The sequence below is a fragment of the Sebastes fasciatus genome, chromosome 7 (assembly GCF_043250625.1).
Source record: "Sebastes fasciatus isolate fSebFas1 chromosome 7, fSebFas1.pri, whole genome shotgun sequence".
NCBI classification, from domain to species: domain Eukaryota; kingdom Metazoa; phylum Chordata; class Actinopteri; order Perciformes; family Sebastidae; genus Sebastes; species Sebastes fasciatus.
Genome location: NC_133801.1, coordinates 22,769,895 through 22,828,492, shown reverse-complemented (window position 1 = coordinate 22,828,492; position 58,598 = coordinate 22,769,895). Strand labels below are relative to the sequence as shown.

At 40.1% G+C, this 58,598-nt stretch overlaps 6 protein-coding genes across 6 annotated transcripts; all 6 read right to left on the bottom strand.

The window, feature by feature from the left end:
• Positions 1-2,811: 2,811 nt before the first annotated feature.
• Positions 2,812-7,197, bottom strand: LOC141770956 (extracellular calcium-sensing receptor-like). Its single transcript, XM_074640808.1, has 9 exons — positions 7,088-7,197; positions 6,505-6,799; positions 6,290-6,376; positions 5,876-6,145; positions 5,507-5,713; positions 4,639-4,914; positions 4,029-4,253; positions 3,801-3,924; positions 2,812-3,722 (listed from the first exon to the last, which is right to left on the bottom strand). The coding sequence occupies exons 1-9, from the start codon at positions 7,195-7,197 to the stop codon at positions 2,812-2,814; spliced, it is 2,505 nt and encodes an 834-aa protein (XP_074496909.1).
• Positions 7,198-16,291: 9,094 nt separating this feature from the next.
• Positions 16,292-20,754, bottom strand: LOC141770797 (extracellular calcium-sensing receptor-like). Its single transcript, XM_074640642.1, has 9 exons — positions 20,564-20,754; positions 19,982-20,276; positions 19,767-19,853; positions 19,356-19,625; positions 18,988-19,194; positions 18,100-18,375; positions 17,509-17,733; positions 17,281-17,404; positions 16,292-17,202 (listed from the first exon to the last, which is right to left on the bottom strand). The coding sequence occupies exons 1-9, from the start codon at positions 20,671-20,673 to the stop codon at positions 16,292-16,294; spliced, it is 2,505 nt and encodes an 834-aa protein (XP_074496743.1). The 5' UTR covers positions 20,674-20,754.
• Positions 20,755-23,487: 2,733 nt separating this feature from the next.
• Positions 23,488-28,507, bottom strand: LOC141770796 (extracellular calcium-sensing receptor-like). The gene is made up of 9 exons (XM_074640641.1): positions 28,383-28,507; positions 27,801-28,095; positions 27,586-27,672; positions 27,175-27,444; positions 26,642-26,848; positions 25,605-25,880; positions 24,986-25,210; positions 24,766-24,889; positions 23,488-24,686 (listed from the first exon to the last, which is right to left on the bottom strand). Exons 1-9 carry the CDS (start codon positions 28,490-28,492, stop codon positions 23,776-23,778), a joined length of 2,505 nt encoding a protein of 834 aa, XP_074496742.1. The 5' UTR covers positions 28,493-28,507; the 3' UTR covers positions 23,488-23,775.
• Positions 28,508-31,104: 2,597 nt separating this feature from the next.
• On the bottom strand, positions 31,105-35,907 carry LOC141770795 (extracellular calcium-sensing receptor-like). Its single transcript, XM_074640640.1, has 9 exons — positions 35,732-35,907; positions 35,184-35,478; positions 34,977-35,063; positions 34,490-34,759; positions 33,958-34,164; positions 32,933-33,208; positions 32,315-32,539; positions 32,095-32,218; positions 31,105-32,015 (listed from the first exon to the last, which is right to left on the bottom strand). Exons 1-9 carry the CDS (start codon positions 35,839-35,841, stop codon positions 31,105-31,107), a joined length of 2,505 nt encoding a protein of 834 aa, XP_074496741.1. The 5' UTR covers positions 35,842-35,907.
• A 6,851-nt stretch (positions 35,908-42,758) lies between these two features.
• LOC141770794 (extracellular calcium-sensing receptor-like) lies at positions 42,759-47,556 on the bottom strand. The gene is made up of 9 exons (XM_074640639.1): positions 47,312-47,556; positions 46,736-47,030; positions 46,529-46,615; positions 46,041-46,310; positions 45,507-45,713; positions 44,574-44,849; positions 43,956-44,180; positions 43,746-43,869; positions 42,759-43,669 (listed from the first exon to the last, which is right to left on the bottom strand). Exons 1-9 carry the CDS (start codon positions 47,554-47,556, stop codon positions 42,759-42,761), a joined length of 2,640 nt encoding a protein of 879 aa, XP_074496740.1.
• A 6,144-nt stretch (positions 47,557-53,700) lies between these two features.
• Positions 53,701-58,286, bottom strand: LOC141770793 (extracellular calcium-sensing receptor-like). Its single transcript, XM_074640638.1, has 9 exons — positions 58,042-58,286; positions 57,466-57,760; positions 57,259-57,345; positions 56,770-57,039; positions 56,228-56,434; positions 55,538-55,813; positions 55,043-55,267; positions 54,688-54,811; positions 53,701-54,611 (listed from the first exon to the last, which is right to left on the bottom strand). The coding sequence occupies exons 1-9, from the start codon at positions 58,284-58,286 to the stop codon at positions 53,701-53,703; spliced, it is 2,640 nt and encodes an 879-aa protein (XP_074496739.1).
• Positions 58,287-58,598: the final 312 nt, after the last annotated feature.

Sequence of the window (58,598 nt, the reverse complement as noted above, 5' to 3'; positions counted from 1 at the left end):
ACCTCGTCCCGTGCACAGCATCAACGGTGTCCCCTGGCATATCAACATTGTTTGATTTCATTAACAACTTGCATAGTTTCATGACGGGGTCACATAGGCATGCTAGATTTATGGAAATCCAACAATAGCTGCGACCAGGGAAACCAACTTTGGAACTAGAGAGATCCTGCGATGTCCGATGGAGCTCGTGGTCAAATGCGCTAAGTGAAGTGCTGACACTTTTGGGCCCTATTTTGGAGACCATTGCTGAATTCTCCGAAAGCTCGAGCCATACAAAACTTGAAGCCGACGCACTACTGCAAGAAATGCAAAAGAAAATAAATTCTATTTCTACTAGTGATGTTCAACAAGTTGTTTGAAACGAATGACTTTGCCACTAAGGGCTTGTAATCTGCCACCATATCAGTTACATATTGCGTTGACCTAATCGAAGAGCTTAAGGAGAGCTACACTACATTCAGGAATAAAGAAAATTACTTTGATTAAGTAATGACACTTACTGACGATCTGATGAAAAAACATGACATTGTGAGCTGGAACATTACTGGGGCCCGAAAGAGCAAGTTCCCAGCTAAGTTGAGCGATACGCTGGTTGAGTCTACCGTGGGCAAAACATCACCTGTGCGCTGTGTGTGTGTGTCACACAGCGCAGCTGACAGACGCACACTGACTCAAACTGTGTATGTATCGTAATGGCATGCATGTATGCTTGTGATGCATAAGGCTTATGGTATGATTAAACTGTGGTGTATTCAAGCAAGTATAGTTGTAATGGCCTATTTTGATAACATATGTGTTTTGGGCTAGGCCCACTTGATTTTGTCTGGGCCCACCTACATTATGATTTCTGGCTATGCTAGTGGTGTATATTATATGTCCGCAGTGATCTTATACAGAAATCCAGGTGCACAGTAATGCTTCAGTTTATCATGTGATATATATTTTTATCTAGTTGAAGTGTATTACAGCTTTTAATGTTGATTGGGAACCATATATAAATAGATTAATTTTGTTACATATGCTTAGAACATATAGAATTAAGTTCATGATAATCAACTCTGCTTACATGTCCCTTAGTTTCAGGGCAGGGGCAAAGGGGAAAGGGCAGCCCGTGTGTGAAGTGGTTGTGGGCATCTTGGAGGGTAAGGGAGGTCGAGCACCCTCTGTCCTCCCTTGGGGCGGGACGTCTTCTATCAACTCAATGCATTTCAGGAGATTAATTATAACGTGTTAATTGTGAACTACTTTTAAACACATAACAAAACAAATCTTTTTTATTTAGGCCTGTTTATTGAGCTGTAGCTAGCTACTAGTGTTAGCTAACACAATAGTTAGCTTGTTGTAGCAGCCCTGAATGACCCGGATGCAGCAGTCTGTCGCGTGTCACTAGAAGCCTGTCTGTAAACTGCCCGTACAGCAGTCCGTTGCACCGGAATCCAGAGCAGCAAGTCGGACCGCTGGCTGCATGCCACTGTAGTCCCGTTGTGGATCAGTCCGGACAGCTCAGCGAGGGTCGGGACTGCCTGGGGCAAGCCGTAGGAATCGCACCCCGCCGGTGAGTGGATGGAGAGAGCTCCGCTCGGGGCTCACTGCTCGTGCCTCGCCGTCAGCTGTCCAAGCCAAGCAACGGAGACGCAGCGGCCCGAGGTGCTGCTCTAGATCTCGGTGTGGGCAACGGACTGCTCTATGGGCGGTTTACAGACAGAAAGAATGGCACAGAGACGATGCCCCAGACAGAGAGAGATGGAGATGGAAAAACGACTATAACCGAGTTTGAATTGAGGAAACGTCGCAACCGACCACATCCAAAAGTGCCCGAGGACGCCAAAGAGAGCCATTGAGGGAGAAAAACGACTTAAGCTGAGTCACACCGTTGAATCCAAAAGATCCAAAAGGCCATGTTCCAGACAGAATCTGCGGCCACTCCTTACAGCTCAATACACCCATCTACTCATCTAAGGTGATATATAAATACATTTTCAGAAGTGAAAGAGTTGTGAAGATGATTAGACTAATAAACACATTTATAGTTCATTAATAAATAAGGTAATTTTAAGAAATTGATAGTTTATATTAGATGCAAAAAGAATTAGGAAATCCATCAATAAATTCTAAACCTGAATTAGACAACGCCTAAATTTATAATATGAAACTGTTTCACAATCTTCCCTGGTGCTTCTTAAATGATCTGCTGCTGAATGGTGCATTAATACCAAAACTAAATGTAATTGATAGGCAAACGTCAAACAACAAATTCCAATGAGAGATTTCAGTCACTGAATTTACTTGGTCACATTTAATTGGTTTCTATCCATAAATATTCATCATTGTATTCACTGTATTCCTTCATTTGTCCTTTATTCAATTTATTCCTTTTTCCTTTTGTTTATCATTTATTCATTTATCCTCACTTAATAGGTTAGTCATGTAGTTAGTCAAATAAACATTTGCTTTTATAAAGAATTTGATTCTTGTTTTTTTATAAAATTGGGTGGCACCTGGGTAAATTCTGATATTAAAACTAAGTGTGTGTGATCTTTGAAGCAGAGTGTCACCACTATCCTTCATATTTTACCATAATTCATGGGTTTATGACTAATCATTTTGGGTTATTAATTATAGATACATATTTTTATAGATTTTTTTTGATTGATGATTAATCTGCTCTATGCAATAACGCTAGATGATCCAAGTTATTTGTCATCAGCCTACTTTCTCAATTACTAATAACATTGCTATTACTACCAACATATTTTTCTTCCTTTATGTTTGTATTGTATAGAGAAAAAGTATTAATTCTGTCTGAATGTTTTATGACTCAATGCCCCGACCCATGATTGCTTTCTTTGTATTCCTCTCTGGTCTCAGCAGGATTATGTAACATTTGGGTCCAAACAGTGCCACCAAGAGACCAAAACTGGAGGCCAGGATGGCAAATACCTCCACTGCATCTGCATATTTGCCTGGTGAACTAATATAAGCGGGGACAAATGCTACCCACACAGCACAGAAGATCAGCATGCTGAAAGTGATGAACTTGGCTTCATTGAAGTTGTCTGGAAGATTCCTCGCCATGAATGCTAGTAGGAAGCTGAGGATAGCCAGTAAGCCAATGTAACCCAGTAACACTGCAAAACCAACTGTGGATCCGACTACACACTCATAAACTATCTTGTCATTGTGGTATTGAGTATTTTTATGAGGAGCTGGTGAAGCAGAGACAAGCCAAGCAGTGCAGATTGCTGCCTGAATAGAAGTAAGAACCATAACTGTCCCTCTCTGCTGCACAGCACCAAACCACTTGAGACTGGCTCCTCCTCCTGGTTTGGAGGCCTTGAACACAGCCAGAACCACCATGGTTTTCACCAGGATGCATGAGACACAAAGTACAAAACTGATCCCAAATGCTGCATGTCTCAGCTGGCATGTCCACATCCTGGGACGGCCGATAAACAACATTGAGCAGAGGAAACATAATTTAAGTGATATCAATAGATGGAAACTCAGTTCTGAATTGTTAGTGCGTACTATGGGGGTGCTGCGATGATAGATGAAGATGCCCAGGACAACAGCACAGATAAAGGTTCCCACCAATGTGGTGGCTGTCAGGCAGATACCTAGAGGCTCTTGATAGGAGAGGAACTCTGTTTTCTTAGGAACACAGTGGTCACGCTGGGAGCTGGACCAGAAGTCCTCCGGACAACTAGTGCAATCCATGGAGTCTAAGAAAACAGAGGAGTTGCTGAGATACATGCTTAAATTATATCTCCAAACTGCAACGTTCAAAACTGAATACCAACCAGTCTTATTGCTGACCTTTCCCTCAGAGCAAGGGATACAGTCAAAACAGCACTCAGGTTGCCCCTTCTTTCTGGCCATGCGGGTACCTGGAGGACAGCTCTCACTGCACACTGACCGGGGTGGCTGTCAGAGGAAAAATAAATATCTGTTAATTTACGCTAATTCTACACTGCTATAATGACTCATTAATGGGACATAAAATAGGTGTCTGAAAGAGCAGAAATAACCTGTTTGGAGTCAAAGTTCCAGAAGATTTTGTTTTCATCAAGTGTGAGTTTTTCACCTTTGGCTGACTCTTTGACCTCGCCCACATTCTCAACTTTAGTTCCTCCATCAGGGAGCCACAGCCAGTTCATGATATCATATATTGGTAAGGCATCACCATTCTCATCAAATGACACTTGATCACCAAATGGTGTGGTGAAGTTGACCTTTTCCAAGTAATACACAAGCTAAGAACCGATTAAAAAAAATAATCTATATGACCATGGTGAGCATAGTACAGTACGTATAGTATAGTACGGTACATAGTATTCAATAATCAAATTGTATACTGCACCTACGAACATATGAAGACATTAACATTTCCAACAAAGCATTTCCTTTAAAGTGAATATATTACCGTATACCCAGAGACAATACATTTTTGTCTCTGACCTGATAATGTTATCCACTGCTGTCACCCAGGAATAGGGAAAATCCTTTCAGCTATCTGATATGCACTTTAAGATTAGTAATCTCATACAACTGTATTTAATCCTATATTTGAAATATTACTCCAGAAGATAGCATAGGATTTAGTCTTATGAACAGGTGGAGTGTAAACTGATATCCCACCTGCCATAGCTCCAGTCTTTTCAATCTGGCACAGCTGTGTCCGCTGAAAGGCCCTCTCCCTGGCACACAGCGCAGCATGTCATCAAGAGCATACGCCAGAGCATACACAGCCTTGTACACATTATACTCTGGCCTGAGGTTTGAAATGTCCAAGAACTCAGTCTCCACACTCTCTAGATCTTCCTGTCCAGTGCATAGTTCTCCCCCAGCCTCCACCCAACCTGCTGGAGGCGGTGCAAATCTGCACTGAAATGTGTGTTCCCAAAACTGATTTACCTGAAATGTATTAAAAACTGACTGTTATAAATGATGACAATATACTGTATTGTTCTTACAAATACCTGATCGGATTGCAAGGTTAAGGTGAGACACTACAGGTAAAAACATTGTTTTTCATGAACTGGTCAATTTTGAAATTGTGGGCTGTTTTGCTTCCATAACATGTTTTCTTTCAGACTAGTGGAAAGAAAATATCCAATATAGGTGATTATTTTACTACACTTTGTCTGTATCTGTCTGTAGATTTATCCTAAATTCCCCAAAAGTTTTCATTAGATAATGCCTTATTTGCATATTTAAACATAACATTTCAGAAAACTTGTAATACAAAAATGAATTGTCTTAGTTTAAGTAATCAGCTGGGGAAGTTTCATGGTGATAGCTTAGATTTTTATCCCAATTCACCAGGAGTGTCTTCAAAATGTATTGAATTTGCCGTTTTCTCAAATTGAGTTTTGAAAAACCTTTGACTCTAATATATCAACAAAATGAAACAATCATTTTGAATTTAGCTTTATCCAATGTTCAGATTTAAACATAACATTTCAGTTTCAACCTATACACCTGAGGTGTCTCCACTTAAACTCACCATGTTATTTCCATAGCTGTTGTTGTGTTGTATATCAGGACGTATATTTAACAGGAAGTCCCTGAGTCCTGGTATTTCTCCTCGACGGATGGCAATGCCCAGTGTGCCACTCAGGTACGGCATGAGGTGGGGGGTTTGGAGCACAGTAGCTGCAGTCCAGGCTTCACTGGCCATCCACTGCAGGCCTGTCACATTCTGCCTCACCACCTTTGCATTGCATTATATAAAATATATAAATTCATACAGTCATGACACAATTGATTGTCTTGTCTCATTCACACAAATGGAAAACCCTATTATTTCAGAGAATCAAAACATTAAGTTGTCAAATTATATAAATTTATAATTAAGCTGTAATTCAAGTCCAACCTCTTCCATGAGGTTAATCATGTGACTCTGAAGTGCAAAGACAATGACCACACGAGCTGTAGATTTCCTCATCAAATCCACAATTCTCCTTAGTTCCGCTGCATCTTTGTCCAAGGACAAAACTTCTAAATAGGCCAGACACCCTCCACCAGACTGAGCTAGATCAGATTGGAAGGATCGGGCAGCGTGGAGTCCATAATCATCATCACTGACCAGCAGACCTGCCCAAGTCCAGCCAAAGCGCCTGAGAATCTGAATCATAGCACGTACCTAAGTAAATACAGATTGGAGGGATTAATGCACAGGCAAGAATAATATTTCAGTGGGGAAATTGCCAAACAGGTTATTTTCAAGGAATGTTTCAGTGCACATGCTTTTTTATTTTGGATTCTTATTTTGCCGATTGATGGTCACCTGGAAAGCATCACTTGGGATCGTCCTAAAGAAGGATGGAAACTTTTTCCGGTCACTCAGGCACGAACATGTGGCAAAATAACTCACCTGTGAAAGACACAGACTGTACATCCTAAAAACATTCAAATTCTTAATTGGCTGATTAGTCCAATGTTTACAATTCACATTGCATTTAAAATTAAAATACTATAAAAGAATCATGGCGCAAAACTTACCATAGGTAATCTGTACAAACTTAAGACAGCGGAGATGGCAATAGAACCTCTAGAGAAAGTATCACCCACAATTCCAAGGACTGGATGGGTTCCTACACAGGTCTTGTCCACTGTAAACTGCTCCTTTTGACCACTGGCTAATGACAATGCTGCACGGAATCCAATTCCTAGGTGTTGGCAGTTGTCATTAAGACTGTATCCCAGAGTCACATTAGGTAGCAGGTTGGAGTTTCTGTTGATCTCATCAATAGCAAAGGCCATGGTCTGGGCCTGTCTGAATCCTAGAATATTAAAACTAACACAAAAATACAATTCTTGGAAAATACAACATGATACCGCTCACTGTGCTGATATGAATGCATTGCACAATTACAGATGTTGCAAACAATTAAGCCAGTTGAATAACAACAATTATTACAATACTTGATTAAAAGAAAATAGAGGAGACAAGTGATATGTCTAAAATGGCATGAATACACAATGTAATTCTGACCGGGTAATATCTTATCATATAAAATACATTTTACGAATGGGATTGGCTTCTTACAGTTTCTGCATTTTGTTGTTTCCCTGACATACTGACCTATGGCAGGTTGGCTGTTTTGGCTCTGAAGTAAAAGACAGGTCAGGAAAAACAGAAAAGAAGTGGATGTTAAACAGCCCTCCCAGAACCACATCTCCAGCCCTGTGCATCCCATTTAGAGGAAACTGTCCCTGTAACCGGCAGGAGGTGGAATGGAGAGGGGAGGGCACAGCAGAAGAAAAGCAGGAATACAACAACACAGAGTACATGAGCAAGAGGAGGTTGATGTCTAAAAATGCCCACATAGCTTTCCACCTGTTTACTCCTTTTTTGACTCAGTGTCAACCCCTTTTATTGACTTGTAGCATTGTTTAATCCTGCACTCCACCCATCAGCGCATACGCAAAAGTAAGGGCAGGGCCTAATATGTATTTCATTTGAGATTGGTATTGTATTGAGTTGGAATTAATTTGTTCACTTTTAATTACATCTCACCAAGGCAATTTTAGCAACCTTTCCAACCCAAATTGAAGTTGTGGATGACCGCTGTGATTGATGTCTACTGCAATTTGTATTTGATTTGTAGTGTGATAAGCATACCGAATTAAACACTCCAAATGCTCAAATTAGCCCAGAGTATGTCCACTAGATGGTAGCAGTATACCAAGACACTCAGTGAAATATTACATCTTCCCTTGCTCTGTGTTTGTTTGACGGAGAGTTAATGTATTTGGCTGGCACCCATAGTAATTTGGCAGGTATTAGATATGATTACTTACTTACTTAGTCCTTGTTGCGCCTAGTGGCACATAGGGCAAGGACTAAGGATCTCCACTCATCTCTGTTGTTTGCTTTCTTCTCAATGCTGTTCCAGCTGTATCCTCTCATCTTCATTTCTCCTTCGATGGTTCGCCTCCAGGTTGTTTTGGGCCTCCCTCTTTTGCGTTTTCCCTCCGGTGTCCAACGCAATGCCACTTTTGTCATGTCATCAGATAGTTTCCTTAATACATGTCCAAGACATCTCCATCTTCTTCTTATCAATATTGTTTCCATGTCCAAGCACCCTGTCGTTTGGTGTAGTTCATGGTTTGTGATCTTTCTAGGCCAGAATATCCTCATGATCTTTCTGAGGCGGGTATTGTGAAAGCTAGAAAGCTTGCCTATGTCTTTTTCAGTCATTCTCCAGCACTCAGCACCATATAGAAGTACAGATAGTACACAGCTGTTGTATAACTTTAACTTGGTGTTTCTAGTTATGTGTGTTTATTTCCAGATGTTTCCAAGTCTTAGAAATGCTGTCCTTGCTTTTCCTAATCTGGCCATAATGTCTTGGTCAGCTCCACCATCTGATGTTACCCGGCTTCCGAGGTATGTGAAAGATGACGTACATGTCAGTTGTTGTCCATTTAGCTTGATGACAGGTGGTTCTTTCATGTTGAGGGGCATGACTTCTGTTTTCTTGATGTTGATCTTAAGTGCCAGCATGCTTGCATTCAACTGTAGTCTAGATGTTTTGTCTTGCATGTGACTTGGTAGATGTGATAGGAGAGCAAGGTCGTCAGCATAGTCTAAGTCCTCTATGTTGGAAAAGAGGATCCATCCATGCCAGTGTTTGAGTTGTTTAGGGTTTTTCACATTACCCAGTCCACAACTACAATGAACAACAGGGACGACATCACACATCCCTGTCTCACTCCTGATTTAACAAGGAAGCTGGTGTCATTTGTGCATCCTACTATGCATCTGAAGTCAGTGTAGAACACTTTCACAAGTGATACTATCTTTGCTGGTATTCCATAATGTCGGAGAATTTTCCAAAGACTGTCCCTGTGGAGGCTATCAAATGCCTTCTCGAAATCAATGAAGTTGATGATGAGTTGTCTCTGCCACTCTGTACATTGCTCTATGATATTTCTTAATACAAAAATATCAATTAGATATGATTAGTTCTGCAGAAACGTGGGCAGGACAGATTTCCCCATCAATATGTCCAATTTTCAATTTTTATAGATTTGATAACTGTATTTCTACGATTACAGACAGAAACCTGTTAACAGATTAATAATGCGTGCACGCACATACATTTCCAGGCAGGATGACCTTACTCAACTCTATTCCCCCTAAAATGTATACAGAATATTGCAACAATTAAAACACTGGCTTTGTCTGACTCAAACCCCAAAAAGCATTTTACTTAGGAGGCATTTAACAAAAACATGCAGCAAATCCATGCAGGCTTAATTGCAGAACATAATTATAGCAGTGAATACAAGAACACAAAAAGTTACAATTCTTTTCTGTATAATGTTAGGCCATAGCATAGACATAGCTTCCAGAAGATTATTTAATGATTACATAATTAAAAAATGAATGAAGATCTAAATGCTAGTATTCTATTAGTTAATAGTTAACTAATACAAATATTAGTTAACTCTCAATAAAAATATTTGATCATTTTTTTTAAATATATTCAACTTGATAATATTCAGGAATGTGAATTTTAATGTATATATTGTCTGAATATGGTGAATAAAACATCTCTTAAGAGTTCTGCTGTCTCTGATTTTTTTAAAAGGAATAAATTGTAAAGATAATGATGAAGTAATGAGGGACTCATTAACTATTCAGTATTATGTCTCACTTTACTTGGAGGGACACAAAAACAGTGAGTAATGTTTAAGTAATCAGTAATTAATGAGTCGTTACTAGTTTTGTGCTGCTCAGCAGCTGGTTCAGAGTTAATAAGGAATAAGTCATGAAAGTGGTCACTATGATCAAGTCAAAAATATTCACAAACTAATTATTACTTAATGATTCATTAATATAGGTTCTCCCTGTCTGTTCTCTAGTAACTCATCATTATCTGCTATATAATACTCCATTACGAATTATTAGAGAAGTACTCATTAGACCTTGGATAGGTCGCGAGACTATCACAGGGCTGACACGTAGAGACAGACAACCATTCTTACTGACATTCACACCTACAGACCATTTAGAGTCAACAATGAACCTAACCTGCATGTCTTTGGACTGTGGGAGGAAGCCGGAGATAATGAAATGTAGATAACAAAATTCACTTTATATTAATCACTTGATGAGATCCTGCTACAGAAATATTTTTACATGTGTATATCTGCAGCGTAGCTGTGGGTGGGCCTAGGTGGGCCTGTGCCCATCCACTTGTCAGTCAGGCCCATCCAATCAGAAGGCTTCCTTTTTTTATTTTTATTTTTTACCATATGATAGGTCAATTTTGTGAGTGGAAGGTGGCAGGGCCATATTGAATTTTGCAGTCAGGTTGCTAGCAGCCCTGTGCCACTCCCTCCACCCCCTCTTTCACTCCGAGCACATTTCACAGAGGGACACAGAAGAAACTTTCCGCTAGCTAGGTTAAGACAAAATGAAACAAAGCAATTTACTAAAGTTTGTCTCAAAAAGACATTGTGAGCAGGAGGATGAGAATTCAGATGTTCAGGAGCCATCGATCTTGAGTAGTAATGAGTTGGACAGCTCTTCTAACGTTAATTCAGCCTTTTCCCCACCACCAGCAGTGCTCGATTCTCCAACGTTGGTCTTCCCTTCATGCCAATGTACAGATACATGCAGCCATATCTTAGGCTAATTATATATGCAAATGAGCTAAAATGAAAATGAATGAATGGTATTTTACTATAGTAGCATTATTGTCATTCATTGGTTCAGGCTCGAACTAAGCGTATGGCCAGCATTGAGGACCGTTGATGACAATGCGACCCAGCCCAAACTCAGCTCATTCCTGGTCACCACTAGAGCAGGCAAAGCAAAACAAATGTTGTTGGCTATGGTGTTGCGTTGGCAGACACCTTGTAGTGTAGCTTGGGAGGTGCACTATCCTAACAACAATACACTGGCCTACACTATGGGGGGGTAGCTTCCTGTGGAGGAGGGTTTAATACAGCACCAACTAGTGACTGTAGTGGGCATCAAACAAAAGGGGCCAGTAAAGTAAATACAGGTTTACAAAAGAAGTTTGCTTACACTTACAACATGCACTAACTGAGATGCAGGGCAGTAATAGTTGTGATGATGTATCTTAAAAGTGAATCAAGCTGGAACATGTGGAAGTAACAGCTATGTGCAAACTTATATTACAGGGCTTGTAGTTCACTGTGGCTCTATTTTAGGCTCAATTTAACTCAGGCTGGAATGCTTGGCAGTTACAGCCAGGTACAAGTTCTCTATGTTAAACAGGGCCGGTGGCACGCTGTGTCATTAAAGGAACACTTAGATTAACAGCAAATTATGACAACTTGACTAGATTGCATTGAATACTTGGTTTTCAAATGCAGAACCAAAATTGTTTCAAGTTCTACAGCGTAGGTTAACTTGAATTAGCAGCAAAAGCAAGTTCTTAAAATTAACACTATGAAGGCTTAAAGTGTTAATAATAAAAATCTCTCAAATAACAATTCTAACCACAATGTACTTATTCAAAAGTAGAGCTGGACATCTACTCCTGTGGAAGACTAACGTTGTAGAATGTAAACACTTTTGGTTTGTTTAGAAGTGGAATATGACATGTTTTGTTTTGACCAAAAATTATGCTGAAAATTAATATTGCACAATTATGAGTAATTTGCCAACAATAATACTATGCCTCACACGGGGCACTAGACCAGCTCCTATCTGCGTCCCCAACATGATGTTGGGGACGCAGATAGGAGCTGGTCTAGTTATTAAAAAATATTAAACATAATTATCAATAATAATAAAATTAATATTAATAAATTATCAATATATGTTAATAATAAGTGGGCACCAAATTACTGATTATTGATTAATAATTAAATGAATAACTATAACCAAAAATCACTATATCAATAGATAGCAAAGGTTGAAGGATATTGGAGTTCTTGACATAGCAGAGGTTGGCATTATTCACTCTTGTACAACATTAAACAGACCAGCACGTATATTCCACAAACATTTATTTACAAGATAATAAAGGTTTAAAACACAATGTTAATATAACTAAATAACTAAGCTAAACAAACCAAACACAGTATGTGAGCGTGTGTGTGTGTGTGTGTGTATGTGAGTGTGAGAGAGAGAGAGAGAGAGAGAGAGAGAGAGAGAGAGAGAGAGAGAGAGAGAGAAGATGGCTGGTTTTGCCTACAGACAAAATGGCGAGCACTGTAAAACTACAAAGATGGCTAGATCAAAGATGGCCTCCAACATGTTACCACATGGCCTCTTTGTTCTTCGGAGTACATGGACAAAGAGAGGGTGTGATGTGGGGGTTGAGATTATCTGAATGTGTATGTTTATGTGTACAAATAATTCACAGTTTATGTATGTGATCTTAATGTGTGTCAGATAATGCAGTTGTTTAGAAAGATGGTTAGTTTGCATGCAAGACCTTGTCTATGTGGAGCATAAACTAAACACATCAGCTACCTAAATATCTTAACTACAAATAATATCACAACAGTCAAACGCAATGAATAACATTAAACATATCAATACAGGTACATTCCAGAAATCAAGGTTAAGCAGTCTTGCTCAGCCGTGTGTAATTACCAATGCTAAGATGAGCCCAGTACATTACCAATCCATGGAAGAAAAGGTTGGTAATTCCATGTGTTGAAGTTGTGGTTCCAAGTCAAAGATGTTGTCTTTGCTGTGCTCAAATCCAGTTGTGCAGATTGGAGGAAGCTGGTCGCTCCAATACTTTCTTCCCAGCAGCTTGATAGCTTGGTGCTAACTTCCTTGCTGTTGTTGCTTGAAGTTAGTTGGTAAGAAGGTAGGCTCTCACGTCTTCTGCCTTAGAAGAAAATTCCTTGTGTTTCTATGCCTGTTTCCTAACAGGCCATAGATCAGAGCAGAGCTGCTTGTACAGCTTCTGATCTGGAGGAAGAGCAGCAGCTCACCTCCCGCAGGTCAGCAGGGGTGAGAAGGGGGTGAAGAAAGAGGAGGAACAAAGAGATTCCTCTGGTTTTGTCCTGGGTGAATTTCACAAGTAGTCAATGGCTACTGAGCTGAGCTGAGTCCATATGTCAAGGATCATGTGACTGAGTTCATGTGGTCACTTTCCACCAGTAACATTGGTGGGTCCCAACTCCTCAGTCAAACACCTTCGGTGAAAAGACATTAATACAGCCCTCCAGCACACACTCTTCCATCACAGTGGAGGATGCTGAACATGAAGTATTTGTTCAGCAGCTGAAGAGGAAAGTAGCAGAGGACAGGGCATTTCCACCACTTGTCGAGGTGCTTGATGCATGCCCCTGTGACATTTTTCCCAGAATTAACCATCTCATACGGGCCCTCATCACAATATCGATAACAAGCTGTACTGTTGAACGACTCTTTTCCACTGTCAATCGGATAAAAACTGGCATCAGAGCAACAATGTTGACACACAGACTGAACTCTTTGTCCCTGCTTTCCTTTGAAAGAGAATTGACATATTTGTTGGAATATAAAGAAATCATTGTAGTGTTCAACACCTAGCCCCACCGTCACCTGCTGTAATTATCAGAAGTAAGCCAATTTACGTTTTCGGACTGTGTAGTAGCCTAGTATTATTGTCTATTTCATGTGTGGTTTATGTGGCCGCTGAGCCAGGCTACTGGTATGTTCAAGTATTGTTTTCATACTATCCACTATCCACTACTATCCTGCTGGTTTGATGATGCTGTTGTGTTGCGTCTGTCAACTGTGACACACACACACACACACAGCGCAGCTGACAGACGCACACTGTGTGTGTATCATAATGGCATGCATGTATGTTTGTGATGCATAAGGCTTATGGTATGATTAAACTGTGATGTATTCAAGCAAGTATAGTTGTAATGGCCTATTTTGGTAACATATGCGTTTTGGGCTAGGCCCACTTGGTTTTCTCTGGGCCCACCTACATTGTGATTTCTGGCTACGCTGGTGTATATTATATGTCCGCAGAGTTCTTAAACAGAAATTTAGGTGCACACTAATGCTTCAGTTAATCATTTGATATATTTTTTTTCTAGTTGAAGTGTATTACACCTTTTAGTGTTGATTGTGAACCATATATAAATAGTTTAATTTTGTTACATATGCTTAGAACATATAGAATTAAGTTCATGATAATCAACTCTGCAATCAACACATTAGATGCCTGTTTGATATGCTCTGAAATGAATCTTATCCCTTCATTAACTGTGTAATAAAGGCCCATATGTATCAACATGTATAGGCCTTTCGGTGTAGTGTTTGTATATTCAATTAAATTGATCAAGTTTTAGCCAGCAGTTTATATCCTATTTGTTTAATATCTTTCTATAGCAGCTGAAGACCAGATGTTTAATATGGAATAATTCATTATGTGAAACGAAAGAACATGACCAGGGACACGGGATGCTTGCGTTCCCACGACAGGCTGAGATCGGCATACAGCCTACCTGAAAAGAGAACCTGAACCTTCTGATCTGCTCCAACTATGGCTAAAGAACTTTAAATCAGTGGAGACTGGTACATAGAGCCAGAGGAGGTTGCTCCTCCTTTTTTTTGAGAGGCAAAAGGGAGATCAAAATATATAAGAGTAATTGGTTGAAATAAACCATTACCAAATCTCAGTATCATTTAGAAAATATTTTTTCTCTCTTCTTTGGAAAAAAAAACATTGTTTAAATCCTGATTAAAATGCCTCAACAGTAACACCTGCAGGGCAGAGGGGAAAGGGCAGCCTGTGTGTGAATTGGTTGGGGGCATCATGGGGAGTAAGGGAGGTCGAGCACCCTCTGTCCTCCCTTGGGGCGGGACGTCTTCTATCAACTCAATGCATTTCAGGAAATTAATTATAACATGTAAATTGTGAACTACTTTTAAACACATTACAAAACAAATCATTTTTATTTAGGCCTGTTTATTGAGCATAGCTAGCTAATATTGTTGCCACTGTAGTCCCATTGTGGGTCAGTCCGGACAGCGGAGCGAGGGTTGGGCCTGCCTGGGACACGCGGCAGGAGTCGCACCCCGCCGGGAAGTGGATGGAGAGAGCTCCGCTCGGGGCTCACGCTCGGGCCTCGCCGTAAGCTGGCCGGGCTCGACCCACAGCCAAGCGACGGAGACGCAGCGGCCCGACGTGCTGCTCTAGATCTCGGTGTGGGCAATGGACTGCTGTACGGGCAGTTTACAGACAGAAATAATGGCACAGAGATGATGCCCCAGACAGAGAGAGATGCTATAACCGAGTTTGCATCTAGGTAACGTCGCAGCCGACCACATCCCCAGTGGTGCCCGAGGACGCCAAAGAGAGCCATTGAGGGAGAAAAAACGGCTTAAGCTGAGTCGCACCGTTGAATCCAAAAGATCCAAAATGCCATGTTCCAGACAGAATCTGCGGCCACTCCTTACAGCACAATCCACCCATCTACTCATCTAAGGTGATATATAAATACATTTTCAGAAGTGAAAGAGTTGTGAAGATGATTAGACTAATAAACTAATTTATAGTTAATTAATAAATAAGGTTATTTTAAAAAAAATTATAGTTAATATTAGATGCAAAAATAATTAGGAAATCCATCAATAAATTCTAAACCTGAATTAGACAACGCCTAAATTTATAATATGAAACTGCTTCACAATCTTCCTGGATGGTTCTTAAATTATCTGCTGCTGAATGATGCATTAATACCAAAACTAAATGTAATTGATAGACAAATGTCAAACATCAAATTGTTTCAGTCAAGATGAAACAATTTTTCAAGATTTCAGTCACTGAATATACCTGATCACATTTAATTTGTTTCTATCCATAAATGTTCTTCATTGTATTCACTGTATTCCTTCAATCATCCTTTATTCAATTTATTCATTTTTCCTTTTGTTTTATCATTTATCCTCACTTAATAGTTTAGTCATGTAGTTAGGCAAATAAACATTCAATTTTATAAAGAACTTGGTTCTTAGTTTTTATAAAATTGGGTGGCAATTCTGATATTAAAACTAATTGTGTGTGATATCTGAAGCAGAGTGTCAACACTTTCCTTCACATTTTACCAACATTCATGGGTTTATGATTAATAATTATGGGTTATTAATTATAGATACATATTTTGTTATTAATTATTGATTGATGATTAATCTGCTCTATGCAATAACGCTACAGGATCCAAGTTAGTTGTCATCAGCCTACTTTCTCAATTACTAAAAACATTGCTATTACTACCAAGATATCTTTCTGCCTTCATGTTTGTATTATATAGAGAAAAAGTATTAATCAGTCTGAATATTTTATGACTCAATGCCCCGACCCATGATTGCTTTCTTTGTGTTCCTCTCTGGTCTCAGCAGGATTATGTAACATTTTGGTCCAAACAGTGCCACCAAGAGACCAAAACTGGAGGCCAGGATGGCGAATACCTCCACTGCATCTGCATATTTGCCTGGTGAGCTAATATAAGCGGGGACAAAGGCCACCCACACAGCACAGAAGATCAGCATGCTGAAAGTGATGAACTTGGCTTCATTGAAGTTGTCTGGAAGATTCCTCGCCATGAATGCTAGTAGGAAGCTGAGGATAGCCAGTAAGCCAATGTAACCCATCAACACTGCAAAACCAACTGTGGATCCGATTATACACTCATAAACTATCTTGTCATTGTGGTATTGAGTGTTTTTATGAGGAGCTGGTGAAGCAGAGACAAGCCAAGCAGTGCAGATTGCTGCCTGAATAGAAGTAAGAACCATAACTGTCCCTCTCTGCTGCACAGCACCAAACCACTTGAGACTGGCTCCTCCTCCTGGTTTGGAGGCCTTGAACACAGCCAGAACCACCATGGTTTTCACCAGGATGCATGAGACACAAAGTACAAAGCTGATCCCAAATGCTGCATGTCTGAGTTGGCATGTCCACAGCCTGGGATGGCCGATGAACAACAGTGAGCAGAGGAAACATAATTTAAGTGATATCAATAGCTGGAAACTCAGTTCTGAATTGTTGGCGCGTACTATAGGGGTACTGCGATGATAGATGAAGATGCCCAGGACAACAGCACAGATGAATGTGCCCAACAATGTGATGGCTGTCAGGCAGATACCTAGAGGCTCTTGATAGGAGAGGAACTCTGTTTTCTTAGGAACACAGTGGTCACGCTTGGGGCTGGACCAGAAGTCCTCTGGACAACTGTTGCAATCCATGGAGTCTAAGAAAACAAAGGAGTTGTTGAGATACATGCTTAAATTATATCTCCAAACTCTAACATTTAAAATTGAATACCAACCAGTCTCATTGCTGATCTTTCCCTCAGAACAAGGGATACAGTCAAAACAGCACTCAGGTTGCCCCTTCTTTCTGGCTATGCGGGTACCTGGAGGACAGCTCTCACTGCACACTGACCGGGGTGGCTGTCAGAAGAAAAATAAATATCTGTTATTCTACGCTACTTCTACACTGCTATAATGAGTCATTCATGGCACAAAAAATAGGTGTCTGAAAAAGCAGAAATAACCTGTTTGGAGTCAAAGTTCCAGAAGATTTTTTTTTCATCAAGTGTGAGTTTTTCACCTTTGGCTGACTCTTTGACCTCGCCCACATTCTCCACTTTTGTTCTTCCTTCAGGGAGCCACAGCCAGTTCATGACATCATATATTGGTAAGGCATCACCATTCTCATCAAATGACACTTGATCACCAAATGGTGTGATGAAGTTGACCTTTTCCAAGTAATACACAAGCTAAGAACAGATAACAAAAAAAAGATTCTATATGACTATGGTGAGCACCGCGGTATATAGTATTTAATAATCAAATTGTATACTGCACCTATGAACATATGAAGACATTAACATTTCCAACAAAGCATTTCCTTTAAAGTGAAGATATTACCATGTACCCAGAGACAAGACATTTTAGTCTCTGACCTGATAATATTATCCACTGCTGTCACCCAGCAGTAGGGGAAATCCTTTCAGCTATCTGCTATGCACTTTAAGATCAGTAATCTCATAGCTTTGTATTTAATCATATACCGTAAATGTTACTCCAGAAGATAGCATAGGATTTAGTCACATGAACCGGTGGAATGTAAACTGATATCCTACCTGCCACAGCTCCAGTCTTTGCAAACTGGCACAACTGTGTCCACTGAAAGGCCCTCTCCCCGGCACACAGCGCAGCATGTCATCAAGAGAATTCGCCAGAGCATACACAGCCTTGTACACGTTATACTCTGACCTGAGGTTTGAAATGTCCAAGAACTCAGTTTTTACACTCTCTAGATCTTCCTGTCCAGTGCATAGTTCTCCCCCAGCCTCCACCCAACCTGTTGGAGGTGGTGCAAATCTACAGTGAAATGTGTATTCCCAAAACTGATTTACCTGAAATGTATCAGAAAGTGTGTGTTATAAATTATCATAATATATTGTATTATTCTTGAAAATACCTGATCGGCTTGCAAGGCTAATTTGAGACACTACAAGCAAAAACATTTTTTTTCATTAAATAGTCAATTTTGAAATTGTGGGCTATTTTGCTTCCATAATATTTTTTCTTTCAGAATAGTGGAAAGAAAACATCCAATTTAGGTGTTTATTTTACTACACTTTGTCTATATCTGTCTGTAGATTTCTGTTAAATTCACCAAAAGTTATCATTAGATAATGCCTCATTTGCATATTTAAACATAACATTTCAGAAAAATTGTAATACAAAAATAATTGTCTTAGTGTAAATAATCAACTGGGGAAGTTTCATGGTGATATCTTAGATATTTAACCCAGTTCACCATGAGTGTCTTCAAAATGTATTGAATTTTACAATACATATCTTTAAAGGCCGTTTTCTCATATTGAGTTTTGTAAAAACTTTTGACTCTAATATGTCAACAAAATGAAACAATGATTTTGAACTTAACTTTATCCAATGGTCAGATCGAAACATACAATTTCAGTTTTAAGCTATACACCTGGGGTGTCTCCACTTAATCTCACCATGTTATATCCATAGCGGTTGTTGTGTTGTATGTCAGGACGTATTCTTAACAGGAAGTCCCTGAGTCCTGGTATTTCTCCTCGACGGATGGCAATGCCCAGTGTGCCACCCAGGTATGGCATGAGGTGGGGGGTCTGGAGCACAGTAGCTGCGGTCCAGGATTCACTGGCCATCCACTGTAGGCCTGTCACATTCTGCCTCACCACCTGTGCATTGCATTATATAAAATATCTAAATTCATACTGTCATGACAAGATTTATTGCCTGTCTCATTCATGCACATGGAAAACCTTATTATTTCAGACAATTAAAACATTAAGTTGTAGAATTATATAAACTTATAATTGAGCTGTAATTCAAGCCCAACCTCCTCCATGAGGTTAATCATGTGATTCTGAAGTGCAAAGACAATGACCACACGAGCTGTAGATTTCCTCATCAAATCCACAATTCTCCTTAGTTCAGCTGCGTCTTTGTCCCAGGGCAAAACTTCTAAATAGGCCAGACACCCTCCACCAGACTGAGCCAGATCAGATTGGAAGGATCGTGCAGCGTGGAGTCCATAATCATCATCACTGACCAGCAGACCTGCCCAAGTCCAGCCAAAGCGCCTGAGAATCTGAATCATAGCACGTACCTAAGTAAATACAGATTGGAGGGATTAATGCACAGGCCAGAATAATCTCTCAGTGGGAAACCTGATAAACAGGTTATTTCGAAGGAATGTTTTAGTGCACATTTATTTTTATGCATTCTTATTTTGCCGATTGATGGTCACCTGGAAAGCATCACTTGGGATTGTCCTAAAGAAGGATGGAAACTTTTGCCGGTCACTCAGGCATGAACATGTGGCAAAATAACTCACCTGTGAAAGACACAGACTGTACATCTTAAAAACATTCAAAGCCTTGATCGGCTGATTAGTCCAATGTTTACAATTCACATCGCATTTAAAGTTAAAATATTATAAAAGAATCATGGTGGAAAACTTACCATAGGTAATCTGTACAAACCTAAGACAGTGGAGATGGCGATACAACGTGTAGAGGAAGAATCACCCACAATCCCAAGGACTGGAGGGGTTCCTACACAGGTCTTGTCCAATATAAACTGCTCCTCTTGACCACTGGCTAATGACAATGCTGCGCGAAATCCAATTCCTAGGTTGATGCAGTTGTCATTAAGACTGTATCCCAGAGTCACATTAGGTAGCAGGTTGGAGTTTCTGTTGATCTCATCAATAGCAAAGGCCATGGTCTGGGCCTGCCTGAATCCTAGTACATCAAAACTAACACAAAAATACCATTGTTGGAAAATACAACATGATACAGTAACTGTGCTGCCATGAATGTGTAGCAAAATTACAGATTTTGCAAACAATTAAGCCAGTTGAATAGCAACAATTATTACAATACTTGATTAAAAAAAAATAGAGTAGAAAAGTGATACGTCTAAAATGGCATGAATACACAATGTAATTCTGACCAGGTAATATCTTATCATATAAAATACATTTTACTATTCGGATTGACTTCTTCCAATTTCTGCATTTTGTTGTTTCCCTGAAATACTGACCTGTGGCAGTTTGGCTGTTGTGGCTCTGAGGTAAAAGACAGGTCAGGAAAGACAGAAAAGAAGTGGATCTGAAACAGCCCTCCCAGAACCACATCTCCAGCCTTGTGCATCCCATTTAGAGGAAACTGTCCCTGTAACCGGCAGGAGGTGGAATGCAGAGGGGAGGGCACAGCAGAAGAAAAGTAGGAATACAACAACACAGAGTACTTGAGCAAGAGGAGGTTGATATCTAAAAATGCCCACATGGCTTTCCTCCTGTTTACTCTTTTTTCTGACCCAGTGTCAACCCCTTTTATTGACTTGCATCATTGTTTAATCTTGCACACCACCCATCAGCGCATGCGCAAAAGTAAGGGCAGGGCCTAATATGCATTTCATTTGAGATTGATTTTGCATTGAGGTGGAATTAATTTGTGCACTTTTAATTAGATCTCACCAAGACAATTTTAGCGACCTTTCCAACACAAATTGAAGTTGTGGATGACCGCTATGATTGATGTCTACTGAAATTTGCGTGTGATTTGTTGTGTGATAAGCATACCGAATTAAACTCACCAAATGCTCAAATTAGCCCAGAGTATGTCCACTAGATGGTAGCAGCATACCAAGACCCTCAGTGAAATATAACATCTTCCCTTGCTCTGCGTTTTTTTGACGGGGAGTTATTGTATGTGGCTGGCACCATAGAAACTTGGCAGGTATTAGATATGATCAGTTCTGCAGAAACATGTGGGCTGGACAGATTTCCCCATCAGTCCAATTTACAATTTTATAAATTTGGTAACTGTATTTCTACGATTACAGACAGAAAGCTGTTAACACATTAATAGTGAGTGCACAAACATACTTTTCCAGGCAGAATGACCTTACTCAACTTTATTCCCCCTAAAATGTAGCAGAATATTGCATAAATTAAAACACTGGCTTTGTCTGACTCAAACCCCAAAAAAAGAATCTTATTTAGGAGGCATTGTAACTTTTTGTGTTTTTGTATTCACTGTTATAATTATTTTCTACAATTAAGCCTGCATGGATTTGCTGCATGTTTTTCTTAAATGCCTCCTAAATAAGATGCTTTTTCGGGTTTGAATCAGACAAAGGCAGTGTTTTAATTGATATGTTAGGCCGTTAGGCCATTGCATAGTCATGGCTTCCAAAAGATTAGTTAATGATTATGTAATTAAAACATGAATGAGGATCTAAATGCTAGTGAACTATTAGATAACGAGTAACTCTCAAAAAAAATGCTTTTATAATTTCTTTGAATTATATTCAACTTGATACTATTCAGGGATATGACTTTTAATGTATATGTTGTCTAAATATGATGAATAAAACATCTGTTAAGAATTCTGCTGTCTCTGATTTTTTAAAGGAATCAATTGTAAAGATAATGTTGAAGTAATGAGGGACTGCTCATTAACTATTCAGTATTATGTCTCACTTTACTTGGAGGGACACACAAATAGTAAGTAATGTTTAAGTAATCAGTAATTAATGAGTCATTACCAGTTTTGTGCTGCTCAGCAGCTGATTCAGAGTTGATCAGGAACAAGTCATGAAAGTGGTCGGTATGATCAAGTCAAAAATAAACTAAAACTAATTATTACTTAATGATTAATTAACATAGGTTCTCCCTGTCTGTTCTCTAGTATCTCATCTTTATCTGTTTTATAATACTCCATTACGAGTTATTAGAGAAGTACTCATTAGACCCTGGACAGGTCGCCAGATTATCACAGGGCTGACACATAGAGACAGACAACCATTCATACTCAAATTCACACTAACAGGTCATTAAGAGTCAACAATTAACCCAAACGGCATAGCTTTGGAATGTGGGAGGAACCCGCTGATCCCGGAGAAAAAACAGGCTAACATGGGGGGAACATGCAAGCTCCACAGAGAAGGGCCCCATGCCAAGTTTGGCCTGCGACCCTCTTGCTGTGTGGCAACAAATTGGAGGAACAAGTGAAGAAACAAAGAAGAATTTATGGCCTACTCCCTGGGTTTTAAGACTATCTACATTCCTTTGAGATGTTGGCTCACAGTCACCCAAAGACACATGCAGCTGTGAATGAGAACAAAATGGTAATGACATTTAATGCAAAATGACATGTACTTGAATTGATGTGTTGTGCTTTGCTAACATATGTTTAATAACAGGCAGTTTTGTTTAACATGTACATGTTTGGTACAAGAACAACACTGAAATTAGTAGGTGCCAGCAGAGACACAAGTCTGTCTCACACGTCTGTCCTCTCCCTGCCTTCTTTTAGAAATCCACATTTGTGACTAAGTTTGTTCAGAACAATTTATCTAGTTCAGTCATTTTCCTGTTAAGATAACTCAAATACTCACACTGATAAGTAGATTATCATAAGCTGTAGATAAAAAACCTTCCCTTTATATTAATCACTTGATGAGATACTGCTCCAGAAATATTTTTATATTTTATATGTGTGTGTGTATATTATACGTCTTCAACTCTCTGCTGCTGAATGGTGCATCAAAACCAAAACTAAATTTAATTGATAGGCAAACGTCAAACAACAAATTCAATCAGAGATATCAGTCACTGAATTGACCCGGTCACATTAATTTGTTTATATCCATAAATGTTCATGATTGTATTCAATATATTTTTTCATTATCCTTTATTTAATTCATTCCTTTTTCCTTTTATTTTATCATTTATTCAATATCCTCTGTTCATAGTTTAGTTATGCAGTTAGTCAAGTAAACATTTCAATTCATACAGAACTTGGTTATTTGATAGTTGTGTGTATATAAACAATTTGAATCACTGTTCACCATGACCAAGAACTCCGTAGAGACCCTGATAAAATGAGACTCAATTGATTAATATAAAATTTTGAATTTTTCCCTGTTTTTATAAAATTGGGTGGCACCTGAGTAAATTCTGATATTAAGACCAATTGTGTGTGATATCTTAAGCGGAGTGTCACCACTCTCCTTCACATTTTACGACAATTCATGGGTTAATGATTAATACGTTTTGGTTATTCATTTTAGATACATATTAATTAATTATTGATTTTTAATCTGCTCTATGCAATAACGCTACATGATCCAAGTTATTTTTCATCAGCCTACTTTTTAAATTACAAAAAACATTGCTATTACTACCAACACATTTTTCTGCCTTTTTTGTATTGTATAGATAAAAGTATTTATTCTGTCAGCATGTTTTATGACTCAATACCCCGACCCATGATTGTTTTCTTTGTGTTCCTCTCTGGTCTCAGCAGGATTATGTAACATTTGGGTCCAAACAGTGCCACCAGGAGACCAAAACTGGAGGCCAGGATGGCAAATACCTCCACTGCATCTGCATATTTGCCTGGTGAGCTAATATAAGCGGGGACAAAGGCCACCCACACAGCACAGAAGATCAGCATGCTGAAAGTGATGAGCTTGGCCTCATTGAAACTATCTGGAAGATTCCTCGCCATGAAAGCTAGCAGGAAGCTGAGGATAGCCAGTAAGCCAATGTAACCCAGTAACACTGCAAAACCAAATGTGGACCCAACTACACACTCATAAACTATCTTGTCATTGTGGTATTGAGTGTTTTTATGGGGAGCTGGTGAAGCAGAGACAAGCCAAGCAGTGCAGATTGCTGCCTGAATAGAAGTAAGAACCATAACTGTCCCTCTCTGCTGCACAGCACCAAACCACTTGAGACTGGCTCCACCTCCTGGTTTGGAGGCCTTGAACACAGCCAGAACCACCATGGTTTTCACCAGGATGCATGAGACACAAAGTACAAAGCTGATTCCAAATGCTGCATGTCTCAGCTGGCATGTCCACAGCCTGGGACGACCAATAAACAACAGTGAGCAGAGGAAACATAATTTAAGTGACATCAATAGTTGGAAACTCAGTTCTGAATTGTTGGCGCGTACTATGGGGGTGCTGCGATGATAGATGAAGATGCCCAGGACAACAGCACAGATGAATGTGCCTAACAATGTGGTGGCTGTCAGGCAGATACCTAGAGGCTCTTGATAGGAGAGGAAGTCTATTTTCTTAGGAACACAGTGGTCACGCTTGGGGCTGGACCAGAAGTCCTCTGGACAACTGTTGCAATCCATGGAGTCTAAGAAAACATTGATAGTGTTAAGATTAATGTTTAAATTTTATCTCAAAAATTGCAATGTTTAATACGGAATACCAACCAGTCTTATTGCTGACTTTTCCCTCAGAACAAGGGATACAATCAAAACAGCACTCAGGTTGCCCCTTCTTTCTGGCCATTCGGGTACCTGGAGGACAGCTCTCACTGCACACTGACCGGGGTGGCTGTAGGGAGAAAATTACAGAACTTTTATTGAGTCAAATAGCTTTAATGAGTCATGCATGTTATACAAAATAGGTGTCTGAAAAATTAAAGGCAACCTCTTTGGATTCAAAGTTCCAGAAGATTTTGTCTTCATCAAGTGTGAGTTTTTCACCTTTGGCTGACTCTTTGACCTCGCCCACATTCTCAACTTTAGTTTGTCCATCAGGGAGCCACAGCCAGTTCATGATATCATATATTGGTAAGGCATCACCATTCTCATCAAATGACACTTGATCACCAAATGAGGTAGTGAAGTTGACTTTTTCCAAGTAATACACAAGCTAAGAATATCAGAATAACGGATAGAGGAAAATCAAAAAAGGATGAAAAAATAATTCTATATGACCACGGTGAACACAGTGGTATCTAGTATTCAATTATCAACCTGCCTACTGCATCAATGAACATATGAAGATATTAACAATTCCAACAAAGCATTTACAGTAAAGTGAATTCACTGATATTACTGTATACCCAGTGACAATACACTCTGATCTGATAATATTATCCACTGCTGTCACCTTGTGGTAGGGGGAATTGTTTCAGATATCTGCTATGCACTTTAAGATTAGTAATCTCATAGAACTTTATTTAATCCTATATTTGAAATATTACTCCAGAAGATAGCATAGGATTTAGTCTTATGAACAGGTGGAGTGTAAACTGATATCCCACCTGCCATAGCTCCAGTCTTTTCAATCTGGCACAGCTGTGTCCGCTGAAAGGCCCTCTCCCTGGCACACAGCGCAGCATGTCATCAAGAGCATACGCCAGAGCATACACAGCCTTGTACACGTTATACTCTGGCCTGAGGTTTGAAATGTCCAATAACTCACTCTCCACACTCTGTAGGTCTTCCTGTCCAGTGCATAGTTTTCCTCCATTCTCCAGCCAACCTACTGAAGGTAGTGCAAATCTACACTGAAATGTGTATTCCCAAAACCGATTTACCTGAAATGTATTAAAAACTGTGTTATAAGTTATGACAATATATTGTATTACTCTTACAAATACCAGATCAGATTGCAAGGTTAAGGAGAGACACTACAGGCAAAAAACAAAGTTTTTCATGAACTGGTCAATTATGCGATTTTGGGCTATTTTGCTTCCATCTTGAAAGTGGAAAGAAAACATTCAAAATACACATTTAGGTGTTTATTTTATAACACTTTGTCTGTCTGAAGATTTCTCCTAAATTCACCAAAAGTTAGCATTAATAATGCCTCATTTGCATATTTAAGCATACAATTTTAGAAAACTTGTAATACAAAAAATAACTGTCTTAAGTAAGTAATTAACCTGGGAAGTTTTATGGTGACATCTAATCAAAGATTAGATATCCCCCAATTTTTTACCCAATTCACTTGTAGTGTCTTCAAAATATGTCAAATTTTACAATACATGTCTTTAAAGGTCATTTTCGAAAAATGTGTTAAGTAAAAACCTTTGACTCTAAGATGTCAACAAAATGAAACAATCATTTTTAACTTGGCTTTATCCAATGTTCAGATTTCTGTCTGGAAATGTATTCAATTAACACATATTTAATAAGATAATGCCTTATATGCATATTTAAACATCAAATTTCTGAAAATTTGTACTACAAAAAATAATTGTCCTAATATAAGTGATGAACAGGGGAAGTTTTATGGCAATATTTATGAGTTCAATGTTTTACCCTCTTCACCTGAGGTGTCTCCACTTAAACTCACCATGTTATTTCCATAGCTGTTGTTGTGTTGTAGGTCAGGACGTATTTTTAACAGGAAGTCCCTGAGTCCTGGTATTTCTCCTCGACGGATGGCAATGCCCAGTGTGCCACTCAGGTACGGCATGAGGTGGGGGGTCTGGAGCACAGTAGCTGCAGTCCAGGCCTCACTGGCCATCCACTGCAGGCCTGTCACATTCTGCCTCACCACCTGTGCATTGCATTATATAAATATATAAATTCATACTGTGACACAGTTGATGTCTTGACTGTCTCATTCGTACACATGTGAAATTCAGTGTTTTACACAGTATACAGTATATAACTGGAGGTTGGTGTAATTTGAGTTAATGATCTCACTCTAATGCCCAGTTATACTGGCTAACAGCTCCTTTAACTAATAAGACGAGTGATTTATTAAATTAAATCTATTAGCTACAGGACAATATTTTATTGTAACTTAAATATTTCAGGTTAACAATTAAAACATTAAGTTGTGAAATTATATGACATTATAAACTGTAATTCAAGCCCAACCTCTTCCATGAGGTTAATCATGTGACTCTCATGTGCAAAGACAATGACCACACGAGCTGTAGATTTCCTCATCAAATCCACAATTCTCCTTAGTTCAGCTGCGTCTTTGTCCCAGGGCAAAACTTCTAAATAGGCCAGACACCCTCCACCAGACTGAGCCAGATCAGATTGGAAGGATCGTGCAGCGTGGAGTCCATAATCATCATCACTGACCAGCAGACCTGCCCAAGTCCAGCCAAAGCGCCTTAGAATCTGAATCATAGCACGCACCTAAGTAAATACAGAGTGGAGGGATTAATGCACAGGTAAGAATAGTCTTTCAGTGGGGAACCTGCTTTACAGGTTATTTCGAAGGAATTTTTTAGTGTACATTTATTTTCATGCATTGTTATTTTGCCGATTGATGGTCACCTGGAAAGCATCACTTGGGATCGTCCTAAAGAAGGATGGAAACTTTTGCCGGTCACTCAGGCACGAACATGTGGCAAAATAACTCACCTGTGAAAGACACAGACTGTACATCCTAAAAACATTCAAATTCTTGATCGGCGGATTAGTCCAATGTTTACAATTCACATCGCATTAAAAATTAAAATACTATAAAAGAATCATGGTGAAAAACTTACCATAGGTAATCTGTACAAACCTAAGACAGTGGAGATGGCGATACAACGTGTAGAGGAAGAATCACCCACAATACCAAGGACTGGAGGGGTTCCTATACAGGTCTTGTCCAACATAAACTGCTCCTCTTGACCACTGGCTAATGACAACGCTGCGCGGAATCCAATTCCTAGGTTGATGCAGTTGTCATTAAGACTGTATCCAAGAGTCACATTAGGTAGCAGTTTGGAGTTTCTGTTGATCTCATCAATAGCAAAGGCCATGGTCTGGGCCTGTCTGAATCCTAGTACATCAAAACTAACAGAAAAATACCATTGTTGGAAAATACAACATGATACAGTAACTGTGCTGCCATGAACGTGTAGCAAAATTACAGATTTTGCAAACAATTAAGCCAGTTGAATAGCAACAATTATTACAATACTTGATTAAAAAAAAATAGAATAGAAAAGTGATACGTCTAAAATGGCATGAATACACAATGTAATTCTGACCAGGTAATATCTTATCATATAAAATACATTTTATTAATGGAATTGGCTTCTTACAGTTTCTGCATTTTGTTGTTTCCCTGAAATACTGACCTGTGGCAGGTTGGCTGTTGTGGCTCTGAGGTAAAAGACAGGTCAGGAAAGACAGAAAAGAAGTGGATCTGAAACAGCCCTCCCAGAACCACATCTCCAGTCTTGTGCATCCCATTTAGAGGAAACTGTCCCTGTAACCAGCAGGAGGTGGAATGGAGAGGGGAGGGCACAGCAGAAGAAAAGTTGGAATACAACAACACAGAGTACATGAGCAAGAGGAGGTTGATATCTAAAAATGCCCACATGGCTTTCCTCCTGTTTACTCCTTTTCTGACCCAGTGTCAACCCCCTTTTATTGACTTGTAGCATTGTTTAATCTTGCACACCACCCATCAGCGCATACGCAAAAGTAAGGGCAGGGCCTAATATGTATTTCATTTGAGATTGATTTTGCATTTAGGTGGAATTAATTTATGCACTTTTAATTACATCTCACCAAGGCAACTTTAGCAACCTTTCTAACCCAAATTGAAGTTGTGGATGACCGCTATGATTGATGTCTACTGAAATTTGCGTGTGATTTGTTATGTGATAAGCACACCAAATTAATCTCACCAAATGCTCAAATTAGCCCAGAGTATGTCCACTAGATGGTAGCAGCATACCAAGACACTCAGTGAAATATAACATCTTCCCTTGCTCTGCGTTTTTTTGACGGGGAGTTATTGTATGTGGCTGGCACCATAGAAACTTGGCAGGTATTAGATATGATCAGTTCTGCAGAAACACGTGGGCTGGACAGAATTCCCCATCAGTCTGTCCAATTTGCAATTTTATAGATTTGGTAACTGTATTTCTACGATTACAGACAGAAAGCTGTTAACACATTAATAGTGAGTGCACGCACATACTTTTCCAGGCAGGATGACCTTACTCAACTTTATTCCCCCTAAAATGTAGCAGAATATTGCATAAATTAAAACACTGGCTTTGTCTGACTCAAACCCCAAAAAAAGAATCTTATTTAGGAGGCATTGTAACTTTTTGTGTTTTTGTATTCACTGTTATAATTATTTTCTGCAATTAAGCCTGCATGGATTCACTGCATGTTTTTCTTAAATGCCTCCTAAATAAGATTCTTTTTCAGGTTTGAATCAGACAAAGGCAGTGTTTTAATTGATATGTTAGGCCGTCAGGCCATTGCATAGTCATGGCTTCCAGAAGATTAGTTAATGATTATGTAATTAAAACATGAATGAGGATCTAAATACTAGTGAACTATTAGTTAACGAGTAACTCTCAAAAAAAATGCTTTTATAATTTCTTTGAATTATATTCAACTTGATACTATTCAGGGATATGCATTTTAATGTATATGTTGTCTAAATATGATGAATAAAACATCTGTTAAGAATTCTGCTGTCTCTGATTTTTTAAAGGAATCAATTGTAAAGATAATGTTGAAGTAATGAGGGACTGCTCATTAACTATTCAGTATTATGTCTCACTTTACTTGGAGGGACACACAAATAGTAAGTAATGTTTAAGTAATCAGTAATTAATGAGTCATTACCAGTTTTGTGCTGCTCAGCAGCTGATTCAGAGTTGATCAGGAACAAGTCATGAAAGTGGTCGGTATGATCAAGTCAAAAATAAACTAAAACTAATTATTACTTAATGATTAATTAACATAGGTTCTCCCTGTCTGTTCTCTAGTATCTCATCTTTATCTGTTTTATAATACTCCATTACGAGTTATTAGAGAAGTACTCATTAGACCCTGGACAGGTCGCCAGATTATCACAGGGCTGACACATAGAGACAGACAACCATTCATACTCAAATTCACACTTACAGGCCATTTAGAGTCAACAATGAACCTAAACCGCATATCTTTGGACTGTGGGAAGAACCCGGTGATCCCAGAGAAAAACCACGCTAACTTGGGGGGAACATACAAACTCCACAGAGAAGGGCCCCATGCCAAGTTTGAGCCTGCGACCCTCTTGCTATGTGGCAACAAATTGGAGGAACAAATGAAGAAACAAAGAATAATTTATGGCCTACTCCCTGGGTTTTAAGACTATCTACATTCCTTTGAGATGTTGTCTCACAGTCACCCAAAGACACATGCAGCTGTGAATGAGAACAAAATGGTAATGACATTTGATGCAAAATGACATGTACTTGAATAGATGTGTTGTGCTTTGCTAACTTATGTTTAATAACAGGCAGTTTTGTTTAACATGTACATGTTTGGGACAAGAACAACACTGAAATTAGTAGGTGCCAGCAGGGACACAAGTCTGTCTCACACTTCTGTCCTCTCCCTGCCTTCTTTTGGAAATCCACATTTGTGACTAAGTTTGTTCAGAACGATTTATCTAGTTCAGTCATTTTCAGTTGAGATAACTCAAGTACAGACTCAATTGATATAAATCAAATTTTGAATTTTTCACTGTTTTTGTAAAATTGGGTGGCACCTGAGTAAATTCTGATATTAAAACTAATTGTGTGTGATATCTTAAGCGGAGTGTCACCATTCTCCTTCACATTTTACAACAATTCAAGGGTTAATGATTAATACGTTTAGGTTATTCATTTTAGATACATATTAATTAATTATTGATTATTAATCTGCTCTATGCAATAACGCTAAATGATCCAAGTTATTTGTCATCTGCCTACTTTTTAAATTACAAAAGAAATTGCTATTACATCAACACATTTTTCTGCCTTTTTTGTATTGTATAGATAAAAGTATTTATTCTGTCAGCATGTATTATGACTCAATACCCCGACCCATGATTGTTTTCTTTGTGTTCCTCTCTGGTCTCAGCAGGATTATGTAACATTTGGGACCAAACAGTGCCACCAGGAGACCAAAACTGGAGGCCAGGATGGCAAATACCTCCACTGCATCTGCATATTTGCCTGGTGAGCTAATATAAGCGGGGACAAAGGCCACCCACACAGCACAGAAGATCAGCATGCTGAAAGTGATGAGCTTGGCCTCATTGAAACTATCTGGAAGATTCCTCGCCATGAAAGCTAGCAGGAAGCTGAGGATAGCTAGTAAGCCAATGTAACCCAGTAACACTGCAAAACCAAATGTGGACCCAACTACACACTCATAAACTATCTTGTCATTGTGGTATTGAGTGTTTTTATGAGGAGCTGGTGAAGCAGAGACAAGCCAAGCAGTGCAGATTGCTGCCTGAATAGAAGTCAGAACCATAACTGTCCCTCTCTGCTGCACAGCACCAAACCACTTGAGACTGGCTCCTCCTCCTGGTTTGGAGGCCTTGAACACAGCCAGAACCACCATGGTTTTCACCAGGATGCATGAGACACAAAGTACAAAGCTGATCCCAAATGCTGCATGTCTCAGTTGGCATGTCCACAGCCTGGGATGGCCGATGAACAACAGTGAGCAGAGGAAACATAATTTAAGTGATATCAATAGCTGGAAACTCAGTTCTGAATTGTTGGCGCGTACTATAGGGGTACTGCGATGATAGATGAAGATGCCCAGGACAACAGCACAGATGAATGTGCCCAACAATGTGATGACTGTCAGGCAGATACCTAGAGGCTCTTGATAGGAGAGGAACTCTGTTTTCTTAGGAACACAGTGGTCACGCTTGGGGCTGGACCAGAAGTCCTCTGGACAACTGTTGCAATCCATGGAGTCTAAGAAAACATTGATAGTGTTAAGATTAATGTTTAAATTTTATCTAAAAAATTGCAATGTTTAATACTGAATACCAACCAGTCTTATTGCTGACCTTTCCCTCAGAACAAGGGATACAGTCAAAACAGCACTCAGGTTCCCCCTTCTTTCTGGCCATTCGGGTACCTGGAGGACAGCTCTCACTGCACAATGACCGGGGTGGCTGTAGGGAGAAAATTACACAACTTATGTTGAGTCAAATAGCTCTAATGAGTCATGCATGTTACACAAAATAGGTGTCTGAAAAATGAAAGGCAACCTCTTTGGATTCAAAGTTCCAGAAGATTTTGTCTTCATCAAGTGTGAGTTCTTCACCTTTGGCTGACTCTTTGACCTCACCCACATTCTCAACTTTAGTTCGTCCATCAGGGAGCCAAAGCCAGTTCATAATATCATATATTGGTAAGGCATCACCATTCTCATCAAATGACACTTGATCACCAAATGAGGTTGTGAAGTTGACTTTTTCCAAGTAATACACAAGCTAAGAATATCAGAATAACGGATAGAGGAAAATCAAAAAGGATGAAAAAATAATTCTATATGACCACGGTGAACACAGTGGTATCTAGTATTCAATTATCAACCTGCCTACTGCACCAATGAACATATGAAGATATTAACAATTCCAACAAAGCATTTACAGTAAAGTGAATTCACTGATATTACTGTATACCCACTGACAATACACTCTGATCTGATAATATTATCCAGTGCTGTCACCTTGTGGTAGGGGGAATTGTTTCAGATATCTGCTATGCACTTTGAGATTAGTAATCTCATAGAACTGTATTTAATCCTATATTTGAAATATTACTCCAGAAAATAGCATAGGATTTAGACTTATGAACAGGTGGAGTGTAAACTGATATCCCACCTGCCATAGCTCCAGTCTTTTCAATCTGGCACAGCTGTGTCCGCTGAAAGGCCCTCTCCCTGGCACACAGCGCAGCATGTCATCAAGAGCATACGCCAGAGCATACACAGCCTTGTACACGTTATACTCTGGCCTGAGGTTTGAAATGTCCAACAACTCAGTCTCCACACTCTCTAGGTCTTCCTGTCCAGTGCATAGTACTCCCCCAGCCTCCACCCAACCTGCTGGAGGTGGTGCAAATCTACACTGAAATGTGTATTCCCAAAACTGATTGACCTGAAATGTATTAAAAACTGTGTTACAAATTATGACAATATATCGTATTACTCTTACAAATACCAGATCAGATTGCAAGGTTAGGGAGAGTGACTACAGACAAAAAACAAAGTTTTTCATGAACTGGTCAATTTTGCGATTTTGGGCTATTTTGCTTCAATCTTGGAAGTGGAAAGAAAACATTCAAAATACACGTTTAGGTGTTTATTTTATAACACTTTGTCTCTCTGAAGATTTCTCCTAAATTCACCATAAGTTAGCATTAATAATGCCTCATTTGCATATTTAAGCATACAATTTCAGAAAACTTGTAATACAAAAAATAACTGTCTTAAGTAAGTAATTAACTGGGGAAGTTTTATGGTGACTTCTAAACAAAGATTAGACCCCCCTCAATTTTTTACCCAATTCACTTGTAGTGTCCTCAAAATATGTTAAATTTTACAATACATGTCTTTAAAGGTAATATTTTCTCAAAATGTGTTAAGTAAAAACCTTTGACTCTAAGATATCAACAAAATGAAAGAAGATTTTTTACTTCAGATTTCTGTTCTGGAAATGTATTCAAATTAACACATATTTAATAAGTTAATGCCTCATATGAATATTTAAACATCACATTTCAGAAAATTTGTACTACAAAAAAATAATTGTCCTAATATAAGTGATCAACTGGGGAAGTTTCATGGCAATATATATTATTTAAATGTTTAACCCTCCGCACATGGGGTGTCTCCACTTAAACTCACCATGTTATTTCCATAGCTGTTGTTGTGTTGTAGGTCAGGACGTATTTTTAACAGGAAGTCCCTGAGTCCTGGTATTCCTCCTCGACGGATGGCAATGCCCAGTGTGCCACCCAGGTACGGCATGAGGTGGGGTCTCTGAAGCACGGTAGCTGCAGTCCAGGCTTCACTGGCCATCCACTGCAGGCCTGTCACATTCTGCCTAACCACCTGTGCATTGCATTATAGAAATATATATAAATTCGTAGTTACACAGTTGATGTCTTGTCTTACTCATACATACACATGTGCAATCCTGTGTTTTACACAGTATACAGTATATAACTGGAGGTCGTTGTAATTTGTTTGAGTTAGTGATCTCACTCTAATGCCCAGTTATACTGGTTAACAGCTCCATTATAAGATGAGTGATTTATTCAATTAAATCTATTTGCTACAGGACAATATTATATTGTAACTTAAATATTTCAGTTTAACAATTAAAACATTAAGTTGTTTAATTATATCAAATTATAAGCCGTAATTCAAGTCCAACCTCTTCCATGAGGTTAATCATGTGACCCTCATGTGCAAAGACAATGACCACACGAGCTGTAGATTTCCTCATCAAATCCACAATTCTCCTTAGTTCAGCTGCGTCTTTGTCCCAGGGCAAAACCTCAAAGTAGGCCAGACACCCTCCACCAGACTGAGCAAGGTCAGATTGAAAGGATCGGGCAACGTGGAATCCATAATCATCATTACTGACCAGAAGACCTGTCCAAGTCCAGCCAAAGCGCCTGAGAATCTGAATCATAGCACGCACCTAAGTAAATACATAGTGGAGGAATTAATGCACAGGCTGGAATAATCTCTTAGTGATTAACCTGATAAACTGGTACCACAATGGACCATGTTTAACTAGTACCCTTCAGACCAAACAGCTCCATCAATGGCAAAACGTATGTGATAAGTATTACACAGAAAATATTATATTTCATTGCAGTAAAGGGATGCATTTTATTTTGCTGACTGATGGTCACCTGGAAAGCATCACTTGGGATCGTCCTAAAGAAGGATGGAAACTTTTGCCGGTCACTCAGGCACGAACATGTGGAAAAAAAACTCACCTGTGAAAGACACAGACTGTACATCCTAAAAACATTCAAATCCTTCATCGGCTGATTAGTCCAATGTTTACAATTGACTTTGCATTTAAAATTAAAATGCTACAACAGAAGACAACTTACCATAGGTACTCTGTACAAACCTAAGACAGTGGAGATGGCGATAGAACGTGTAGAGGAAGAATCCCCCACAATCCCAAGGACTGGAGGGGTTCCTACACAGGTCTTGTCCAACATAAACTGCTCTTCTTGACCACTGGCTAATGACAACGCTGCACGGAATCCAATTCCTAGGTTGTTGCAGTTGTCATTAAGACTGTATCCCAGAGTCACGTTAGGTAGCAGGTTGGAGTTTCTGTTGATCTCATCAATAGCAAAGGCCATGGTCTGGGCCTGCCTGAATCCTAGAACATCAAAACTAACACAAAAAGACCATTGTGCTGACATGAACGTGTTGCACAATTACAGATTTTGCAAACAATTAAGCCAATTAAATAGCAACAATTATTACAATACCTGAATAAAACATATAAAGGAGACAAGTGATATGTCTGAAATGGCATAAATACACAATGTAATTCTGACAGAGTAATATCTTATTATATAAAAATAAATTGCACTGATGGGATTGACTTCCTCCAGTTTCTGCATTTTGCTGTTCCCTGACTGACCTGTGGCAGGTTGGCTGTTGTGGCTCTGAGGTAAAAGACAAGTCCGGAAAGACAGAAAAGAAGTGGGTCTCAAACAGCCCTCCCAGAACCACATCTCCAGCCTTGTGCATCCCATTTAGATGAAACTGTCCCTGTAACCGGCAGGAGGTGTAATGGAGAGGGGAGGGCACAGCAGAAGAAAAGTAGGAATACAACAACACAGAGTACATGAGCAAGAGGAGGTTGATATCTAAAAATGCCCACATGGCTTTCCTCCTGTTTACTCCTTTTCTGACCCAGTGTCAACCCCTTTTATTGACTTGCAGCATTGTTTAATCTTGCACCCCACCCATCAGCGCATATGCAAAAGTGAGGGCAGGGCCTAATATGCATTTCATTTGAGATTGATTTTGTATTGAGGCAAAATTATTTGTGCACTTTTAATAACATCTCACCAAGGCAATTTCAGCAACCTTTCCAACTCAAATTGAAGTTGTGGATGACCGCCATGATTGATGGCTCATTAAATTTGCGTGTGATTTGTGGTGTGATGAGCAAGTATCATATATGATTAGTTCTGCATAAACATGTGGGCAAGAAGGATATCCCCATTAGTCTGTCCAATTTGCAATTTTATAGTAGAACTTTATTTCATGGATTACAGGCGGAAACATGGTACTTATTTACATCAACATATTAACAGTAAATGCATGTAGATACTCTTCCAGGCAGGATGACCTTACTCAACTCAATTCCCTCTAAAATGTAGCGGAATATTACATAAATTAAAACACTGGCTTTGTCTGACTGAAACCCCAAAAAGCATCTTATTTAGGAGGCATTTAAGAAAAAATGGCAGCAAATCCATGCAGGCTTAATTGCAGAAAATAATCATAACAGTGAACACAAAAAGTTACAATTATTTTCTGTATAATGTTAGGCCATTGTATAGTCATGGCTTCCAGAAGATTAATGATCACGTAATTAAAGAAATGAATGAGGATCTAAATGCTAATGAACTATTAGTTAATGAGTAACTCTCAATCAATAATTTAGATCAATGATCGATGCTTTTTTTAAATTATATTCAACTTCATAATATTCATGGATTTGAATTTGAATACATATGTTGTCTGAATATGATGAATACAAATCTGTTAAGAAGGGGTGCTACGAGCTAGGCTGAAGGCTAACCCCTACAAACCGGCGATTCCAAGCCTCTTCCTTGCCAATGCCCGGTCACTCAGCAACAAGATGGATGAGATAAGACTGCGGATTACATCGCGCTGCCTGGAGCACTGTGTGATGTTAATAACAGAGACTTGGCTGGACTCGCATACCCCGGACGCTGCTATCGAGCTAGCAGGCCACGTTCTTTACAGAGCGGACCGTACCATCAACTCCGGTAAAAGCAGGGGTGGAGGACTTTGTATTTACGTCAACAGCAGCTGGTGTACTGACACCAGGGTTATTGAAACACACTGTTCCCCGGAGATAGAATACCTGATGCTGAGCTGTAGACCTTTTTACTTGCCCAGGGAGTTTACATCTGTCATGATAACAGCTGTCTATATACCACCAAATGCTAACGCTAAGCTAGCCTTGGAGCAGCTACAGAGTGCCATTAACAACCAAATGTCAGCACAACCAGACAGCCTTGTTATTGCAGCAGGAGACTTCAACCATGCCAACTTAAAATCTGTCATGCCGAAGTTCTTCAAAAATGTAAACTTCCCTACAAGAGAGAAAAACACACTGGACCAGGTCTACACCAGCATTCCAGATGCCTACAGAGCCACTCCACTCCCACATCTTGGACTGTCAGACCATCTGTCCCTGTCTCTGACTCCAGCATACAGACCTCTAATCTGTAGACAGAAACCATCCATTAAAACAGTTCAGGTGTGGACTGAGGAAGCCACCTCAGCTCTACAGGACTGTTTTGATACCACAGACTGGGAAATATTTGCTGAGGAGACAGATCTGGAGGGACACACAACGGCTGTCCTCTCCCACATAAACTTTTGTGCTGAAGGTGTGGCAGGGACAAAAACCATCAAAGTCTTTCCGAATCAGAAACCGTGGCTCAACGGCGAGGTGCGGACCCTGCTCAGAGCACGGGACTCTGCCTTTAAATCTGGGACCTCGCAGGAATACAAAGAGGCGCAAAAGAGACTGAGGAGGGGGATCAGGGAGGCCAAATGCAGATATAAGCAGCGCATAGAGGAGCACTTTAAGAACAACGACTCCAAGTGCATGTGGCAGGGGATAAAAACCATCACTGGCTACAAAAACAACTGCACAGCCTTAAGTCCCACAGACAACACTCTTCCTGATACCCTGAATAACTTCTTCGCTCGGTTCGACCGGGAGAACAAGGAAACCAACATCCAGCCTGCACTACCAGAGAAGGACCAACCGATAACGCTCCAACACCACCAGGTCAGATCCGTCCTGCGCCGAGTCAACATCAGGAAAGCGACAGGACCGGATGGGGTATTTACCACCATCTTCAACCTCTCGCTTGAACAGTCTGTTGTTCCCACATGCCTTAAGGAAACCACCATCGTCCCTGTACCCAAGAAAACCAAAGTGAACTGCCTGAATGACTACCGGCCAGTTGCTCTAACCCCCATAATCACAAAATGTTTCGAGAGACTAGTTCTCTCCTACATTAAAACTGTCATCCCTGCCGATCTTGACCAACACCAGTTTGCTTATCGGACAAACAGATCAATAGATGATGCAATCACAACAGCTCTTCACGCAGCCCTTACACACCTGGATCACAACAACACATATGTAAGGATGCTGTTTGTTGATTTCAGTTCTGCTTTCAACACAATAATTCCACACAAACTCGTTCAAAAATTGAGCAACTTGGGCTTAGGCAGTTCACTGAGCAAATGGGTGCTGGACTTCCTCAGGAACAGACCACAGTGTGTTAGGATGGGGGACCACACCTCAACCACTCTGACCCTGAGCACTGGAACACCACAGGGGTGCGTCCTCAGTCCTTTTCTTTATTCCCTCTTCACATATGACTGCACAACTATTCACCCCACTAACACCATGGTCAAATTTGCAGACAACACTGCTGTAGTTGGACTGATAACCAACAACAACGAGACAGCCTACAGGGAGGAGATCCAACATCTGACACAATGGTGTTCCCATAACAACCTGGATTTAAACAAAACAAAAACAAAAGAAATGATAATAGACTTCAGGAGAACCAGGCGGGTGGAGCACTCTGCCCTCTGCGTACGTGGAGAGGAGGTACAGGGGGTGGACTGTTTCACGTACCTCGGAGTCCACATTTCATCAGACCTCACCTGGTCCAAAAACATCTCTCATCAGGTGGGGAAGGCCCAGCAGAGACTCTACTTCCTCAGGAAGCTGAAGCAGGCTCACCTTCCTCAACACCTGCTGATCAATTTCTATCGGGCAACCATTGAGAGCCTCCTGACCTACTGCTGCACTGTGTGGTTTGCTAGCTGCACAGTGGAGAACAGGAGGGACCTGCAGCGGGTGGTGAGGATGGCAGAAAAAGTGATTGGGACCACATTACCCCCCCTCAGTGACCTACACGCTGGCCGGCTCTGTAAGAAAGCCAGCTGTATCTCCAAAGACCCCACCCACCCTGGACATGTACTTTTTGCTCCCCTTCCCTCTGGTAGGAGATACAGGACAATTAAAACACACACCAACAGACTACGAAACAGCTTTTACCCACAGGCTGTCAAGTGTGTAGAACCCCCCACCCCCCAAAGGCTGAGGACACTAGCTGCTGAACCATAATCATGGCACCTGCACTTTATGATGATCCATTTATTTATTTGTGTACTTTGTGATTGAATGTTTTTATGGCTGCTTTTAATGTTTGTTTTTACTGCAAAGAGCTGCTAAACTGCTTTTCGTTGTTTTCAATGACAATGACAATAAAGTCTCTATTCTATTCAATATCACTCTATATTTCACCTGCTTGGCAGTAATGTTAGCTGACCAGACAAAGGTCTCTCCATGAATCACTGCTGATCCTAGTGTTGGCTTTTCTTGCCTCAGCGCAGGCTGAGGCAGCGGGGCTACGCAGCGTGTCTTCCTGCTCTCTCCGCCCACAGCCGGAGTGAGCAGGAAGACGCCGGCACCCGGTCGGTAACGAGACGATAAAGTAACTCCGTCACTTCACAAGACACGGGAAACCTCTGTTGGTCTGGAGGACCTGCAGCAGTTATTTCTGCACAAACGACCACTGTACATTCACTAGATACTCTCAGAGCTAAACTAACTCTTCTGCAGTGTGTAGTGAGCGCGCGTTCACATCTAGATGTGGAGCGAGTACGCGAGAATGCGCGTCCGCTCTGAGTGAAGGCAAGCAGACAGAGGAGGAGAGAGTACAGCAACACGCGAGCGCGCATATGCGAGCGCGCATGTGTCCCAACCCGGTACATTTATACGCTTAAAAAGTTACAAACAGTCCCTTTAATTGTAAAGATAATGATGAAGTAATGAGGGACTCCTCATTATTCGGTATTATGCCTCACTTTACTTTGGGACACAAAAAGGGTAAGTAATCATATGTTAGTGATGAGGTAATGAGGAACTCCTCAGTAAGTACTCAGTATTATGATTTACTTTACTTGTAGGGACACAAAAACAGTAAGTAATGTTTAAGTAATCAGTAATTAATGAGTCGTTACTAGTTTTGTGCTGCTCAGCAGCTGATTCAGATTTAATCAGGAATGATGAGTCAAGTGGTCAAGATGATCAAGTCACAAATATTCACAAAGTGATCATTACTTAATTCATTAATATAGGCTCTCCCTGCCTGTTCAGTAACTCTTCATTATCAACTATATAGTCCTCCATTATGAATTATTAGAGAAGTACTTATTAATCCATCCATCCTTTAACCGCTTATCCTATTGAGGGTCGCGGGGGGGGGTGGAGCCGATCCCAGCTGACATTGGGCAAAGGCAGGGTACAACATGGACAGGTCGCCAGACTATATCAGGGCTGACACAGAGATACAGACAACCATTCACGCTCACATTCACACCTATGGGCAATTTAGAGTCAACAATTAACCTAACCTGCATGTCTTTGGACTGTGGGAGGAAGCCGGAGAACACGGAGAAAACCCACGCTAACATGGGGAGAACATGCAAACTCCACAAAGAAAGGGCCCCAAGCCGGATTTGAATCTGCGACCCTCTTGCTGTGAGGCAACAAATTGGAGGAACAAATGAAGAAACAAAGGAGAATTTATGGCCTACTCCCTGGGTTTTAAGACTATATACATTCCTTTGAGATGTTGTCTCACAGTCTCCCAAAGACACATGCAGCTGTGAATGAGACCAAAATGGAAATGACATTTGATACAAATTAACATGTACTTGAATTGATGTGTTGTGCTTTGCTAACACTTTGCAGACTCAGATCATTTGGAGCCAGTAGCCAGATTATTTATCTATTTTTCAGTTCAGTGATTCAGAGTGTCCTGCTGTACTGCAGCACAGCTTGGCTCAGTAGCATATCTGTAAAACTTAAAACTAAACTTTATAGTCAAATCAAAATCTGCGCGAAGATCATTGGCCAACCTGTGGAAGCCTCCTTTCAAGCAGCTCACAACAAGAGCATGCTCAGATTGGCCAACAGCATCTCTTCTGATCCCTTACATGTTTTAAATGGGGAATATCAACTTCTGCCCTCCAAGAGGCGTTTTATTTAACTGCATCAGGTTAAAGAACGCTTTTGTCCATCAATCCATCTTGTTGCTAAATAATAATTAATGTGCTGCTAAAGACATGTAAATCCAGAGGACAGATGGTAATTTTTGTAATGGGTTATGTATGAAAATGTTGATGTGTTTTGTTCTTTTGTCTGATGGGTCTTACTTGTCTGTCTGTTTATGGTAACAGTATGTCTATGGTATGTGTACTTTTTCTCAAACTGAGCTGCCTATGGATGCAAAATTTATTTCAGTGCAAACTGACAATACAGTTGTATCGTATCGCATTGTATCGTATCGTATCGTATCGTATCGTATCGTATCGTATCGTATCGTATCGTATGTTTAATAACAGGCAGTTTTGTTTAACATGTACATGTTCACCAGAAGAAAACTGAAATTAGTAGGAGCCAGCAGAGACACAAGTCTGTCTCACACTTCTGACCTCTCCCTGCCTTCTTTTCGAAATCCACATTTGTGACTACTGTAAGTTTGTTTATAACAATTTATCTAGTTCAGTCATTTTCAGTTTAGATAACTCAAATACTCACGCTGATAAATAGATAATCACAAGCTTTAGATTAAACCCTTCCCTTTATATTAATCACTTGATGAGATCCTGCTACCTAAATATTTTTATATTTTATATGTCTATATTATACGTACCAAGAGATCTTAAACAGACGCTTAGACACACGCTTGCCAAGCACCTCACGACAGGCTGAGATTGGCACCCAGCCTACCTGACTACAGCTAAAAGAATTCTGAATCCTGCAATGCCAAACCATCTCTCTTGCCGCTCTGCTGCCATGCTGCTCTGCCCTGATGGCTGATTCAGTCAGCTGCTGAAACCTGAAGTATGCTACAACTTCAGTGCATCCACAACATGCTATAGACTTGGTACCAGCCAGTGTGAAGAAAATATACTTCACCTGATATTATGAGACTCAATTGATATATATAAAATTTTGAATTTTTCCCTGTTTTTATAAAATTGGGTGGCACCTGTGTAAATTCTGATATTAAAACTAATTGTGTATGATATCTGAAGCGGATAGTCACCACTCTCCTTCACATTTTACGACAATTCATGGGTTTATGATTAATAATATTGGGATATTAATTGTATATACATATTTTGATATTAATTATTGATTGATGATTAATCTGCTCTATGCAATAACGCTACATGATCGAAGTTATTTGTCATCAGCCTACTTTCTCAATTACTAATAACATGGCTATTACTACCAAAATATTTTTCTTCCTTTATGTTTGTATTGTATAGAGAAAAAGTATTAATTCTGTCTGAATGTTTCATGACTCAATGCCCCGACCCATGACTGCTTTCTTTGTATTCCTCTCTGGTCTCAGCAGGATTATGTAACATTTGGGTCCAAACAGTGCCACCAAGAGACCAAAACTGGAGGCAAGGATGGCGAATACCTCCACTGCATCTGCATATTTGCCTGGTGAGCTGACATAAGCAGGGACAAATGCCACCCACACAGCACAGAAGATCAGCATGCTGAAAGTGATGAACTTGGCTTCATTGAAGTTGTCTGGAAGATTCCTTGCCATGAATGCAAGTAGGAAGCTGAGGATAGCCAGTAAGCCAATGTAACCCAGTAACACTGCAAAACCAACTGTGGATCCGACTACACACTCATAAACTATCTTATCATTGTGGTATTGAGTGTTTTTATGAGGAGCTGATGAGGCAGAGACAAGCCAAGCAGTGCAGATTGCTGCCTGAATAGAAGTAAGAACCATAACTGTCCCTCTCTGCTGCACAGCACCAAACCACTTGAGACTGGCTCCTCCTCCTGGTTTGGAGGCCTTGAACACAGCCAGAACCACCATGGTTTTCACCAGGATGCATGAGACACAAAGTACAAAACTGATCCCAAATGCTGCATGTCTCAGCTGGCATGTCCACATCCTGGGATGGCCGATGAACAACAGTGAGCAGAGGAAACATAATTTAAGTGATATCAATAGCTGGAAACTCAGTTCTGAATTGTTGGCGCGTACTATGGGGGTGCTGCGATGATAGATGAAGATGCCCAGGACAACAGCACAGATTAATGTGACCAACAATGTGATGGCTGTCAGGCAGATACCTAGAGGCTCTTGATAGGAGAGGAACTCTATTTTCTTAGGAACACAGTGGTCACGCTGGGGGCTGGACCAGAAGTCCTCTGGACAAATGGTGCACTCCATGGAGTCTAAGAAAACATGATAGTGTTAAGATTAATGTTTAATTATATCTCCAAACTGCAATATTTAAAACTGAATACCAACCAGTCTTATTGCTGATCTTTCCCTCAGAACAAGGGATACAGTCAAAACAGCACTCAGGTTGCCCCTTCTTTCTGGCCATGCGGGTACCTGGAAGACAGCTCTCACTGCACACTGACCGGGGGGGCTGTAGGGAGAAAAATACACATCTTTTATTGAGTCAATGTGTCATGCATGGTACACAAAATAGGTGTCCGAAAAATTAAAGGCAACCTCTTTGGATTCAAAGTTCCAGACGATTTTGTCTTCATCAAGTGTGAGTTCTTCACCTTTGGCTGACTCTTTGACCTCACCCACATTCTCAACTTTAATTCGTCCATCAGGGAGCCACAGCCAGTTCATGACATCATATATTGGTAAGGCATCACCATTCTCATCAAATGAAACTTGATCACCAAATGGTGTGGTGAAGTTGACCTTTTCCAAGTAATACACAAGCTAAGAATATCAGAATAACGGATAGAGGAAAATCAAAAAGGACAGATGAAAAATCAATTTTATATGACCATGGTGAACACAGTGGTATCTAATATTCAATAATCAACCTGCCTACTGCACCTATGAACATATGAAGATATTAACAATTCCAACAAAGCATGTCCATTAAATTGAAGTCAACGATATTACTGTATACCCACTGACAATACACTTTGATCTGATAATATTATCCACTGCTGTCACCTTGTGTAAGGGGTAAATGTTTCAGCTATGCAATGCACTTTAAGATTAGTAATCTCATAGCATTGTATTTAATCCTATACCTGAAATGTTATTCCACCAAATAGTATAGGATTTAGTCATGAACAGGTGGAGTTTAAAATGATATCCCACCTGCCATAGCTCCAGTCTTTGCAAACTGGCACAGCTGTGTCCGCTGAAAGGACCTCTCCCTGGCACACAGCGCAGCATGTCATCAAGAGCATACGCCAGAGCATACACAGCCTTGTACACGTTATACTCTGGCCTGAGGTTTGAAATGTCCAACAACTCAGTCTCCACACTCTCTAGATCTTCCTGTCCAGTGCATAGTTCTCCCCCAGCCTCCACCCAACCTGCTGGTGGTGGTGCAAATCTACAGCGAAAAGTGTATTCCCAAAACTGATTTACCTGAAATGTGTTGAAAACCTTGTGTTATAAATGATGAAAACATACTGTATTATTCTTACAAATACGAGATCAGATTGCGATTTTAAGGTGAGACACTACAGGCAAAAACATTGTTGTTCATGAACTGGTCAATTTTTAAATGTTGGGCTATTTTGCTTCCATAACATGTCTTCTTTTAGACTAGTGGAAAGAAAACATCCAATTTAGGTGTTTATTTTACAACATTTGAATATATGTGTGTGTACATTTCTCTTAAATTCACCAAAAGTTAGAATGACATAATGCCTCATTTGCATATTTAAACAAAACATTTCAGAAAACTTGTAAGACAAAAAATAATTGTCTTAGTGTAAGTAATCAACTGGGGAAGTTTAATGGTGATATCTCAGATTTTTAACCCAATTCACCAGGAGTGTCTTCAAAATGGATTGAATTTTACAATACATATCTTTAAAGGCCGTTTTCTCAAAATGAGTTTTGTAAAAACCTTTGACTCTATTATGTCAATAAAATGAAACAACAATTTTAACTTAGAAAACTTGTAATACAAAAAAATAATTGTCTTAATATAAGTAATCAACTGGGGAATTTTCATGGCGATATATATTATTTAAATATTTTACCATCCTCACCTGGGGTGTCTCCACTTAAACTCACCATGTTATTTCCATAGCGGTTGTTGTGTTGTTTGTCAGGACGTATTCTTAACAGGAAGTCCCTGAGTCCTGGTATTCCTCCTCGTCGGATGGCAATGCCCAGTGTGCCGTTCAAGTACGGCATGAGGTGGGGGGTCTGGAGCACAGTAGCTGCAGTCCAGGCTTCACTTGCCATCCACTGCAGGCCTGTCACATTCTGCCTCACCACCTGTGAATTTCATGATATAAAATATATAAATTCATACAGTGACACAGTTGATGTCTTGTCTTCCTCATTCTTACACATGTGAAATCCGGTATTTTACACAGTATACAGTATATAACTGGAGGTCGTTGTAATTTGTTTGAGTTAGTGATCTCACTCGGTTATACAGGTTAACAGCTCCTTTAACAAATAAGACAAGTGATTTATTCAATTAAATCTATTTGCTACAGGACAATATTATATCGTAACTTAAATATTTCAGTTTAACAATTAAAACATTAAGTTGTTTAATTATATGAAATTATAATTAAGCTGTAATTCAAGCCCAACCTCTTCCATGAGGTTAATCATGTGACTCTCATATGCAAAGACAATGACCACATGAGCTGTAGATTTCCTCATCAAATCCACAATTCTCCTTAGTTCAGCTGCTTCTTTGTCCCAGGGCAAAATCTCAAAGTAGGCCAGACACCCTCCACCAGACTGAGCCAGATCAGATTGAAAGGATCGGGCGGCGTGTAGTCCATAATCATCATCACTGACCAGCAGACCTGTCCAAGTCCAACCAAAGCGCCTGAGAATCTGAATCATAGCACGCACCTAAGTAAATACAGATAGGAAGGATTAATGCACAGGCTGGAATAATCTCTCAGTGATTAACCTGCTAAACTGTTTCCACGATGGACCATGTTTAACTGGTACCCTTCAGACCAAACAGCTCCATCAATGGCACAACGTATTTGACATGTATTACAAAAAATATATAATATTTCATTGCAGTACTGGGATACATTTTCATTTTGATGATTGATGGTCACCTGGAAAGCATCGCTTGGGATCGTTCTAAAGAAGGATGGAAACTTTTGCCGGTCACTCAGGCACGAACATGTGGCAAAATAACTCACCTGTGAAAGACACAGACTGTACATCCTAAAAACATTCAAATCCTTCATCGGGTGATTAGTCCAATGTTTACAATTGACATTGCATTTAAAATTATAATACTACAACAGAACACAACTTACCATAGGTACTCTGTACAAACCTAAGACAGTGGAGATGGCGATAGAACGTCTAGAGGAAGAATCACCCACAATCCCAAGGACTGGAGGGGTTCCTACACAGGTCTTGTCCAACATAAACTGCTCCTCTTGACCACTGGCTAGTGACAACGCTGCGCGGAATCCAACTCCTAGGTTGTTGCAGTTGTCATTAAGACTGTATCCCAGAGTCACATTAGGTAGCAGGTTGGAGTTTCTGTTGATCTCATCAATAGCAAAGGCCATGGTCTGGGCCTGCCTAAATCCTAGAACATTAAAACTAACACAAAAATACCATTGTTGGAAATTACAAAATGATACAGTAACTGAGCTGACATGAACATGTTGCACAATTACAGATTTGGCAAAAAATTAAGCCAGTTGAATAGTAACAATTATTACAATACCTGAATAAAGAATATAAAGGAGACAAGTGATATGTCTAAAATGGCATAAATACACAATGTAATTCTGACCAAGTAATATCTTATCATATACAAATAAATTGCACTAATGGGATTGACTTCCTCCAGTTCTGCATTTTGCTGTTCCCTGACTGACCTGTGGCAGGTTGGCTGTTTTGGCTCTGAGGTAAAAGACAAGTCCGTAAAGAAAGAAAAGAAGTTAATCGCAAACAGCCCTCCGAGAACCACATCACCAGCCTTGTGCATCCCATTTAGATGAAACTGTCCCTGTAACTGGCAGGAGGTTGAATGGAGAGGGGAGGGCACAGCAGAAGAAAAGTAGGAACACAACAACACAGAGTACATGAGCAAGAGGACGTTGATATCTAAAACTGCCCACATGGTTTTCCTCCTGTTTACTCCTTTTCTGACTCAGTGTCAACCCCTTTTATTGACTTGCAGCATTGTTTAATCTTGCACACCACCCATCAGCGCATACGCAAAAGTAAGGGCAGGGCCTAATATTCATTTCATTTGAGATTGATTTTGTAAATGATTTTCAACTTCATAAAATTCATGGATTTGAATTTTATTGTATATGTTGGGCTGAATATGATGAATAAAAATCTGTGAAGAATCCTGCTTTCTCCGATTTCTTTAAAGGAATTCATTGTAAAGATAATGATGAAGTAATGAGGGATTCCTCATTATTCAGTATTATGCCTCATCTTACTTTGGGGCACAAAAAGGGTAAGTAATCATACGTTAATGATGAGGTAATGAGGAACTCCACAGTAACTATTCATTGTTATGTCTCACTTTACTTGGGGGGAACACAAATAGGGTAAGTAATCATACTTTATTGATGAGGTAATGAGGAACTCCTCAGTAAGTACTCCGTATTATGTTTTACTTTACTTGTAGGGACATAAAAACAGTAACTAATGTTCAAGTAATCAGTAATTAATGAGTCGTTACTAGTTTTGTGCTGCTCAGCAGCTGATTCAGAGCTCACATCCCAGCTCACATTGGGCAAAGATGGGGTACAACCTGGACAGGTCGCCAGACTATCACAGGGCTGACACAGAGATGCAAAATCCACACAGAAGGGCCCCAAGCCGGATTTGAACCTGCGACCCTCTTGCTGTGAGGCAACAATTTGGAGGAATAAATGAAGAAACAAACGAGAATTTATGGCCTACTCCCTGGGTTTTAAGACTAAATACATTCCTTTGAGATATTGGCTCACAGTAACCCAAAGACACATGCAGCTGTGAATGAGATGGAAATGGAAATGACATTTGATGCAAATTAACATGTACTTGAATTGATGTGTTGTGCTTTGCTAACATATCTTTAATAACAGGACGTTTTGTTTAACATCTACATGTTCACAAGAAGAAAACTGAAATTAGTAGGAGCCAACAGAGACACAAGTCTGTCTCACTTCTGACCTCTCTGTGCCTTCTTTTGGAAATCCACATTTGTAACTAAGTTTGTTCAGAATGATTTATCTAGTTCAGTCATTTTCAGTTGAGATAACTCAAATACAGACTCAATTGATATAAATCAAATTTTGAATTTTTCACTGTTTTTGTAAAATTGGGTGGCACCTGAGTAAATTCTGATAAAACTCCCTGGGTTTTAAGACTATATACCTTTCTTTGAGATATTGGCTCACAGTCACCGAAAGACACATGCAGCTGTGAATGAGACCAAAATGGAATGACATTTGATGCAAATTAACATGTACTTGAATTGATGTGTTGTGCTTTGCCAACATATGTTTAATAACAGGCAGTTTTGGTAATCATGTACATGTTTGGGACAAGAAGAAAATGTAAATTAGTAGGAGCCAGTAGAGACACAAGTCTGTCTCACACTTCTGACCTCTCCTTGCCTTCTTTTCGAAATCCACATTTGTGGCTACTGTAAGTTTGTTTATAACAATTTATCTAGTTCAGTCATTTTCAGTTCAGATAACTCAAAAACCTTCCCTTTATATTAATCACTTGATGAGATCCTGCTACAGAAATATTTGTATATTTTATATGTCTATATTATACGTCCCCAGAGATCTTAAACAGACACTTAGACACACGCTTGCCAAGCACCTCAAGACAGGCTGAGATGGCACCCAGCCTACCTGACTACAGCTAAAATAATTCTGAATCCTGCCATGCCAAACCATCTCTCTTGCCGCTCTGCTGCCATGCTGCTCTTCCCTGATGGCTGATTCAGTCAGCTGCTGAAACCTGAAATATGCTACAACTTCAGTGCATCCACAACATGCTATAGACTTGGTACCAGCCAGTGTGAAGAAAAGATACTTTAAAGAAAGACTTTAAATGAAGGACATTTTTAACTGAGAGACTCCTCCATCTCCGAGGGGGGGTTGAGGAAATGGCACAGAGAAAAAAAAACTTCTCAAGCCGAGTTTGCATCAAGGTAACGTCGCAGCCGACCGCATCCCAAAGTGCCCGAGGACGGCAAAGAGAGCCACTGAGGGAGAAAAACGACTTAAGCTGAATCGCACCGTTGGATCCAAAAGATCCAAAATGCCGTGTTCCAGACAGATCTGCGGCCACCCCTTACAACATAATCCACCTATCTACTCATCGAAAGTGATATATAAATACATTTTCAGAAGTGTTATGATTAGACTAACAAACAAATTTATAGTCAACTACAATTGCACTCGGAGAGCACAGACCTCCGCCAAGGCAGGTTTCATGTACGTCGCTGCTGCTGAATGATGCGTTAATACTAAACCAAATTTAATTGATAGGCAAATGTCGAACAACAAATTCAATAAGAGAATTCAGTCACTGAATTGACCTGTTTGACACCTAATTGTGTATGATATCTGAAGCAGAGTGTCACCACTCTCCTTCACATTTTACGACAATTCATGGGTTTATGATTAATAATATTGGTTTACTTGAATGAATGCAATCAACTTGAATGAATGAAATAGGGCTAGGGCGCATGCGCCCGCAGCGACCGACAGTGAGACTTTGGCGTCTGTGTGATGTGTTTATACTTCTTTTTTAAAGGTTTCTACGTGGTTTTACGTGTCCCTCGTAAGTGTTCACTGTTGTCTGAGTACTCACCCTGCCGCTGATTGAAATGGATCACTTTTATCCTGCCCTGTTGTGGTTTTTGTCTTATCTTTTACTTGCGAGCGATGTCAGCTGAGCTGTCGATCCAGCAATGATACTGTACACGCACTCCAGAGACGTGCTGCTGCAGCTGAACTGTGCGAGTTTAACTCGCGTGACAGATGTCACATTACAACTGACAGAGTTCATCCTGAAGGATATTAATTGTAAAACAAGTGATTCAACAAGGAAGAAGAGGAAGCGGGGAAAACGAGGTGGCGTCAGACTGCGCTTCAGGAAGCAGCGGCTCACCAGGATCCCTTTGCCCTCAGTGATTATGGGAAACGTACAGTCCCTGAGGAACAAAGTGGACGAACTCCAAGGAAATGTCCGCTTTCAAAAGGACTTCATGGACTGCTGCATCATGGCCTTCACAGAGACGTGGCTCACTGAGCGAGACCGGGACATCGACCTGCTCATTGATGGTTTTGGGGCTCCCTTTCATCTCGATCGCAAGGCTGAAGTGACGGGGAAAACACAAGGAGGCGGGGTATGTTTGTATGTCAACAAACGATACTGCAGCTCTGTGACTGTCAGAGATCAAATCTGCACGGCAGATGTTGAACTTCTCTCTGTGTCGTTGCGTCCCTTTTACCTGCCCTGTGAATTTCCTCAACTTTTCATAATGACTATGTACATCCACCCGAAGGGAAACGGTGCCTCGGCCTCCAGCACCATTTCTGATGTCGTTCAAAAACTGCTGTCTATTTCACCTGATGCTCCCAACTTTATACTGGGTGATTTTAACCATGTCTCTCTGAAAAAGACCCTGACGAACTTCTACCAATATGTTTCCTGTCCAACAAGGCAGGATAAGACTTCTCTGCTATGGGTCAATTAAAGATGCTTTTAAATCACTCCCTCTCCAACCTCTGGGCTCTGCAGATCATAACTGTGTGCATCTTCTGCCCATTTACAAGACTGCTTTAAAGAGGGAAAAAGCGCAAACCAAGGACGTGAAAGTGTGGACTGATGAATCTGTGCTCTCCCTGCAGGAATGCTTTGACTGCACTGACTGGGATATGTTTAAGCAGTCATGTGATGACTTGGATGAACTTACTGATGTTACATGCTCATATGCTGCTTTTTGTAAAGACATGATTGTTCCCAGTAAGAGGGTTAAAATATACCCCAATAATAAGCCATGGGTCACTAAATCAGTTAAGTCTAGCATAAAGAAAAATAAACTTGCCTTTCAACAGGGAGTAGCATCAGACTTACACTCAGCCACAAAGGAGCCTAAAATTTAAATTTTGAAAGCAAAACGGAGCTATAAATCAGAACTGGAGAACAAAATGGCTGCTAATAACCTTGGGTCAGCTTGGACCAGCATGCAAACAATTGCTGGCCTCCAGAACACAAAAAACAGCAGAAATGTCACTTTAAATAGCTTTAATTCAGATACATAATTTGCTAATGCTCTTAATTGTTTTTATAATCGTTTTGATATGTTTGATTTTGGGAAAGAAATTCAGAAACTGAGCCTCAGACTTCAGGACAATCAGCACTTTCCTATAAACCAAAAGGATGTTGAAAAAATTTTCTTCTGCACAAAAGTAAACAGGAGCCCTGGACCAGATAATATCTGCGGCCATTTACTGAAGTCTTGTGCAAAAGAATTGAGCCCAGTTTTTAATTATATTTTTAATCAATCTTTAGAAACACAGCATGTCCCCAAAGTCTGGAAGGATGCTGTTGTTGTCCCGGTTCCTAAATCCAACTGTCCCAACATTTTAAATGATTTTAGACCAATTGCCTTGACCTCAATCCTAATGAAAACTCTTGAAAAACTGGTGAGGTCAGAAATTTTAAAAATCACCAAACATGCACTTGATCCGCTGCAGTTTGCTTATCGGACAGAGGAGTGGAGGATGCCACACTCACTCTGCTTAACCTGCTTTTTAAACATCTGGAGGGAAATGGGTGTCATGCCCGGCTTTTATTAATTGACTTTTCCTCTGCTTTTAACACAATTCAACCACACATTTTAACCCACAGGCTTTTAGAACATTTTAACTTAAGTAACAACCTTGTGAGCTGGATTTTAGACTTTTTAACCAACAGAACACAGAGAGTCAGAGTCAATGGGTTTTTATCAAACAAAGTGGGCTCCTCAACTGGCTCCCCACAAGGGTGTGTGCTCTCACCCTTGCTTTTTATCCTTTATGTGTCAGAGTACTTTTAAAAATCAAACTGTTTTAAAGTATGCGGATGACTCTGTGATTGTCAGCCTTCTTCAGGGCAATGAGAACAGCCATGGCCATGTGGCTGATGACTTGTTCAAATGGTGTGGGGAATCATATCTGCAACTAAACATATCTAAAACCAAAGATATGGTCATTGATTTTAGAAGGCATGCCTTTAAACATGAAGTCACAACCATTAAGGGTCAAACTGTTGAACATGTGCAGTCATATAAATACCTCGGGATTATCATTGACACTGCACTGAACTTTGAGGCAAATTGTGAAGCCGTATGCAAGAAGGGGCACCTGCGCCTGATCTGCTTAAGGAAGCTGTCCCACTTCCACATCGGAAAAACCATGATGACGCTATTTTATCGTGCTTTTATTGAGTCTGTTCTATCCTTTTCACTAGTGTCATGGTTTGGTACTCTGCCTCTGAAGGACAGAAATAGGCTGAGTCAGATTATTAAATGGTCCAGTCGGCTGATTGGTGAGTAACAGCTAAGCTTAATGTCCCTGTATACCAGGCAGTTACAGCGGATAGCCAGCTACATCTCACACGATGACGCTTATCCTCTGTCTGGTGAGTTCCAGTTCCTCCCATCTGGTCGGAGGTTTAGGGTCCCAAGGTGTAGAACAAAGCGCTACAGGAACAGCTTCGTTCCAGCTGCAATTGTTCATTTAAATAAGTCCTAGCGGCTTTTGCACACATTTATGGCTTTTGCACATATTTATGGAAAGTTTATCCCTTTTCTCATTTATTGTGTCTTTTTTGTCCTGATATTTCAGTGTTTTTTTTCTTTATATTGTTCTTGTGGCCTTCTTTTTGCTGGGTCCTGATCCCAGTAAACCATTGAGTACGCCTTGTTTTGTTTTTGGTATGTCTGTCTCTTGTCTGTGCTCTACCTTATTGTCAATATGATGCCATCCTCTATTTTTGCTGCAAAACAAATCTACCTACGGGTACAAATAAAGTCACCTGAACCTGAACCTGAACCAGTTATTAATTGTATACACATATTTTGATATTAATTAATGATTGATTATTAATCTGCTCTATGCAATAACGCTACATGATCCAAGTTATTAGTCACCAGCCTACTTTTTAAATTACTAATAATATTGCTATTACTACCAACATATTTTCTGCCTTTATTTTTGTATTGTATAGATAAAAGTATTTATTCTGTCAGCATGTTTTATGACTCAATGCCCCGACCCATGATTGCTTTCTTTGTGTTCCTCTCTGGTCTCAGCAGGATTATGTAACATTTGGGTCCAAACAGTGCCACCAAGAGACCAAAACTTGAGGCCAGGATGGCGAATACCTCCACTGCATCTGCATATTTGCCTGGTGAGCTAATATAAGCGGGGACAAAGGCCACCCACACAGCACAGAAGATCAGCATGCTGAAAGTGATGAACTTCGCTTCATTGAAGTTGTCTGGAAGATTCCTCGCCATGAATGCTAGTAGGAAGCTGAGGATAGCCAGTAAGCCAATATAACCCATCAACACTGCAAAACCAACTGTGGATCCGACTACACACTCATAAACTATCTTGTCATTGTGGTATTGAGTATTTTTATGAGGAGCTGGTGAAGCAGAGACAAGCCAAGCAGTGCAGATTGCTGCCTGAATAGAAGTCAGAACCATAACTGTCCCCCTCTGCTGCACAGCACCAAACCACTTGAGACTGCCTCCACCTCCTGGTTTGGAGGCCTTGAACACAGCCAGAACCACCATGGTTTTCACCAGGATGCATGAGACACAAAGTACAAAGCTGATCCCAAATGCTGCATGTCTCAGTTGGCATGTCCACAGCCTGGGATGGCCGATGAACAACAGTGAGCAGAGGAAACATAATTTAAGTGACATCAATAGCTGGAAACTCAGTTCTGAATTGTTGGCGCGTACTATAGGGGTACTGCGATGGTAGATGAAGATGCCCAGGACAATAGCACAGATGAATGTGCCTAACAATGTGATGGCTGTCAGGAATATACCAAGAGGCTCTTGATAGGAGAGGAACTCTATTTTCTTAGGAACACAGTGGTCACGCTGGGGGCTGGACCAGAAGTCCTCCAGACAACTGGTGCACTCCATGGAGTCTAAGAAAACATGATAGTGTTAAGATTAATGTTTAATTATATCTCCAAACTGCAATATTTAAAACTGAATACCAACCAGTCTTATTGCTGATCTTTCCCTCAGAACAAGGGATACAGTCAAAACAGCACTCAGGTTGCCCCTTCTTTCTGGCCATTCGGGTACCTGGAGGACAGCTCTCACTGCACACTGACCGGGGGGGCTGTAGGGAGAAAAATACACATCTTTTATTGAGTCCCTCATCCTCATCCTCATCTGCAACCGCTTATCCCGTTAGGGGTCGCGGGGGGGCTGGAGCCGATCCCAGCCGACATTGGGCGAAGGCGGGGTACACCCTGGACAGGTCGCCAGTCCATCACATTTTATTGAGTCAAATAGCTATAATGAGTCCTGCATAGTACACAAAATAGGTGTCTGAAAAATTAAAGGCAACCTCTTTGGATTCAGAGTTCCAGACGATTTTGTCTTCATCAAGTGTGAGTTCTTCACCTTTGGCTGACTCTTTGACCTCGCCCACACTCTCAACTTTAGTTCGTCCATCAGGGAGCCACAGCCAGTTCATGACATCATATATTGGTAAGGCATCACCATTCTCATCAAATGAAACTTGATCACCAAATGGTGTGGTGAAGTTGACCTTTTCCAAGTAATACACAAGCTAAGAATATCAGAATAACGGATAGAGGAAAATAAAAAAGGACAGATGAAAAATCAATTCTATATGACCATGGTGAACACAGTGGTATCTAATCATCAATAATCAACCTGCCTACTGCACCTATGAACATATGAAGATATTAACAATTCCAACAAAGCATTTCCATTAAAGTGAAGTCACTGATATTACTGTATACCCAGTGCGAATACACTCTGTCCTGATAATAGGATTTAGTCACATGAACAGGTGGAGTGTAAACTGATATCCCACCTGCCATAGCTCCAGTCTTTGCAAACTGGCACCGCTGTGTCCGCTGAAAGGCCCTCTCCCCGGCACACAGCGCAGCATGTCATCAAGAGCATACGCCAGAGCATACACAGCCTTGTACACGTTATACTCTGGCCTGAGGTTTGAAATGTCCAACAACTCAGTCTCCACACTCTCTAGACCTTCCTGTCCAGTGCATAGTTCTCCCCCAGCCTCTACCCAACCTGCTGGAGGTGGTGCAAATCTACACTGAAACGTGTATTCCCAAAACTGATTTACCTGAAATGTATTGAAAATCTTGTGTTATAAATGATGACAACATATTGTATTACTCTTACACATACCAAATCAGATTGCAATTGTAAGGTGAGACACTACAGGCAAAAACATTGTTTTTCATGCAATGATCAATTTTGAAATTTTGGGCTATTTTGCTTCCATAACATGTTTTCTTCAGAAAACATCTAATTTAGGTGTTTATTTTACTACACTTTACATATATGTGTCTGTTGATGTCTCTTAAATTCACCATAAGTTTTAATTAGATAATGCCTCATGAGCATATTTAAACATAACATTTCAGAAAACTTGTAATAGAAAAAATAATTGTAATCAACTGGGGAAGTTTCATGGCGATATATACTGTTTAAATGTTTTACCCTCTTCACCTGGGGTGTCTCCACTTAAACTCACCATGTTATTTCCATAACTGTTGTTGTGTTGTAGGTCAGTATGTATTCTTAACAGGAAGTCCCTGAGTCCTGGTATTTCTCCTCGACGGATGGCAATGCCCAGTGTTCCACTCAGGTACGGCATGAGGTGGGGGGTTTGGAGCACAGTAGCTGCAGTCCAGGCTTCACTGGCCATCCACTGCAGGCCTCTCACATTCTGCCTCACCACCTTTGCATGGCATTATATAAAATATATAAATTCATACAGCGACACAGTTGATGTCTTGTCTTACTCAATCATACACATGTGCAATGCTTTGGTTTACACAGTATACAGTATATAACTGGAGGTCGCTGTAATTTGTTTGAGTTAGTGATGTCACTCTAATGCCCAGTTATACTGGTTAACACCTCCTTTAACAAATAAGACAAGTGATTTATTCAATTAAATCTATTTGCTACAGGACAATATTATATTGTAACTTAAATATTTCAGTTTAACAATTAAAACATTAAGTTGTTTAATTATATGAAATTATAATTAAGCTGTTATTCAACCCCAACCTCTTCCATGAGGTTAATCATGTGACTCTCATGTGCAAAGACAATGACCACACGAGCTGTAGATTTCCTCATCAAATCCACAATTCTCCTCAGTTCAGCTGCGTCTTTGTCCCAGGGTAAAATCTCAAAGTAGGCCAGACACCCTCCACCAGACTGAGCCAGGTCAGATTGAAAGGATCGGGCAGCGTGGATTCCATAATCATCATTACTGACCAGAAGACCTGTCCAAGTCCAGCCAAAGCGCCTGAGAATCTGAATCATAGCACGCACCTAAGTAAATACAGATTGGGGGGATTAATACACAGGCCAGAATAATCTTTCAGTGATTAACCTGCTAAACTGTTTCCACAATGGACCACGTTTAACTGGTACCCTCAAGACCAGACAGCTCCATCAATGGCACAACGTATTTGACAGGTATTACACAAAAAATATTATATTTCATTGCAGTACAGGGATGCATTTTCATTTTTGATGATTGATGGTCACCTGGAAAGCATCGCTTGGGATCGTCCTAAAGAAGGATGGAAACCTTTGCCGGTCACTCAGGCACGAACATGTGGCAAAATAACTCACCTGTGAAAGACACAGACTGTATATCCTAAAAACATTCAAATCCTTCATCGGGTGATTAGTCCAATGTTTACAATTGACATTGCATTTAAAATTAAAATGCTACAACAGAAAACAACTTACCATAGGTACTCTGTACAAACCTAAGACAGTGGAGATGGCGATAGAACGTCTAGAGGAAGAATCACCCACAATACCAAGGACTGGAAGGGTTCCTACACAGGTCTTGTCCAATATAAACTGCTCCTCTTGACCACTGGCTAATGACAACGCTGCACGGAATCCAATTCCTAGGTTGTGGCAGTTGTCATTAAGACTGTATCCAAGAGTTACATTAGGTAGCAGGTTGGAGTTTCTGTTGATCTCATCAATAGCAAAGGCCATGGTCTGGGCCTGTCTGAATCCTAGAACATTAAAACTAACACAAAAATATCATTGTTGGAAAATACAAAATGATACAGTAACTGACCTGTCATGAACGTGTTGCACAATTACAGATTTGGCAAACAATTAAGCCAGTTGAATAGTAACAATTATTACAATACCTAAATAAAGAATATAAAGGAGACAAGTGATATGTCTAAAATGGCATAAATACACAATGCAATTCTGACCGAGTAATATCTTATCATATACAAATAAATTGCACTAATGAGATTGTTTTCCTCCAGTTCTGCATTTTGGTGTTCCCTGACTGACCTGTGGCAGGTTGGCTGTTGTGGCTCTGAGGTAAAAGACAAGTCCGGAAAGACAGAAAATAAGTGGATCTCAAACAGCCCTCCCAGAACCACATCTCCAGCCTTGTGCATCCCATTTAGATGAAACTGTCGCTGTAACCGGCAGGAGGTTAAATGGAGAGGGGAGGGCACAGCAGAAGAAAAGTAGGAATACAACAACACATAGTACATGAGCAAGAGGACGTTGATATCTAAAAATGCCCACATGGCTTTCCTCCTGTTTACTCCTTTTCTGACACAGTGTCAACCCCTTTTATTGACTTGCAGCATTGTTTAATCTTGCACACCACCCATCAGCGCATATGCAAAAGTAAGGGCAGGGCCTAATATGCCTTTCATTTGAGATTGATTTTGTAAGTTATGTTCAACTTCATAATATTCATGGATTTGAATTTTAATGTATATGTTGTCTGAATATGATGAATACAAATCTGTTAAGAATCCTGCTTTTTCCAATTTTTTTAAAGGAATTCATTGTAAAAATAAAGATGAAGTAATGAGGGACTCCTCATTATTCAG

Bases quoted from the DNA above. Each gene is read 5' to 3' on its own strand.
- LOC141770956 (XM_074640808.1), bottom strand. From the start codon at position 7,197: ATGCACAGGGCTGGAGATGTGGTTCTGGGAGGGCTGTTTAACATCCAC. The intron at 5,714-5,875 runs GTTGGACTTGAA...TGCAATGCAAAG, and splicing joins TGATTAACCTCATGGAAGAG to GTGGTGAGGCAGAATGTGAC. The intron at 4,915-5,506 runs GTGAGTTTAAGT...AATACATTTCAG, and splicing joins ACAGCTATGGAAATAACATG to GTAAATCAGTTTTGGGAACA.
- LOC141770797 (XM_074640642.1), bottom strand. From the start codon at position 20,673: ATGCACAAGGCTGGAGATGTGGTTCTGGGAGGGCTGTTTCAGATCCAC. The intron at 18,376-18,987 runs GTGAGATTAAGT...GATACATTTCAG, and splicing joins ACCGCTATGGATATAACATG to GTAAATCAGTTTTGGGAATA. The intron at 17,405-17,508 runs GTTATTTCTGCT...TTCTTCTGACAG, and splicing joins GGAACTTTGACTCCAAACAG to CCACCCCGGTCAGTGTGCAG.
- LOC141770796 (XM_074640641.1), bottom strand. From the start codon at position 28,492: ATGCACAAGACTGGAGATGTGGTTCTGGGAGGGCTGTTTCAGATCCAC. The intron at 26,849-27,174 runs GTTGGGCTTGAA...TGCAATGCACAG, and splicing joins TGATTAACCTCATGGAAGAG to GTGGTGAGGCAGAATGTGAC. The intron at 25,881-26,641 runs GTGAGTTTAAGT...AATACATTTCAG, and splicing joins ACAGCTATGGAAATAACATG to GTAAATCGGTTTTGGGAATA.
- LOC141770795 (XM_074640640.1), bottom strand. From the start codon at position 35,841: ATGCACAAGGCTGGAGATGTGGTTCTGGGAGGGCTGTTTGAGACCCAC. The intron at 35,479-35,731 runs GTCAGTCAGGGA...TTTTTGTGTTAG, and splicing joins CAACAGCCAACCTGCCACAG to TTTTGATGTTCTAGGATTCA. The intron at 34,165-34,489 runs GTTGGACTTGAA...TGCAATGCACAG, and splicing joins TGATTAACCTCATGGAAGAG to GTGGTTAGGCAGAATGTGAC.
- LOC141770794 (XM_074640639.1), bottom strand. From the start codon at position 47,556: ATGTGGGCAGTTTTAGATATCAACGTCCTCTTGCTCATGTACTCTGTG. The intron at 47,031-47,311 runs GTCAGTCAGGGA...TTTTTGTGTTAG, and splicing joins AAACAGCCAACCTGCCACAG to TTTTAATGTTCTAGGATTTA. The intron at 44,850-45,506 runs GTGAGTTTAAGT...AACACATTTCAG, and splicing joins ACCGCTATGGAAATAACATG to GTAAATCAGTTTTGGGAATA.
- LOC141770793 (XM_074640638.1), bottom strand. From the start codon at position 58,286: ATGTGGGCATTTTTAGATATCAACGTCCTCTTGCTCATGTACTATGTG. The intron at 54,812-55,042 runs GTTGCCTTTAAT...TTCTCCCTACAG, and splicing joins GGAACTCTGAATCCAAAGAG to CCCCCCCGGTCAGTGTGCAG. The intron at 54,612-54,687 runs GTTGGTATTCAG...ATGTTTTCTTAG, and splicing joins AAAGATCAGCAATAAGACTG to ACTCCATGGAGTGCACCAGT.